The sequence below is a fragment of the Microtus oregoni genome, unplaced genomic scaffold (genome assembly GCF_018167655.1).
Source record: "Microtus oregoni isolate MIOR12 unplaced genomic scaffold, Mior012 000162F_ref0000463, whole genome shotgun sequence".
Classification (NCBI taxonomy): domain Eukaryota; kingdom Metazoa; phylum Chordata; class Mammalia; order Rodentia; family Cricetidae; genus Microtus; species Microtus oregoni.
This window is the reverse complement of record NW_024544817.1, coordinates 973,394-1,033,118: the sequence shown is the minus strand read 5'-3', so window position 1 is coordinate 1,033,118 and position 59,725 is coordinate 973,394. Positions and strand designations below refer to the sequence as shown.

Sequence of the window (59,725 nt, the reverse complement as noted above, 5' to 3'; positions counted from 1 at the left end):
TGTCTGGTCATGGGTTCTGCCAGTTCCTTCACTGACCAACTACCTCAGGTGTGAGAAAGGTTGGTCCACACATGATGTGGTGTGTCTGTAAATCTCTTCTGGACAAGCCGTGTGCTGTTGTCTAGGTTCAAGCAGAGGCTCTTCCAAAGAGTTGTACTACTCTCCTGGAAATCAGATGTCTGGTTGTCCCTGGGATTCAGGACCCCAGAGAAGAGTTTCTCTGGGTTTCTCTTCAGGGGAACCTGTGGCTGACTGCTTGTGGTTCTCTTGGTTTGTAGGTGGTGTCTGAGAATCATTTGCAAGCCCTGATCTGGAACACAACCGGAAGTGTGCTGATTCAGGACCTGGTGGCCCTACCCACCCTCCTTTGAGCTCCTGTGACACTGGAAGTATCATCACTTTCTCCTTCTCCAGGAAGGAATTCAGTGCAAGATTGATACCTTCAGGAATGTGGCATCTGCTGTGAGGAGAGCATCTGTGACGTTTGGGAAGTACTCTCTGCCCCCAAACATTCCTTACTACCCACTGTGTTGCCCTATCCTGCTTCCTGAATTCCCCATATTATTATAAAAGAATCCAGGATATCCACTAAGCTTAAGGAGACCAAAGTAGGTACTTTAACAATTGGGGAGGGAGCAACACCCTTATCTCTGGTATCTGCCCCTGGGCACTTGTTCCCAAGACCATGGGACTCCCTCATTACTGCTGCGGGGTTCTAGAGGAGGATTGCAAGACATCTTGGAGAGAGGCTGGACTAGGTTTGCCCCAAATTCTAATCTGGGCTCTGCTGTGAGTTTCTTGTGACATGTGTTTAAAAATCCTTCTTGGTCTCAGTTTCCCCATCTATAAAATAAAGGAATTAGAGTCTGGAGTGCTGTGTGGATCTCAGCAAGGACAGAGGACCCTGGAAGTGAGCCTAAGACCTTGCCAGCCATGATTGGCTCACCCTGGAATTCCAGCAAGGAAAGAATACAGTGTTGGGGCCTGAGAGTTGGAAATGGGCAAGGATCCTAGAGAGCCCTGCTGTTGGTGTGAAGCATCTCCAAGATCGCCAGTTTCCCACCTATGTGTAGACTTGCCTAAGGTGGGTCTTAGGTTCTGCTGTGACTGAACCACCCCGCTATCAGGTGCCTGGTGGTCCTTGACGGCATGCGTACTTTGGTAAATTTCCTCAGACAGAAATTGAGCCGCTTCTGAATTAATGGACACCATTTTCTGTGTATGCAGAGGCTAAAACCTGGACTCAGGAGTCTCAAATTCCGCTCTAGTTTACCAAGCGATTTTAGGCAACGATTTGAACACTAGAATGCTCAAATTAGAAGCAGGATACCAATTTGTTTCAGAGCCAATTTCCAAATGAATCACCTCTCCCTAGAAGGCTGAGGAAGTTACGGAAAATAATCATGGCAACCGAAGGTCAGGCAGAAGTGAGAAATTGAATCAACTTCCCATCTCACCCCACACAGGGGCTCAAAACTTGAATCTTCCGTCTGGGTGTGACCTTGAGATTTTTCAGACCCTACTAGCCTGGAGTGGACTGACGTCTCCCCCTCCCCCAGAGTCTTTTTCTGGGCACCTACTAGATGCAAACCTCTATGTGCTACAGAGCGAATCAGAGACGCCTAAGACACATGGTCGACCTTGAAGAAGTCTGTCCGGCAGGAAGGATACAGATGATTAAATCACCCACCATGATGCAATGGGAAGGACTCCTAGCTCTTGCCTGAGACCTGCTCTTCCAGGGCGGGGTCTGGCTAGACTAGATCTCAAGGATAGAAGAGCAGATTAAGCTGTTCTCAGGGCCGCCTGCCACCCACCCACCGGCAGTCTTCTTCTCAGGAAGGCAGGCCCCTGACGCCCCTCCCCTCCAGCCCTGTGCATTTTGTTCCTCTTCGCTCACATATAGTGGTGGTGTGCTAACCAACATCATAAGCCTCTACCCTCGAGTGTCTTCTTAATCAGGCTCGAAGGGTGGGAAAGCTTCCAGTTCCTGGCATCCAGAGGCTGGTGAAAGCAACTTTGACTTAGGACTTGAACCCTGGGACCTTCCTGTGTGGCTTTGACCAGAACAAACCCTTTATGTTCCAGTTTCTTCATCTCTTAAACTCAGGAGCAGGGTTACAGAGGGGGGCCCTAAAATTTCATGAGCTGCGATGATTGACAGCAACTTGCTTTCCCTTTAACATTTGGGAGTTTTATTTTGCTTTTGGGTAACTAAATTTCTGAGCATATCTGGGGAAAGATGGGAAGTGAGGCCAGGACTGGGTGCAGATTGTAGTGATAGAAGCTGAGTTTGCGGTGGGAATAATGTATTAACAGAAGGAAAGGGGATGGGAGAGAGATGGAGAGGGAGGCAGAAGTGCAGTCTGCTGGAAGGGCCACTGCCCTTGGGAGTTGGAAATAAAAACTTTCATTGGTGCCACTGAATACCACAAGACAGAGGAATGTTGGAACAGCTGCCACCTAGCAATTCAAACCACCAAAATAGTGACTAGCCGTGGCTGTTCATGTTGGGTCGCCTCAGAGCTTGTAGAAAGATATGGTGGCAGGGACCTTTGGGCTATGAATAGAAGGGAGCCGGCAGGAACAGGAAAATCCCTGACTCACAGTAAAACCAGAACCAGATGTGACCATGTACACAAGAGCCAGGAGCAGCCAGCACAGCATGCCCTGGCCCCCACCTGCCTTCAGCTGGGAGGAGTTTCCCAGGCATCTGATGTGGCTGACCTGGCTCCTACGGTCCAGCTCTGTCATGCCTTCCCCTGTCAGCAGTTGCTGGGACTACTGATGCAGGCCACACAGAGGAGAAGGGCCTGCTGATTAAATTACCAAACCCTATTAGAAAACAGGGCAACTCACTCCTAATAGAATTTTTATGTCTCGTGATCTTCAATGATTCCTGTGAGATTTTGAAATCTCCAGTGTGGTGCCAAGGGTAGCATCTTCCCAAGGGTTCATTTTCCTGCAACAGCAGAACCCTCAAACACAGCTGTGTTCCCCGGGAAGGAAATGTGCTCTCTCAGAATAACAGAGCCTTCCTAATTTGTTTGAGAGCCACTGCGTTCCTGGGGTGGGAATGCAGAGAGAGAGGTTTCTTTAAGGAGGCATATGTGTGGGGATAGATGCGTGGGGTGGGTGGGGTGGGGTGGGTGTTCTCTGACACTACCATAGCTGAGTGTGTCTGTCACACTACTGTTTATTTTATACAGTCCCACTCCTCCCTCGTTCTCTCTCAACACATTACAGATCCCGACACGGGATGTTTGCACTGGGAGAAGCTGACAAATGCCTGCTCCGGGGACTCAGCTGCCACCTCCCCGGCAACCTCTCCTGCCTCCAGAAATCACTTGGGGTTCACACAGTCAATGCTGCACTGCTGGACTCAGAACATGACTTAGGCTGCAAAAGAATGTGCAGGGTCTTGCTGCATTTAAAACACCACCGGGTTACATGCATGAGGCATCTTGCCTTGCAAGAAGGAAGACGTCAAATGTGAAGACTAAACCAGACTTCAGGCCGTTCTGGGATGTGTTTGTCACCCAGTGGTCTGAGTTGGCTTGTGTCACACCATTCCAGCACCTCCAGGCACCAGAAAACAAATGAAGTTTTGTTTTGTTTTCAATTCGAGCCATTTCTTCTCTCTCTCATGATATCATCCCTGGAAGACGGAGACGCAACAAGAGGTGAATCATGTATCACTTTGCATCTCTTCTAGAATTACGTCAGCCTGAGAGCCCTGAGGAGCAGTGACAAAAGCCAAGAAGCCAAGAAGAGAAAGAGTAAAATGAGGGCCAGGCTTTGGAGGAAGGGAGCAGGTTCTTTTCCCATCTGCGGTGTTTTTCAGCTCCTCAGGCCACGCCCTACCTGCTACTCACAAATCAAATAAGAAAAAGAAAACTTTAAGGAGAAAATTGCTTTGTCCTTTTTGGTGGCGTTGGCTTTAATGTCTTCATCTTATCTACCTCCATCACTGTGAGAGCCAGACTAGCACATTGTCTGCCTAACAGTCAAGGCCCCCACTCCCAAGCAGTAGCCCCATCATCTCCACTGTCTTATGCCTTCATCCGCTTTGTTCGGCAGAGGAAGTTGGCAATGGGCAAATAATGAGAAATGCTAACTCTGTTGACCAGAAGAACAGCGGTCCAGGCAGCTACCTGCTGGGACAGGGAAGGCCACAGCTGGGTGGGATGTGCATTTCCTGACCTCCACCTGGACATTTAAAAATGTCATTCGATGATATACACCTGAGGTGTGCTGTGAGAAGGACGAGGACTCAGCCAAGCCAGAAGAGAAGATGAAACGGTGTGGCCTGTGGCCTTAAGAAGACACTGAGTATTTTTTAAAAAATATTACCCACCCCCACCTCTTTGCTTGTCTTTTTAAAAGATAGACTTATTGCTGAACCACTCCCATTACTGGGAAGAAAATTTCACCCTCCCTTCCTCTCTGAGTCCAGTGCATTCCAGTCTCCTTGGGCTCCTCGGGCCTAGCTGTTCAGAACATATTTATGAAGAAAACAAAGCAAAGTGGCCTCTGGACACTGGGGAAGGCCGGGAGTGAGATCCATTTCTGCAGCACAGGAAAAGAGGCCCAAAAGGGCAAATGGAAGAATGACCGGCAGCAGGCAGTTTTGGCAGCATCGTAATCCCACTTACAGCTGATTGGGTGTAGCCCAACTAGAGACATCTGGCTGGAGTTCACAACAGAAACAAACACAGAAAGCATGAACACCCTGCAGCACACACCCCCACACCAAGCCAACAGCTCCTCTGCTTTGTTCCCTGATGGGTTCCTACTGGGCCAGGTTGGGCTGTAAGGGAAGGAAACAGGCTATTTGAGCTGACTCCCCAAACCCCTCCTGGGTCATGACTCACTTCTGGGTATCTGGAACCTCTAACTTTTCTATTTGCTTCCCTCCCCCCCCCCACAGCAAAAAACAAAGCAGATCCCACTCCACAGAGCCCCCTTTAGGGTGTTAGTCAGTCCCCAAAGCACCATGGCAGGCTGCAGAGGAAAAAGATTATGTATTATGCTTGCACTTGATCATTAGGCCAACCACAGGAGGTGGGAAAAAAAAAAACAGAACATGGCAGTCACTCAGTAGACAGCCAGACCCCTCTAAAGAGCATGGACAATTGGGTTTACTCTGATCTCTCCAAAAACTAACTTGGAGAAAAATAGTCCATATGTCAGCATAGTGGCTCATATCTTTGATCCCAACACTTGAGAAGCAGAGGCAAGTAGATCTCTGAGTTCGAAGTCAACCTGGTCTTATGAGGAGTTCCAGGCCAGGTAGGGGGTTACAGAGTGAACCCCTGTGTTCAAAAGCAACAAGCAAGCAAAACCCCACACATACAATGAGAATATGAAATATTCAGAAGGGCCCAGACATAACATCTTGATTATCTGATTCAAAAAGAAAACTCTAGAAGACGGGTAGTGTGGTTTCACCTTCTCCCTCTCCAAGCCCCATCAGAACCACGCTAAGGATGGAGGCACACCCCCCTACCACCTTACCGCCAATCATCTTCGGCAGCATTTCCAGAGGCTGTTCTAACGACTTTTCCTCTTTATTCTCACCCCACTGACATGCAAACAGAACCAAAACAATGCTGCTCAAAAAAATAACAAAATGTTTTATACACATTTCCGTATGTACAACTGAACAACATTTTACAGCTATCTTTTGCACAGCAAAAGATATATAAACATTCAGCTCTGAGATCACAGTTATGTACAAAAAAAAGTCAAAAATACTTCACAAAGGTGCAAAAATATCTTACACAGCATCATGGAGTATGCTCTTTGGAACAGGAGGAAGGTGTGTATTTCTAGAGGAAAATTCCTTTTTTTTTTTTAAAGGTATTAGATGTCTTTAACTGTAAACAAAACACAACTTTCATACCCTGCCCCTCACCCCAGTACAGTTATTTGAGAAATTTGGCAATCTTTAAAGAGTTTTGAGTCTGAGGTAAACAGCCCAATATCCGAAAGAACTGGGGGCAGGTAATGTGGAGCCATGAAAGCCTCCAATACTATGAGAATGACTTTGTTAATGAGATATTGATGACAGAGGGAGGCCTCCCAGTCAGGGGGTCTGGAGAGGAAGTTACCCCTCCTTCCCAAGCCCCAGCTGCCTCACAAACAGGAAACTGACCGCTGGGCACCTCTAGCCCGCCCTTGGCCTTTTCCAACTTCAGCCAGCTTTCCCTGTCCCACACCCTCCCCGCCCCCTCACCCCCGAAGCAGGCCTGTCTGTCTCTCCTTTATAGTGCTTCTCTCTCCCTCCACATCTCCACACTCACAACCTGAACCACCTCAGAGCCAAAAGTGCTGGGGCAAGATGGGAGAGAAGCCCCCGGGAACTCCAAACCCAGGTCTGGCCCTCAGGTGCATAATTTCCCTTTCCCGGAGGTTAGGGGGGACAGAACTACAGCTGGGGAGCCACTGTGGGGTGCTGGGCACACGGAGTTTTCTGGGATCTTAGCTGGAATAGGGCTCCTCTAGGCTGGTGCTGTCAGCAGGGCCGGATGGGCTGCCAGAGGTGGCAGAGGTGGCGTCCAGGCCTCCGCCCTCGATGGAGCTCTCACTGCCCGTGCTCTCGCCCGACAGCAGGCGTGTCACCCTTAAATCGGACTCCAGGGTGCGCACATCATTGCCAAAGCTAAGGTCGCCCAGGTCACTAATAAGTTGCGACAGTTGGGCCTTCATGTCGGAGGCACAGCCTGGCGGACGAGGTGATGTCCCAGAGCTGAGGCCCAGCGAGACCCCGCTGCCCCCCAACGCCTCCTCGTGGCCATTCTCTAGTGGGTCCAGCAAGTCCCCACATTCCAAGTGCATAGCCACCACCAGCGCCCTCTGTGCCTCAGCTTCTTCCGCTGCTGGATCCCCATCCCCCACACGGTCCTCTTCTTCCTCGTCCTCCTCCAGGCAGCCCTCGAGATGCTCCTCTTCTTCTTCCTCCTGCAGCTCCTCCTCCTGCTGTTCCCCAAGCAGGTCCTCGGTGATAGAGCCTAGCTTAGGAGCGCTACGACTGCGCTCCACCGGCGGCTTGTAACAGCAAGGTCCGTGCAAGAGCAGTTTACGCAGCGGCACTAGCGGGATGGTGTGTGCACCCACCAGCTCCTGCTGCTGGTGACGCGCATCGTCCCTCCGCTTGAGACGTTTAAACTCTGCCAGAGCGTTGGCTGATGTCTGGTAGAGCAGCAGGGCCATGGCCTGAGCCTTCTCCGGCTTGGACACCAGCACCGCGTGGCAGCGTAGCATTACCGCCTTGTGCTTCAGCTCATGCCGGTACACCCAGGCAAAGACTTTGGGCAGCCGCGAGTCTGCCACACAGTAGGTGACGCGGTGCAGCAGGTAGAGGTGGCCGGGGCGCCGCAGCGCTCGTTCCTCGGCGTGCACCATGCGGATGCCTTGCGCGCTCACTGTCAGCTTCATCTTCGTGCCTTGACGGCCTGCCTCACTCTTGCTCCATATCTTGCCCACCGCTAGGTCAGTGCAACCGTCGCCGCGCGCCTGGATAGTAGTAGCATTACCCAGGTAGAGCACAGTGTAAGTGGGGTCTTCACTAGTGATGTGCAGCTTCTTGCGCTTGGAGCGGAACATGCTGCCCACCCGGCTGAGCGCGCCTTCCGGGCAGGCCCTCGCCAAGGAGCTGAGCGCAGAGTAGTGCAGGCTCACAGCGTAGCCCTTAGGCTTGGACGCCTGCCGCGGCGGCGCCTCGGCCAGCAGCTCGAACTTGTGCTTCTTCCACGGCAGCATCTCCGGAGGACGCCCGGGAGCGTCTGGGCGGCGGCGGCCGAGCGCGGGGTATGAGCCCCGCAGGGCCACCAGCCCCGGCTGCGTTTGGCCCGGGCAAGCCCGGAAAATAAACTCGAGCTGGGAGCACAGCCGGGACAGGGAGATGGAAGCAGGAGAGGCCAGATAGTGTTTGAGAACCCCGCAGCGGGTGGGGTAGAATCTTAGAAAGAAAAAAATATACAACTTTGAGTGTGCAAGAGAGGTATACACACGAGAGAGAGAAAGAGAGAGAGAGAGAGAGAGAGAGAGAGAGAGAGAATATGAATATATTACAGAAGCCTAGATGAGAAGGACCAGGACAAAAGTCTCAGACAAGCAACAAAATAAGAGAGCGGAGCGGAAAATGATTTTAGAAAAAAAACCATATGAGTGCGTGCAAATAAATAGAAGGGGGCCTCGGCCAAAGCACCCGGGCTGGTGAGAGAATAAGCAGGAACTCTTCTTCAGCGAACGTGACACACACACAAGTCTTGGGCCAGGGCCAGGAGCCGCGGAAACTACAGCAGTGCGCCCAGGAGCCGGTGCACCCCACCCTCAGTGGGTGCCGGAGAGGGCGAGCCCCTCAGCTGGACTGATCCCGGAATGAGCAGCTTGCCTCAAGTACCGTCCGAGTGGTCCGGCTGGCCGCGGTGGGCTAGGCACAGCAGTCCCGCGGCTCACTGCATCCTCGCTTCGAGGGGACGCCGGGGACTCGCGCTCGGCCGGCTTGGCCAGGGTAGCGCGGGGCTCCGAGGGCAGGACGCGCGCAGCGTCTGCTCCGGGGACTGCTGCTACCTCATTGCTTCCCTCCGGGGGTGTCCGACTCCGCTTCGGGGCTCTCGGCGGTCTGCAGCGCGCCCTCTGTGGTCTTACGCGCGGTGGCCGGCTAGCCCGCCTCACATCATTGCCGTCCGGGAGGGAGAGCTCGGGTTAATATAGGCCGGCGCGAACCATTCGCAGCGCGGACAGGGGAGGAGAATCCATAGGGCTGCGACGCCGGACGCATTTCTGGCCTCTTAAAGGGACCCGGTTACAAGCACTGGACTAGGCAAAGGAAGACTGGTCCAATTAGGCAATCCCGTCCCAAATATACCAGCATCTCTTTTATTTATAGAAACCACAAAGACCTGGAGTTACCCGGTAGCAAAAGGAACTTTGACACACCACCCTAGGCTAAATTGCAACTCCCTGAATAAATGTACATCTAGATCGAAACTTCTGGAGGAGGTGGTGGAAGATGAGATTGTAGACGCTATTTTCCTGTACGAAAAGATTGGGAAATTTTTTTTCCTTGTGTGACAACTTCAGGAGAATTTGCAGGGTCTGTTCTCTTTTATTCTTTAAAAGTCGTCTATTAAAAAAAAAAAAAAAACCCTAGAGCCAAGGCTTTAGTTGTTATTGTCTTGGTGCATTTATCCACAGGTGAAGTGCAGGCCGTGAAGAGTGGGTGGTAGGGTAACTGGGGTGAACAATAGTGAACACAATAGTGAACGGTCGCTACGTTAAGGGCTTCCAGTTCCCACCAGCCCCTCGGAGTGTGAGGCACTTTTTTGAGATGTATGGAATTGCTAGGTAAGGCTGCATTGCTGTTTGTTTATTAAATCACTAGTGCACTTTGGATGAGAAGTCTTAGGAAAATTCAAATGACATTTTTCATGCTTTTTTTCCCCATGTGCTAGCTGAACAATGTGGGGTCTGTTTGTTTACCCTTCTTTCTACTTTTTTCCCCTGTCCCTTGAGACAGGATCTTGCTATCTAGATCAGGTTTGCCTCAGACTCGTATCCTCTTGCCTGCAGCTCCAGAAATGTAGGCATGCCTCAGCATCCCTGGCTCTGGAACAGGTACCTTTTAGTCACCGGCCAGCTTGCCCCTCTGCCAGTAAGTTATTTCTGGGCTCTTGAAACAACCGACTTGACACTAAAGGCCATTCAGACAGACCAAGCAAAGTGAGTTCTGTTTGATGAATGAGACATTCGAGTGAACAGAAATAATTTTTGCTGGGCTAAATTCAGCCAGGAAAAAAAAAAACCAAAGTCCTCTGAGAATCTGGGAGAAGAAAGAGTTCACTGTGACTAAGAAAATCAAAAAGACTCACGGAGGAGTGATGTTTGAAAGATGATTTCACCAAACAGGAGGAGAATCGGAGGGCTTTCTGAGCGTAGAGGAGGCAAAACTACAGCCTGAACATGCAGGCATTTGTACAAGATACGATAGAGTCAATCATGGTAGCAATAAAAAATGTTTCCCCATCAAAGAGCTTTCCTGATAATGAATTAAAAACCCTCCTATTCTCTGGAGCAGTGGTTCTCAATCTTCCCAAGGCTGCAACCCTTTAATATAGTTTCTCAGGCTGTGGTGACCCCCCAACACACACACACACACACACAACCATAAAATTATTTTTGCTGCTACTTCAGAGCTATAATTTTGCCACTGTTATAAATTGTAATGTAAATATCTGATATGCAGGAAGGCCTTAGGTGACCCTTGTGAAAGGGTCATTCAACACCCCCCCCCCCAACATGACCCACAGGTTGAGAACTGCTGCTCAGGAAGAAGGAATGGCCCTTTCACGGCTGACTGGGCCTGTGAAGCTTCTTAACTAGGCTCCTAATGCCTTACTTGCTAGCTGTCTGAATGGGTTTTGGGAGGGGGGGGGAAGGGGACTCCAGACAGCTCTATGGAATGAACTAGAATGATAATAAGCCATCAAGCCATCACTGCTTTTTCTTTTCTACTGAAATGGCAGTGTCAATTATGATAATTTACAATCCAAAGAGCAAAACCATTCTAAAGGAAGCATCCCAACCTAGCCTCAGCTGAGTGGCCTTTTCCTCATCTACAATCCCAAAGTCTGCATTCTATATTCAAGCAGTTAATATTTCCACGTGGCTGGGATGTCTGGGGGCCAGAAGGACTTGTGGGAGGAAGAAGGGGACCAAGACCGGTCTCACGGCCCTGGAGGTACGGCCGTGAGCTACACACGGTGACCCAGAAACCAGAGAGGAACGATTATAAGGAAGCATCCCTTTGGCTACCACAACTCTTGGTAGCAGCCAGCGTGCCAGTGTCAGATGTACAGGCTGTGTCATGCCTAACTACCTATTTAATGAGCTTCTTTCGACCTTGGAAGAACAGAAGGGTTCTAGGTAAATGAGAACATCCCATATGTGAATCATGTCCAGAGCTTGTGCTCTTAACCCAGGAGGGAAACCTGGCTATCTCCTCCAGGCCTGGACCTGGGCCAGCCTCTGGGGACTGCCTACCTTGCCTTCTGGAGAACCTGGCCACCTTTGCTGAAAGCACGGATCACAAACAGGCTACACCTCCCCTCCGTAGTGGAAGACAGGAGGAGGAGACAGGCAAGAGTACATCGGAGATCCAGGGCCGCTCTGGGAGAGAACCTCCCAGAGTCCATTGAAAAACAGGCTAGACACTACGGCTGTACTTTTAATGACACTACTCCACCTAGTGGTGGCAGACCAAAGTGCCACGGGGTGAGGTGGTTTCTCATAAAACTGGACAGGTCTGTGATTGAATCGATAGAGCACATCTGAAAGGAAGTGGTGCCAGCAGGACTGCCGGGCTCTCATTTGGCACCTGAGAATCAGCCTTTTATCTCCTAGAGGGCTTTTGGACTGGCTCTCTGTCCACCTTGTGTTTTACATAACGTTCCTCCATCTCTACCCCCCTCCCCTGATGAAGGACCCACTAAGTGGACATTGACTTCAGGGGAGACAATGGTAAATCTGGAATATTCAAGTCCTTCGAAAATATTTGTTGAGAGTCCACTGTGGTGACGATGTTGCTGGGGATAAAGCGATAAAGATGTTTGGGGTGTTTGCTTTCCTGGGAGTGATAGCCCATGGATAACCAACACCAGAGAATAAAATACCAGCTAGTGATGTCGCTGGTGAACAGGTGGCGGGACTAGGAGTCAAAGTGGCTTCTTTCAAAGCAGGAACAGTGATAGCCTGAGGGAGTCAGGCACTCAAAGGGATGAGATGAACACTGGCCTGCACCAGCCAGGGAAGTCAGCATGTGCAGCTGTTGAGCACCCAGAGGTAGTGGCTCAAGTTGAAGTAAGCCTCAAGCATGCGTTTGATGATTTAGTAAGAAAACAAGTTGTGATGATTTTATGTGAATTTTATGCTGAATAACAATATGTAGGCTACAGTGAGCTCAACTGAGTGCATTGCACTGAGATTAGTTCTGCCTGTTCCCTTCCTTCTTTACTATGGCTATAGGATTACACACAGGCAAGTGTTGTCCTAAGCAAAAGGCATGACTAAGGTTTTGTAATGAGCTAAACCGGCTCAAGGACTTCCAAGCTTCTTCGTCCCACTCCGTAATCCTAACCTCCTACTCTTCCAGCCCTTTGTCCCTGATTCCTGTCACATCGGTTTTCCACCTTCTTGGGGTCACCAGCACCTACACTAGCATTAACGAGAGGACATTTGAGTCGTCGGAGGTGCTGCCCTTAGCAGAGGTCATTGGAGTTTGTGTGGGACCCCAGCTAATCTCCACCAGAGAGAATCGCTATGCAAGAGAAAGCCTGGCCCTCGGGCCCTTTCGCAGCTTCGTGTCTCACCGCATGCTTGCTCGGCCATGTGTAGGCTCTCTCACATGTGCCTTCTGCCGTGATATGATGCCGCCAAGGGACTTCTTGGCAGAGCTAGTGCCATGTTGTTTAGGTTTGGGCTTCCTAAACTGTGGGCTCGATAAACCATTTTCTTTTAGAGTAGCTAGCTTTGTGCACTTTGTTTTAGCAATGGAACACACGTTCGTCTTCTTGGAAGATGTCCCTCCACGTACAGTTGTGTTTCTAGTGCAACCAACCAGAGCTGAACTGATGCTTCCCCAAGAAAAGGGAAGCAGTTAGAGAGGCTTGGACTCGTGTCCCAACCCAACTAAGTACAAACAGCACATCTATGCGCGTGCCCACCTCTTTCCTAACGGCTCAACAGTCTCTCTTCTTTTGAGCCTGTCTCCTTCACCACGGCTCTGGGCTTGTATCTCTTCCTAGATTTAACCCTCGAAGTGGCTTCCCAGCAACTCCAGGCACAGCACCCCAACACAACACAGTAAGCGTTCTGATCTCGGGCCCCTACCTAGCTCCCGAGCCTCCTTCACCTTTCCTGGCATCATAACCTGTACTAAGGGATGACGGATGGCCTGGCCTTCCCCTTGGGCACCTAAGGCCGCCTCTTCTGTTTCTTACATTGTTTATATGGTACCATCTAATTGAAATAACTTGTGTCACTTCTCCTGGCTGGTCCCTAGTTTGTCTGTCCTCCTCTACAGCCTTCCCCTTCCCCTTCCTCCTCTATCTTTCTCCCTCCTCCTTTTCTTCTATGTTGGGAACTAACCTAAGGGCCATACTATGCAGAAGCCCGACCACTGTATTTCAGCTCCAGCCCTGGTACCCATTTCCAAGACCTAGTTCAGAAAATGAGCTGGTTTCCTGGTTCCTTCTCCAGGAAACATTCCATGTCTACCCGCCTCCTCAACCTCACTCGTGTTCTTGGTTCTAGCTCTTCTCTGGCTAACAGCAATGTCCTGGTGACTTCCCACTTTTCCCACTCGGCTGTGAGCTCCTTTAGTGGGTAACTGCATTTTAGCCACTGCAATCTCTGTGACTCCTAGCTCGGGCCTGCCGCCAGTGTACGGTCAATGTGTGGCATGTGAAATGGACACGAGCCACGTGACTATTGTCACAATAACAGCTGACAACACATGCTGCCGGAAGTAGAGAGCCCTTCACCACAATCTGTTCACGTCTCTCTGGTTTTATGACGTAACTGAGGCCCAGAGAGTGTATGTGCATGGCCAGAGCTGGGGCTCCCGTATGATTTAAATCTTACTTTCAGCCCCTTACTTCTGCTACCTATACAGCCACGGCTTTGAAACAAATATGTGTATAGATTCCATGTACTACACTCAGTGAAAGGCTATGCTTTGGGGCTCTCTGGTTCATTTTATCAGCCAGGCCCAGGCAGCCCGTGCGAGCCAAACAGTGCTCTGCATTCACTGGTCCCATAGTGTGCACCTTTAATCCTAGCACTCAGGAAGCAGAAGTTTCAGGATCTCTGTGAATTCAAGGCTAGCCTGGTCTATAGCGAGAGTTCCTTCCAGGACAGACAGAGGTACATAGTGAGACCCTGTCTCAAAAACAAAAGATTACACTTAGGTTTATGAAAATGGGATAGCCATAAAATTCCTCTGTTCTATTTACTGATTTTGACCTCTTCAGTATTTTTAGCTTCAAAAACAATACCTGCCCAGTTCCATTTCTCAGGAAATATTAAAAATAACAGCGAGGCTCACTGAAAATAGAGATGGTTGCTAAGTAAACCTGTGTTTTACTTGCCTTTTGGCTTTTTACATGTGGACCTGGCACACCTTTAGCTAGGTCATGTCAAGAACTAACGACATAATAGCAATTCAATGTAAAGATTAATTCAGATGGCTTCTACATGCTTCATACTGGGAGATAGATGTGATCATATCCCTTTGGGGATTCATAGCTCCATATTCAGTGAGCTGGAGAGAGATGGAAGAGGTGGCTAAAAGCTTAGGAGATGAATCACAAATGCCAATGCCCGATCTAAGGGGATAACACTAAGTACTCTGGGAACTCCCTGGTGAACTTCTAGTGAACACTGAAGAGATCAGGATCTCCTTCATGAAGTCTCATCTTGGAGGGCAAGGCACTTCACGTAAAGCACTGGAGGACGGGCAGATTGCTACAGAGGGAGAAGTCCAAAGGGGACAAATGACTCATGTCAAAGGTAGTTTGCACAGAGCATGAGAAGACAGGCATGAAAGCGGAGATCTTGAGTGTATTGAGCATGTTTCTGTGTTTGACCCTTCCAAACATTTCCTCTTCCTAGGAGTGTTATGAGGTCTGCTCCAGCCCCTTGATTTCACAGAGGGGAAGACCTGGTTTTGAAGGACTTGAGAACGGCTTGCTCTGGGCCCTTCATTGTATCAGATATGCTCTCTGGGGAGCTGACCATGGCATTTCCCTGGGTCAGTGCCTCTGGTGACTCCTTGATGGGAGAGGCCGCCATCTGTAACAAGTTTTTCTCTGTCCCACCAGCCAGCTCCCAAACAATGACACAGAGATTTATTATTAATTATGAAAGCTTGGTCTTAGGTTGATTTTAATCTAGCTCTGTAGCTTAAATGAACCCATTTCTATCCATCTACGTTCTGTTATGTACCCCCCCATCCTGCTTCTTCCATGTGTCCTAGTGTCTCTCTCACACCTAGATTCCTAGATTCATCTCCTTCTCTCCCCCTCCCCCCGGAGGTCCTGCCTACATATTCTGCCTAGCCATTGGGCATTCAGCTCTTTATTAAACCAATCACAGAAATATATCTTCATACAGTGTACAAATATCCCTCAGCACTCATCTGTCACTTAAGGTCCTCAGGAGATAAATTCTGGGTCAATTTAAACACACACACACACACACACACACACACACACACACACAAAACCCACTGACTTTGGCCATCTTGGAAAGGTCCTAATACCCAGTACCTTCACAAGTGATCTTACTTGAAAGTGTGTCTTTGCAAACATACTGATAGGAAAGTGAACTTACAATGATTAGAGGGGGCTCCTCGCAGCAATGACTAACCTCCAAATCCCCACTGCCTGTGAATGTGGTCTTTAGCACCTTTTTGAGGAATGCCTCTGAATTCAAAACCCCCTGGTCTTAGAGTTTCTGTTGCTGTGATGAAACGCCACGAGACCCATGACTAAAGCAAATGTGGGAGGGAAGGGTCTGTTTTGTTTACACTTCCACACTGCATTCATTTCTGAAAGAAGACAGGGCAAGAACTCAGACAGGACAGGAACCTGGGGACAGGAACTGATACAGAGGCCATGGAGGGGTTCTGGCTGTTGACTTGTGCCTCAGTTCATATGGAACCCAGGACCACTTGCTCAGGATTGGCACCCCCAGAATGGGCTGGGCCTTCCTACATCAATCACTAATTAAGAAAATGTCCTACAGACTTGCTTACAGCGTGAACTTTTTGGAGCCCATTCCCTATGCTGGGACACCACGCTCTGCCTTGATGCAGCAGGGAAGGGGCTTGGTCCTGCCTCTACTTAATGAGCCAGGATTTATTGGCTCCCCATGGGAGCCCTTACCCTTTGGGAGGAGTGGATGGGGGAGTGGTCTGGGGGAGGAGGTGGGGGTGGGGTGGTACAGGAGTAGGGGTGGGAGGGACAATGTGGTTGGAATGTAAAAGGAATAAAGAATAATAATAGAATGCACACTCGTTCAGGCAGGACCTTGTCCAGTGCTGACTCCCCAGAGCTAGTGGTCCACAAATGGATGGGGGAAATAAGTGACTGTGTGGGAACAACCTCACACTTTCTATTCGTGAACTTTTGATTTGCTTATCACTAAACCTCTATCGAGAGCGTTTAACTTCGATTAAACTTTCTGACAATTTCTACCCCTCTTAGGTGCAGAACAACACTGATGCCCTTTCTTGCCTGGCTGTTGTAAAGGGAAGAGTTAGTTTTAAAGTCATTTGTGAGAAGACCATAGATACTTCACATGTAAGAGTTGAGTTTTTAGGAACCGATAGGTGTGAGGGCTGGCAAGACAGCTCAGGAGGTAACAGCGTTTGCTGCACATGTGGTGACCTGAATTCAATCCTCAGAACTTCTGTGAAGGGGGAAGGAAAAACCTACTCCACAAAGTGGTCCTCTACCCACTACAGGAGTGCCATGCCACACACATGCATGAACACACCACCCACCCACACTAGCAATAAATGTTTTAGGTTATTTTTTAGATCCATAGGCATACATACAATTCACAGAGGATCCTATAGCTGTTATATACTATATATGCTATCTATACTATATATAGTATTTCCTATAGCCTAGGAGATATAATCAAAACGAATCTCTTGATACTTTTCCATGCTTGTACCACTTACACAAGCAGGCAATCAATGTTTAATTGCAATGACTCAGTCATCAATAAGAACCACCAATAAATGTTTGCAAAATTATTTAAACTCACTGGCATGTGAGAATCCACCCATTTCCAACCAAGATAAACTGAGAACAACAGATAATAGGAGGGAGTTTCCCTCCTGATTGATTGACACTTTGTAAAGATGAGCAGACGTAAGTTTCAAAACTCTCGGGCTTACACAAACTGCTTTGCTGTTCCTGAATGAGAAGTGTAGAAAGTGAGCAGTGGAAGGACGGCACTCTAGGCTGGCCTTGGGAAAATGTCAGCCACTGACACATTTTGGACAAACAGGTGATAAAATAGAAGCCAATTGGCTTTCCTGCTCCCTCCCCTGACAGATGTGAGAGGCAGGAGCTCAGCAGTGTGGAGCCAGATTGCTGAAAGCTCTTCCAAGATTTGTTTCTGGGTGTGAGTACCGGGACTTGTAACTACATTTGTTCAGACGAGGTAAATCACCTCTTATGCAACACCATGACGGAGGAGCACTCCCTGCGCTGCTGTTTCAAAGGTAGATACAGGCGTCCAATCCCAAATCAATGCAGCCTTCTCCAGGAATCAGCCTCTCAGAAAATCCTGGTTTCCATGGAAGAGCTTAGCTCTGGGAATTGGGACGATCCAGCAAGTCTTCAGATGGAAGTCTGGTAGTGGAGCATTTCCGGTGGCATGACAAAGCAATGGTGGGCGTTTGGCTGGGCTGTGTTGTTCCCTAAAGTGTGTGGGTGGAATAGCTCCTGCAGTCAGAGGGCAGGGACCTGGGCTGATTCATCCCGCAACCCCCTCCTTCTGGCACAGCCAGCACCTTGTTCAATCCTTCATCACCTTGATCTCCTCTCCTTTCATCCTTGCTCTTTGTTCCTTTGAATCTGGGTCCTGTTCTCTTGCCTCATCAACACCCTCAATTACTTACCTCTTTGCCCTTGTTCCTGAGCAGTTATCTAGCTGGGTTCTCATTTATATTGATCATTTGGTCTGTATGGGCGCGGGGGGGGGGGGGGGAGTAATTCAGCTGTGCCAAACTGGTATCTCCACAAACTACTGAATAACAATCTTGCAGATTTATTTCATTTGTTACATTTGAAGGACAAAAATTATAGCCACCATTCTGATTGTTTTGTTTTAATACAGGTCTCATGATTAATAGTCCTGGCTGGCCTGATATTCTCCATGTGGACTAGGCTGTTCTCAAACTCATTGAGATTGGTCTCCTTCTCTCTCTCTCTCTCTCTGCCTACCAAGTGCTGGGACTAAAGGCATACACCACATTAAAGGCATGACGACCATTCTTCTTCCTATTAACCAGACGAGAAAACTGAGACTTGCATTTCCGAGTATTGTGTTGTAGGGTGCGGGGTTCTTAGAAAAGGCTGCGCTTTATTGTTCGTTAGGATAGTTGCTGTTAATTAATCTTACAATTAATCTTCTTTGACATTCCCTAACAAATCTTGATTAAATTTTCACTTTGGCTTATTCTCTCAAGATATTTTAGAGCCCTTAAAAGAGTGGCATTAGGATGGAGAGATAGTTCAGCCATTAAAAAGGTCAGCTCACAACCAAAAATCTAAGAGTGACGTTAGAAACCCAAAGCAGTTGGGCACAGTGGTGAGTGCCTATAATTCCAATCACCTGGGAGGCAGAAGCAGGAAACTCTGAGTTTGAGGTTAACCTAGATTATGAAGTATGAATCTGTCTTAAAACAAACAAAAAAACCAAGCGTGTTTGCTTTTTCGAAAGCTCTGGAAAAGGAAACTAAGGTGAAGCATTGAGTTACTGCTGAATTCTAGGAATGAGATGACCATTTTCTCTACACTGTCTATTATTGTTGCCTTTGCTAATGTGTATAATCCTTTTCATTTCCCTGAGTTGGGGTGATCTCTAACAATGCCAGGGGCTCTCGCTAACTCTATCCAGGTGTCTTCTCCCTGCCTTCTTGATGGAGATTGTGTTCAGAGATTTTTACAGTCATGCTTCTAAGATGGGGATGCAGAAATCACGTTCTTCTCGGAGAAAAGCATTCCTTTTCTTGTGTGTTAGCGCTGCCTTTCCCAGGCCTTCCAAACCACTACTGGGTTTGTCAGCTCCCCGAGGTTCACTCCTGTTAAGGAATGTCCAGTGGAGATACTGCACTCAAAAAGGAGGTGACAAAGAGTCAGAAGTGGGCGAGTGGTGTGGCCCCCATTCTGCCTGCTGCTAACTTGCTGTGAATGACCTCTTGTTAGTTGGCTGAAGTGACTTCATCGGCACCAGAAAGGAATGGGCTGCTCTTGCTACTTAAAGTGTAGTCTGTGAACCTTTCACATCCTTGTTATCTGGAAACTAGTTAGAATCAGAGACCCTGACCCAGCGCTTATCAATCAGTCAACTGTTAAGGAGATTTCTGTGTTCATTAAAGTTGAAAAAGTACTAGGCTTCTTGATTCTTATGAATTTTCTTAATTATTTTAACTGACAAATACAGTCATATTTTAACGTTAGACATAGCTCAGTCAAGCAAGTTAACACAATGAGTTATCTTGATGCTATACATGTTAACCCCAAGTCCCCTCGATAATGCATGGAAAAGTAACAAGAATTGGTTTGATGTGTGACACTGCATACCTTTGATCTATAGCCTGTGCAAACACCTGTCAGAGCAGCACATTGTAGTGATCTCCCTAGCAATGAGGGAGTCCTGTGCGCACCTAGCGATTAATTGATGGGCTGGGGGGGGGGGGGGGGAGGTAGTTGGAGACAGGGTTTCTTCTCAGCCTCCCAAGTGCTGGGATTAAAGGTGTGTGTCACCATGCCTGGCTTCAACCGACTTTTTATATTCCCATTATAAGGAAAGCTGACGACTGGTGGAGGCCACTAAATATCTATTAGTAGAGCCAGCTCACTATTAATTTTAATGATAGGAAAATACTGATACAACTCTCACTGAAACGGGTAAATATATTTGCTCTTCAGAAAGCAGAAGGATGCTGTCGGCTTTCGTTCTCGTCTTTCAAGTTCTGGAAATGCTTTTCCACTGCTCATTTCAAAATCTCACCGAGGCAGGAACTTTTCTCCCTGCTTCACAGCTATAGAATGCTAGGAAAACAAAAACTAATTTAATTGCTGGGCGAAAAAGCAGCAACAGGAGCCTCCTGCCACCTAGAGTCACAGAGGCACCCTACACCCGAGTCCCTTCCTCCTCCAGACGACAGCAGCAGCAGGGAAGGTGGAGTTAGTCCTGTGAACCGGAGCGGGTATAGTTTCCAGTTGTCCCAATTTCCCACCGAACTTTAAACACTGACGTACAAGTCTGGAATGTACCATTCTCTTAAGTAGGTCGGCCCATCCAAAATTGAATAAGAAATTCCCCAGAGCAATTTCAACATTTCTTCTCTATAATATTTCCAAAGTCGATATCTACCAAAATCATTCTGAAACAAATCTAAAAGTCTTTCCACTCCCCCAGCTCAACTTTGGACCAGAGCTACTTGGACTCGTTTATACGTCACTTCCTGACATAGAGCCGGGAAACCGGAAGCCACACGCGCCGTGTGGAGGGTGTTCGTACCACTGTGGAGTTGTTATGGGCCGGAGGAGAGCGCAGGGTAGCGGGTCTCTGGGCCGGGTACTTATCCGGCATCAGACTCAGCGAAACCGCAGCCACCGTCATACTGACTCCTGGGTAAGAAAATCCTTACTATCCGTATCCTTTCCGTCTTGTTCTGGAAGCCTCCACGTTACAAAAGTTAGAGCAGAGTCACGCCTGAAGCGGGTCCCAGCAAGGCGCAGGGCATAGAGGGACTAGCGTGTGATGAGATGGGAATGAAAACGTGTACAGCCTTTCATGTCGGAATACTTGCCTGTGTTTGATCTTTGCTCTAGAAGCCGTGGGCGCTCATGGAAAACTCTAAAGAGAAAATAATTTGTTATCTCCGTACGCAGCCTAAGGTTGGCCCGGGACTCCCTTCCTCCTGCCTCTGCCTGCAGAGTACTGGAATTACAAGCCGTGGCCATCACGCCTGGATGGATCTTTAAACTTTCCGATTTTAATTATCTAGAGAATCGATTTTCTAGAAGTGTTTGGTTCCATCAGAAAAACAAATAAGTTCTATCCCAGCTTTCCCTTCTGTTTCCTCCCTGGGGTTGAGCTCACGGAGTTAACATTGTCTCTGGGAGTTTGGGGAGCCTTAAAATGAAATGAAAGCCTGGCGATGGTGGCGCACGTCTTTAATCCCAGCACTCGGGAGGCAGAGGCAAGTGGATCTCTGTGAGTTTGAGGCCAGCCTGGTCTACAAGAGCTTGTTCCAGGATAGGCTACAAAGAAACACTGTCTCGAAAAACCACACACACACACACACACACACACAGAGATTACTTTAATCGCAGCACTCAGGAGGCAGAGATAAGCAGATCTCGATGAGTTTTAAGGCCAGTCTGGTCTACATAATGAGTTGAAGGCCCACCATGGCTACTGTCTTTTTTAAAAAAAATGAATGAAGTGGTTGATTTTTGTTTATTGTTCTAGTTGTGACTTTTATTCTCCAGAATATTTGAAAAAAATTGGAGTTTTCGTTAAGATCTTGTGCTGGATTTGTCCCCAGTGCTAATTTGACCACATGTCTTTCACACTCTCCCACTTTTCAAACAATCAGTCTTAGGAATACACACGGGCTTCTCTTTATTCAAGTGTGGACATTGATTAGTGGTCATTTAACTGACCTCGTGGTGACTTCTTATTGTAGTACTCTTTGGGGAGTTGTGGGGTGGTTGAATCTAAATGTTAAAAAGAAAGATTCTAATTTGTATCCTGATGTTTATTAATTCTAAGCTTTTGATTTTAATTTCTTTTTTTTAACTGTTTGCACCTGTATTTAAGCATTTACCAGGATGGTATTTTATCTGGGTTGTATGAGAAAATCAACTTTATCGTGTGCACCTAGATCTTTTTAATGGTTATCCCAGCCAGTCTAGTCTTCCAGCCCTTGGGGGTTTGGGGGTCAGGAGACTAAGGGGAAGTGGGGAGTAGATCTCTACACAATTCAGGATGGCACTTAGACCTGTGGCCTCTGTCTCCCACTCGTGTGATAACAGCGTGCACCACGATGCTCAGTTTAAAATATCCCTTCTCATAGTCCCTATGGAAACTTTTTGCGACTGACTGGCAGGATTCAAGTTCTACCTCTCTACTGTAGGCAAATATTTTACCTACTTAAACCTCAGCTTTCTAAATAGTAAAATTCACTTCCAAAGAGTCAGAGATAAAATTGAATGATGTCAGGGAAATGCCCTTGCTGAGGTAAGGAAGTGTTCGTTTAAATATTTGATCTGGGGTTTTGCATTGCTGGATGGCAACGTCACTGACAGCAAAGGACAAGTGTCCTTCTGAGGTGTGGCCCAGCCTACCTAGTGTTCGTTATTCGTAGTGTACATTCTAGAAGAGGCAAAGCACCCCAGGACACAAACCAGTACTGGGAAAGTTTAGAGCTCTTCGATGCCAAGAGAGAGGAGAGCTGCTTCAGTCTGTGCCGTGTTTAATTTGTAGCTGCACACGAGTGAACTCAACGATGGCTATGACTGGGGGCGGCTCAATCTCCAGTCGGTGACGGAACAGAGCTCCCTCGACGACTTCCTCGCCACTGCAGAGCTCGCAGGGACTGAGTTTGTGGCTGGTAAGTGGCTCATCAGCTGGTGCCTGCGACACTGGTCACTGCCGTCCGTCTGCTCCCGTCATGTGAACAGGCTTTCCTGGTCACTGCTGTCTTCTCCCGTCATATGAACAGGCTTTCCTGGTCACTGCCGTCTTGCTCCCGTCATGTGAACAGGCTTTCCTGGTCACTGCTGTCTTCTCCCGTCATGTGAACAGGCTTTCCTGGTCACTGCCGTCTGCTCTGTCATGTGAACAGGCTTTCCTTAATCCAAAGGCGGGGTGGGAAAGTTCCACGCGTGAAAGGCAGAGTCCGCACTGGTTTTTAAATTCATCTCTAAAGAACACTTCAGATGTCAGGTGTGGTGGCGCATGCCTTAAACCCCAGAACTCTGGAGGCAGAGGCAGGTAGATCTCTATGAATTCCAGGCCAACCAAGGTTATGTCATAAGACTGTCTCAGAAACAGAGCAGAAGCCCTTCAGATTGTACATCGTCATATCAAGTGCAAAACATATCCTTGCTGCTGTCAGGCACCTTGTACATACTCCCTGCTGTGTGTGTGTGTGTGTGTGTGTGTGTGTATGTGTGTTCGTGTTCTAAGTACTTAGAAGAGTAACTGATAAATAGTATTCTAAGTTATTTCTCTTACTGTTATGAATGGCAGGCTGCTTAGCAAGTCATTCATTTGTTCAAAATGCCTTTATTTAGCACCAGCTACTCTCAAACATTGACCTGGCTACTCAGAATAGTGTTAAAAGATAAATTTATTTCTTTAAAATGTTCTTTTATATGTTTTGAAAGAAGTCTATAGAAAACAATGGGCCATAAAAGATGGAGCTCATGATAGCTTCTATCTGACAGAAGATTGATAAGTAGGTACTAGGACAGGAGATAGCCATTCACAGTAGTACACACTTGTAATCCCAGCACTTGGGTGAGCTAATGCAGGATTTCCCTAAGTTTGAGGCCAGCCTGGGTTACAAATAGTAAACTCCCAGCTTGGGCTACATAGCAAAACCCTATCTTCAAACAAAAATCAAAGCAGGTAGTGAGAGCATCCAGACAAGTTGTGAAACAGCAGTCAGTCTGCTTTGTTCAGAAATTGTTAGGGGTTTGGTGTTGCTGGTCAGGGACACGCGGTAATGAGCACAGACACCAGGGGGTGTGCAAGGGCCAGATTCCAGGGAGGATAGAAGTTTCACCACGTGCCTTTCACCCCAGAATGCAGAAGAATGTCACTGAGTTTGAAGCTAGCCTGGTCTACATACTGAGTTCCAGATTATCCAGGGCTGTGTTGTGAGACCTTGTCTTTAAAGGGGAGGGGTGGTGAAGGGTTCCTTTATAGGTGTTTTAAGTAGTAACATGGTTGCAGAGGTAATTTTCTATTGTGTTTTGTTGGTGGGGGTGGGCAGGGTTTGTTTTGATTTGGGGTTTTTTGTATTGGGGGGGCGGTAGTCATGTTCCTACCTCCTAACTTCATACAGTTGTGGTCTACAATGTGTCCTAATCTTCACACGCAGTGTGTAGGTGGTGGCTTTCAGGCTGACCGACAGATACATCACTACACGTGGTTCTTTTGTGTGTGGTAAGGTAGTCTACTCTCTTGGTAGGTTTCATGTGGACAATACACTGTTCCTAGGTGAGGTCGCCATGCTGGCCATGAGCTGTCTGGAGCTCCCCCTGCCTCATTCATTCACACTCTGATGATCTTCTTCCTGTTTCTTCCCCATAACACCATCCACTCCTGCTTCTACATCTCCACCTTTTCAGTTGTACATCTTGTGAGCTCTTTGTTGCTCTTTGCCTGGCTTATTTCCATTGGTGTAATGCTCATCCACAGTAGTACACATGGTGAGATCTTCTGTCTTGTTAGGGCTGAGAAGTCCTCTTTTGTACATGTGTACAGTTTGTTCCTCAGTACAATCAATTGTCCCTCAAAACCTGTAGAGACAGTTACAGCATACTTACCCCACCCCAACCCCATTACACAAGTTCTTAATTCCCTTATATAAAATGTCATAGCATTTTATAGAACCTCTACATAGTCTCCTGTGTGGAGTGTGCATGTGTGTGTGGAGGGGAGAGGTGTCTGGATGTTTTACTGCATGTCTATCTGCACCAGATCTGTGCGTGGCCGTCTCAGCCCTTATTTATTTCTTTTACTTATTTTTTTTAAATAAAGATACGGTTCTCACTATAGTACAAACCAGCCTTGAGCTTGCTGTGTAACCCAGTCTTATCCCAAGCTTGTGATCCTCCTGTCTCACCATCCTAAGTGCTGGGATTATAAGCATGTGCCACCACCTTGGCCCTATATTCAATTTTTTGAGGAACCTTTTTTTCTGTTTTCCATAATTGTTGTACAAGACTTGAGTGTTCTAAAAGTTGACTGGTGGTTTTAAGGAAGAAAGATGAATTCGGAGACATATCTTAGTCAAATAAAGAAGCGAGTCAGAACTGGAGGAAGGAGTGCGGACAGGAATGTTGGGTGCAAGAATGAGCCAGGCCTGCTGGACAAAGCTGGCAAAGAGCAAGGAGCTGAGTAAACTCCTGGGCTTTCCCTGTCACAGTTCCCTCACCCTTGGCCGTGGATGACATCACAAAGACTGTTAACAGATGTTGGTGAGGCTGTGGAGAAACTGGAACTCATCCATCGTTTGCAGATAGTGCAGCTCCTTAAAGTTATGTTGGCAGTTTCTCAAAAGGTGAAATGAAATTGCCATGTGATCCAGCAGTTCCCCTATTGGATATATACCCAAGATAACCAAAATCATGTCTACATGAATACTTGGACATGGATATTCTAGGTTATATCATTTGCCATTAAAAAGCAAAATGAAAGCACCCTGATCTCCATTAGCTAATGATTGGATGAACAAGATGTGATACATATATACAGTGGAGTATTATTTGACCATGAATAGGAGGGAAGTTCTGATGTGGACTGTACCACTCAGGACCTTTTAAAACATTCTGAACTGGGGATATGATTCAGTGGTAGAAAAATTGCCAAGCATGTGCAAAGTCCTGAGTTCAGTGATCAGCACCAGAAAGACTAAAAACATAGGATCCTACTGATATGAAAAGTCCAGAATAGGCATATTTACAAAGACAGAATAGAGAATGGGAAGTACCTGCTAATAGACAAACATTTCTTTTTGAGATTTCTGTTTAAATGTGGATTACCTCCATAAAGCTGAATTTTTTTTTTAGTTTTTTTTTTTGTTGTTGTTGTTTTTGTTTTGTTTTGGTTTTTTTTTTTTTTTTTCGAGACAGGATTTCTCTGTGGCTTTGGAGCCTGTCCTGGAACTAGCTCTGTAGACCAGGCTGGTCTCGAACTCCCAGAGATCCGCCTGCCTCTGCCTCCCGAGTGCTGGGATTAAAGGCGTGCGCCACCATCGCCTGGCTTATAAAGCTGAATTTTTAAAAGGCTCTTAGTACCTTTTGCCAGACCATTTTATTGTAGTTTTTTAGGTGAGTGGGCGAGAAAGAATGAGAATGAAAGAATCATGGATTATGTTATATGGGTTGAAAAACAGCACACACTTTTAATCCCAGTAAGGAAAGTGGATCTCTGAGATGGACCAGATTGTCTTCATAGTGAGTCCAGGACAGCCAGTGCTACACAGTGAGACCCTGTCCTTCTGAAAAGAAGATTGTTGGGTTTGCAGGATGAGTGAGGAGCTGGAAGTGTACGTCGTGAACCAGCATGCCGCTTCTCCACGAGTGCTCTGAGGGGTTCTTCTCTGTGAACTAGCATGCTGCTTCTCCCCAAATGCTCTGAGGTGTTCTTCTCCTGTTACTAGGCAGCAATTACCCAAAGGCCTTGTTCATAAACACACTCCTGGCTCTTCCTCTGGAACCTCTGATTCAGCAAGTCAGGTCTAGACCAAAGAATTTCCATTTGTAACAAAGGCATAGAAAGTGTTGCAGCTGACTGGGAAAGTGTGGGAGCTGAAGTGCTCTATCAGCAGGGAGACCGCTGCTCTGGTGTGGACAGGCTGAACTGTTGAGCAGCAGCTGAACAGATTAACTCCAGGTGTTACCATGAAGGATCTCCAAAGCCTATTGTCAGACGAAAAGACTAGGTTGTAGGGCAGTATGTTTAGTGTGGGCCCATTCACAATACCTGAGCAGGCTGCAGATGTGGATGAAGCACTCCTGTCACCCTCACACTGTGTGTTAGGTCCCCAGGACCCACATGTAGAAGGAGAAACCCTCCTCCATCAAGCTGTCTTCTGACCTCTACGCGTACCATACTCCCCACCCCCATAAATAAAAGTGTAAGGCGTATGTGAATTTTAGAAAAAGTGACTCAGAAGACTACATGTTTAATTCAAGGGATTGAATTCTAGGACTTGGAGTGGCAGAGAGAAGGTTGGAGGTGGGTCAGAGGGAAGGTTTACAGGGAGAGCTTCCTTTGCAATTGTGTGGTTAAAAGTAAAACAGGTGACTAAGGGGCAGGACGGGTTTTTAGACTGGAGGAAGGTGAGACTAAAATGAGGTTGGAAACATCTGGAAAGGTCAGTTCCTGCCAGGGAAGGAGCACAGTTTCCTCTGGGGTGGGACAAAGGGATTAAAGGTGGGACATCTAGGGACGTGTGGAGCCACGGTACGCATCTCTCAGCTTCCATTGTCTCTTTGTGAGGCTGATGACAAGGCTGTCCTCAGGAAAGGGAAGTTCAGAACAGTTGCCACTTAGGGACTGGGGCAGGTTAACCAAGAGCTAGAACGAGTTCCTCCTTCCATAAGAAGGCTGGGGTCTCAGCCTAACCATTGCCGTGCCAGGTCACCATTTTATGGTGCCATTTCCTGTAGCAGTACACATCTCGTAACACATAGAAACAAAAGCAGGTAGGTAGAGTTTAGGGTACAGTGGAGTAAGGAACCAGCAGTGGTTAAGGATGGACAGTACGTAATTACAGTTAATCACTGAAAAAATTACCTTTCAATGATACGCAGTAGGCTGGGAGAAAGGCAGGAATCAAGGGGCTAAATAGGGGTGCAGTGGGCAGTCACCATTAGACGGAGAAGCTAACACCATAGAAGCAGCAGGTATGAGGAGTGGTTGATACTGAGAGTCTAGTGGGTTAGCGGTAGTATAGGCTACAGGACTGCAGGATCTTATGAATTGTGATGGTTTGAGAGGGGTAGCAGGCTGCAGTCCTTGCTCAAGTGAAGAGCATTGTTGTTGAAGATGTTAGCTTTGAAATAGAGACTTCGCTTGCCACTTCAGGAGGAAGCGTGGCTGCCTTCTCGGGTTCTCTTCTCATGTAGTCCAGGTGTTGGCTGAGCGGTGAGCAGCCTACATGTTAGAGCCCTAGAGCATACATCTCTCTATTACTAGTTCACACGAGATCGCCTGCTTTGTTGTTTTTTGTTTTTAATGTGATATAGTCATTAATGGTGACCATTAATATGTATCTTGTATAAATTACAGCCATAGTAGTTTGCTTGTTCTAATGCAATATCTTTTGCTAAATCTTTGCCTCTACTCCTCTTAGCTTAAAACTATTCTGCATAGGTAAAAGGAGGAAACTTACACTGAATCTTTATAACCCTTTCTCATTGTTGCTGTTGCTATTTCCATGAAGTCCGTTCACCATATAGACTCATAACATAGCACCCAAAGAAGTCAGCTTTTGGGGAGTTTTAGTGAGGTAGTAAAGATCTCTTTTTCTTGTAAAGTTATCTGTGTATTAATTTAGAGATTAACCTAAGAAAGCTTAAGTTCTGTTTTAGGGAGTGGTTAGTATTCAAGTATCAAAATGATCAGCATTCAGTATTTTAAATTACCTTTTTTGGATTTTGAGTCAGAATCTCATGTATCCCAGACTAGCCTCAAACTCAGTTTGAATTCCTGAACTGGTCCTCCTGCCCCCACTCACAAGTGCTGGGATCGCAGGTGTGTACCACTCCTCCCCGTCATCCACTAGGCAGGCACTGCAGCAACTGAGGGGCATCCTCAGCCTCTGAACTGCATCTTGACTAATAGCGCTTTTCTTTTCTGTGAACAGAGAAGCTTAATATCAAGTTTGTGCTCCCTGAGGCTAGAACTGGACTGCTGTCTTTTGAGGAGAGCCAGAGAATTAAGAAACTCCATGAAGAAAACAGACAGTTCTTGTGTATACCGAGGAGGTAAGTTGAACAAGAATTTAGATTATTAGAAGACATAGGACGGGCTAGGTGGTGGTGGCGCATGCCTTTCATCCTAGCACTTGGGAGGCAGAGACCAGCAGCTCTCCTAGTTCGAGGCCAGCCTGATCTACAGAGTGAGTTCCAGGACAGCGAGAGCTACAGAGAGAAACCCTGTCTCAACACCCCCGTCCCCTGAAAAAAGTTGACATAGAATGGGGCTGCAGAGATGGCTCAGTGGTCAAGAGCTGACTGTTCTTCTAAAGGACCAGACTCAATTCCCAGCACCCACATGGCAGCCCATAGCTTTCTGTAATTCCAGTTCTGGGGCATGTGATACCCTCTTCTAGCCTCCTCACGCACGGCACCAGGCACACACACGGCGCACAGACATACATGCAGGCAAAAACAGTCATACACATAAAATGATAACTTATTTTTTAAAAAAAAAAAAGACATAACCACTGAATATATTCTTAGTTCATAATTTTCCTGCTTCCTTCTTAACTGCCATTTATATCCAAATTCTCTTTTTATTTTGGTATTATATATAAAATCCTTTCTGTGATTGTTCCAGACCAAATTGGGACAGAAAAACTAGCCCAGAAGAACTGAAGCAGGCAGAGAGAGATAACTTCCTAAAATGGAGACGCCAGCTTGTCCGGTGAGTATTGGACTCTGAAGATTTGTCTGGAAGCCCTGGGTTTGGGCGTTTTCGCTTGCATTGCCATTTGCCTCCTGAAATTGATTCTTTTAAAAGGGAAATCCTGGGGCTGGTGAGATAGCTCCGCAGGTAGAAGCTCTGCCAGGCTTGATGGTCTGTGTTCAGGTCTCAGGACCCACAGGGTGGAACGACAGAACCAGCTCCCGCATGTCTGTTGACCTCTAAGCATGCACACAAAGTAAATAAATAAAATGCATTTGGGGGGGGGGGGGGCGGTAGTGTCTATTCCAAGTGGATTTTGGTGTGTGAATAGACAGCATTGCAGGGTGTAGGGCTGTGCACAAAGGTTCTTAGTGGTTATTCTGCTCCATTCCTAGTCTTTTCTTATTATGTGTTTGTGTTTGCCTGAGCGTGTGTACGCACCATGTGCATATATTGCCAGCAGAGGTCTGAAGAGGGCATCCGATCCCCTGGAACTGGCAGCTGTGAGCTGCCATGCGCATGTTCTGCAGGGGCAGCTGGTGCTCTTAACTCGGGTCCTCTGAGCATTCTTCTGTGAGAGTTGTGGGAGAGAACCTTCTGCGGTATAAGGATATAATTTGAATTTGGTGGAATTCTTGTATTGACTCAATAATAAATACATTAAAATAATTGGACAGAGCCTGGTGTAGGCCTGCAATTCCAAGGCCTTCCTAGGTTACAAAAAAAGTAAAAGGAGGGCTGGGATGTGGCTGAATGATAAGAGCACTTGGTTGTCATGTGCAAACCTTAAGTCTAATCCCCAGTATCCTAAACAACATAATAATTTGCAGTATTTGTATATGTGTCTTTTTAATGTAATGAATTTGAGTGTTTATAATTCATTAAAACTATTATGATCAGATAGAGATGTGACCTTCTCATTCTAAAGCCAGGCTAGAAGAGGAACAAAAGTTGATATTGACTCCCTTTGAACGAAATTTGGACTTCTGGCGCCAGCTCTGGAGGGTCATTGAGAGAAGGTGAGTAATGTTTTCCGTGTTTAATGGAGACATTGCAGTGATGTGACTGACTGCAGTGTTGACATGTGCTCCCGGCTCTGGATCCAGCAGGAGCGAGATTAAGTTACACAATGAGCTGTTGAAAACTATGAAAACCAGACAGTGGCCCTGGCTAAACTATAAACAATCACAAAACTAAACCAAAAGCCTAAATCTGGGAAAGAGAAGTGTTTATAGGCTGGGGTGGAGCTAAGAGAAGGAAAGAGAACATAATCAGAATGCATTATATGCATGGATGGAATTTTCAGAGAAATTCATTTTAAAACATTAAAACCTGGAGCCTGGAGAGATGGCTCAGTGGTTAAGAGTGCTGACTGCTCTTCCAGAGGATCTAGGTTCAATTCCCAGCATCTATATTGTAGCTCCAGTTCCAGGGGACCCCGATACCCATGGCAAAACAGCAATACATATAGAAAATAAAAATATAAATTTAAAAAATGTAAAAACTGAATATATAGGACTGGAACAATAACTGAGCAGTTAGAAGCTCTTGCTGCTTAAGGTTTGGTTCCTAACACTCATATTAGATCACTCACAACTACTTGTAACTCTAGTTCCAGGAGTCTGTCCTTGATGGGCACCTGCATACACTCACAAAGACACATACACACAGTTTAACACACATACCTTTTTTAAAAAAAACCTGAAAGCTGGGCATGCCTTTAATCTCAGCACTCAAGAGGCAGAGGCAGGCCTAGTCTACAAGAGCTAGTTCCAGAACAGGCTCCAAAGCTACAGAAAAACCCTATCTCGAAAAACCAAACAACAATAACAAAAAACTGAAAATATTATATTTCATTTAAATTGTAGTTGCTTTTTTAGGTCTGAGGAAGTAATTTTAGAATACTTACCTAGGTGTGTAAGATCCTAAGATCATTCTTCAGTGCCAGGGGAGGTGGGTGTGTACAGTTATTAGATGAGTACATTTGACAAGTGTGTAAGAATAGTGATAGTGCTGGCAAGATGGCTCAACACTTAGGAGCACTTAATGGACTTACAGAAGACCTGGGTTCAGTTCCCAGCACCACATGGCAGCTCACAACTGTCTCTCTCTTTTTTTTTTTTTTTTTTTTTTTTTTTTTTTGGATTTTTCGAGACAGGGTTTCTCCGTAGCTTTTTGATTCCTGTCCTGGAACTAGCTCTTGTAGACCAGGCTGGCCTCGAACTCACAGAGATCCGTCTGCCTCTGCCTCCCGAGTGCTGGGATTAAAGGCGTGCGCCACCACCACCCGGCTCCCAACTGTCTCTTAACTCCAATTCCTGTGGAGCCAGCACCCTCTCCTGGCCTTCAAGGCAGCACACATAAAATAAAAATAAGTCTTAAAATGAGTAAATAATAAATGTTTGTATGAGGTGAATTCTGGAGCACCTGTGATTACTTCAGCAAATATGCGTTGAGTTCCTCCTGGTAATATGGAAAACAGGCACCGAAAAGCACAGCTTCAGAGGTGTGTGCTGTGAGGGAGACTGCTCGGCCACGCTCCAGGGACACATGGAGGAGAGAAATGCTCCCTCAAGCTCAACACGTGGCACCTAGTGAGAGACCAGGGCAGGATGAGTCTAGAGAGAAGGGAAAAGGCGTGATTTCTCAGGACTGAGGACAACCGAGTGTGGTTTTATTTTTGTTTGGGGACAGGTGTAATCCTCGCTCTCCTGGAACTCATTTTGTAGACCAGGCTAGCCTCAACTTCAGAGATCCGCCTGCCTCTCCCTCCTGAGTGCTGGGATTAAAGTAGTGCACCACCACACCCGACCCAAGTGACTTTTTTAAATTGTTTTGTTGTTGTTGTTGTTCGTTTGTTTTTTGATGAGTTGGGGTGGAAGGAAGACTCATTCCTTTCCACATCCACCAAGGAGAATTCCTGAATTATCATTCTCTATTTCTCCTCTTCTGTTTGGTTAGAAGGATATGTTTTTCTCAAAGAGTTTCTGAATTACTTTCAAGGATTTAGTAAGAGACATTCGAGTTGTGTTTATAAAATATACCTAGGAAGAACAGTCAGAAACAGGTTTATTTAATTAAGACTTAAATTTAACTTGTAAAAAATGTATTTTCTTTTATGATATTGAAAACCTTCAAGAGTTAGGTAGTGATGGTGGCAGAGCTTTGTGAATATTCTTAAAACCATGAGAAGGGGCGAGTGGCGCCTCAGCTTTTTAAAGCCGCTGTACCTCCCAGTGGCAGAGGTTTGCTGCTGGTGGCTGGGTGTGCATAAACTCCTCTTAAGTCTTAGGCTCTGCTGAGCTTGGAGATTCTGTCCCCTTCCCATGGGGAGCTTTGCTGTGCGGAATGGACCTGCGTCCTTCAGAGCTTCCGCAGCAGTTGAGGGTGTGTGTGTTTATTTCCAAAGAGAAGGGGGCACAGCTCTGCAGCGCTGCACTGTTGGCCTTGATAGAAAACACCGTCCACAGGCTTTCCTGTAGTTCAGACTGTCTTTCCTCCTAGTTCATTTTGCTGTTTATCCTGGCTTCTGCTGTTTACGTATGAGGCTTCCTGAAATGACAGGCATTTTTTATCCATTCATATTTAAGAATGAAGTATTACAAAGCTGTTTAGATATAGTTTGCTTAGTGGTGAACCTCTCTGTAGAGAGACTGGGCAGGGATTAGTTATATTTGTTTGGAATACTCTTAAGATCTTTCCTTAGTGCCTGTCAGGGTTTTTTGTTGTATTTTTTTTTACATTTATTACATTGTGCATGTGTGCCACATGCATGTATGGTCAGAGATCAACTTCAAGAAGTTGGTTCTCTACTTCCACCATGTGGGACCTAGAGGACTGAAATTGTGTACTCAGGTTTGATGGCAAACACCTTTACTCATTAAAACCTGTGTGTTTCTTAGAAAAGTTAAAAAATGAAAAATAAAAGGGATGAAAATGAAAACACAGCATACCCAAATCTATGGCAAAAGCCAGTTCTAAGTGCCTACATTAAGGAATTGGGGAAGGAGAACACGTGGTGGCAAATATCTTTAATCCCAGCTCTCCAGAGGTAGAGGCAGCTGGATCTCTTGAGTTCCTGAGTTCAAGACCAGCCTGGTTTGCAAAGTGAGCTCCAGGTCAACCACAGCTACAACACGAGACCCTGTCTCAAAAACAAACAAAACTGAGTAGGGGTCTAAGACTGTAGCTCTGTTGAAGAGTGCTTGCCTATCGTGTACAGACTCCTGGCTTTGATCCTCAACACTACACAACTGGACTTGGTGTCTTAGCCAGTGTTCTTTTGCTGTGAGGAGACACCATAACCATGGCAACTCTTGTAAAAGAAAGCATTTAATTGGGGCTTGCTTATAGTTTCATTGGTTTGGTTTATTCTCATCATGGTGGGGAACATAGTGGCACAGAGGCAGCTAGAGAAATAGCTGATAGTTCTACATCTAGACTCACATGCAGCAGGGAGAGACACCAAGATTGGCTTGGGCTTTTGAAAAGCCAAAGCCAACCCCCAGTGACACTTCCTCCAACAAGACCACACCCCAACCCATCTAAAGTGGTGCCACTCCCTGATAACCAAGCATTCAGATCCAGGAGCCTCTGGGGGCCATTTTTACTCAAGCCACCCTAGCATGGTACTGCCTATAATCTTTGTTATTGTTTTTATTTTTTGGTTTTTGTTTTTTCGAGACAGGGTTTTTCCATGTAATGTAGCCTTGGGTGTCTGGAATTCACTTTGTAGGCCATGCTATCCTCAGACTCAACAGAGATCTGGCTGCCTCTGCCTCCCAAGTGCTGAGATTAAAGGTGTGCACCACCACTGCCCTACCTGCCCATAATCTTGGCGCTCAAAAGATAGAAGCAGGAAGGAGAGAAGTAGTTCCCAAAAGGGTCCTTCTCACCTTCATATGTGTTCTGTGGAACACACACGCTTACATAAACCCACATAAAATACATACTTTAAAAATCTTGAATTTTGCTTACTTGTTTTGAGAGAGGGTCTTTCTATGTAGCAACAGCTGGCCTGGAGCTCAGTGCTGTGGACCAGACTGGACTTGAAGTCACAGAGCTCTTCCTGTCTCCGTCTCCCAAGCACTGGGATTAAAGACTTGTGCAACGTGGCTGTGGCACCTTTGAGTCCTACCTCAAAATACAAAAAAAGAAAAAAACAATCAAATAGCTTAAAGATACACTTCATAGAGTTGGGAAAACAAGAACAAACCAAACCCCAAATCAGTAGATGAAAAGAAATAATTAAAGTCAGGGCCAAAATTAATGAAATGGAAATGGGGGAAAATCAATGAAATAGAGTTGATTTTTTTCAAAAAAAATGATAAAGATGAACAAGTTCTTTGCCAATGAAAGAAAAGACTCACCAGTAATTAGAGGAAAGGGGGGAGCCATGATGACATAACAATGAAATTTAGAGAATTCTTAGACATGCCTTAAAGCATATGCTGCACCAAACTGGGAAAATCTTTCAAAAAAAAAAAAAATTTCCAGGAAGGTGTGGCAGAGGGGAGCAGGCATCTTCACGGCACTTTATGTCTGATCTCTCCCCTCACATGCATCCCCTCCCTTCCCCATCTGGTCCACAGTAAAGAGTGCTGTTGGGTGGCTGAGCTGGAACCGCAAACCAACCTGGAAACCTGCTGTTCAGGCTCCTTACAGTCTGTGCTCAGCCCTTGCTTGGGCCGCTATGACATAAACAGCCTTACTTCCCCCTGATGAGACATTTTCTGGTGGCTGTCATTCTTGTTCTTTAATGAGGGTCATTACTTTTGTTCTAGTAGGTTGTAAGACGGGGGGGGGGGGGGGGGGGGGGGCGGACACACAAAAGCAACCATGTGTATTCAGTCCTCCATGACAAACAAGTTGTACTCTAGTTACTTTTTATGCCCCTAAGTTAGCATCTGGGTTTCCCCAAGAGAGCCTGTACATGTTAAAAATTGGAGGTTCAGTTGGAGTATAGTGTTACTTGCTGAACTATTACTGTATTTCCTTTTTAAATTTTTTTTCATTACGTTTAACTATTTATGAATATGCACATGGTAGGGACAGACATTGACTACCGTGGCACACCTGTGGAAATCAGAGAATTGTGAGAATTGGTTTTATCCTGCACCATATGGGTCAACGTTATCAGTTTATCAGACGACAACAAGCACTTTTACCAGCTGAGACATCTTACCAACCCATTCCTTAATATAGCAGTATGTTTTAATTACACAGTATGGCTGGTATCACATAGAAATAGTCCTGAATTATCCAGAAATATTAGTGAAGTGACTGCTGCCACATCATTAATAGGAAATATTTTATTGATGTCTTTCCTATGGCATATGTCTCCTGTTTGCTAACAGTCTGACTAAGCCATCTGTCTCTTTAATTTCAACAGCAGTTATCAAAAAAGATTTGATACATAACACGGAGGAAATGCAGGAAAGTGGCTGAGGCTCGGGCGAAGAACATTCTGTTCCAGTGAGGCGTTTCTCCTGTACTGCTGCCAAATGCCTCCCGCAGGCTAGCCTGGAGTGTCCTCCTCCTGAGATTGGAAGCTGTTTATCCCTCTCTGTGTTGGTAGATAGAGCTAGTGTTTTGTTTGTCTTGTTGTGGTTTAGGCTTAGTTTTTGCAGTCATTTAGCTTAATGTGGTTTTGAAAGTGAGGTTCACCCTGAGGGAGATACTGAAATGGCTTAATTAGAGAAGTTTAAAACAGTTTGTTAAAAATTAGCCAATCTAAGCCAGCACTTGCCTTTAATCCCATAGTTGTGAGGTAAACACAGCAGATATAGTTCGAGACCAACATAGTGAATTCTTTTTCTCAAAGAACAAAGTTTGCTGACCAAATTAGAATTTGGTGGGAGCTCTATAGGGGCATTGCATCTGCAATTAATCTCTTTCCAGTGGTAGCCACATGCCCTGACCATGTTTCTAGGCACAAAGGCTGAAGGAAGGGAGGGGCCTCTGAGAGACAGGAAGTCAATGTTCTAAGGAGGAAAACGCTGCAGTGTGCAGCATGCTGGCCTGTGTGTCCCTTTTGCATCTGGCTGAACTGGAGAGGCTTGCTGTCAGCTGGAGAAAGCTGTCTTACTGTCACATCTTACATGTGGACAGACATCTTACATGTAGACTTAACATCCGTGCTTCACTGTGGTACCTTAAGCTGACACTTAGTTGTATTTTACTGTTTAAACACATCCGCCAAACCTGTGGGTGATCATTGACTAGGTGTGTGCTCTCCTCTCTGGAACCTTGGGTTTAAATACAATACTGGCTTGTAATGGGAGCTGGCAACAAGTGATGAGTGTGAATTCAGATCAGACTGAAAACTTAGAAAACTTCACCTTGAGGTAGTTAGGATGCTCTTATCTGACCCAATGTTACTAAAAGAAGTAGTAGAAGGTTATCAACAAAATGTCATTGAGTCCTCTAAGCGAAACTAGAACAGTAGACTGTTGAAGAGAGTGGCCTCTGGTCCAGACTGCCTGGGTAACCATTCTGGCTTCATTGCTTATTAGCTGATTTGGGGCAGATTATATAATTATAATATACGTTATAGAAACTGGAAATAATAAGCCTTAAGGAATTAGTATGTCAGCTACTTAATGTATGGAAAGTATTTCCTATTATTATATTAATATATGGCAGTGGTTCCTTTTTTAATGTTTTTCTAATTTGAGAATGTCATACATACAATTTTTTCGATAACCCACTGAGTCCAGTTTGTGCTTCCCATATACTCATGGTTATGAGGACCTCCACTGGAGCAAGGAGGATGGACCAGGGGCTACACATAAAGAAAACTGAGCCTCCTGAAACCTTCAGATGTCATTAGTCCCTTGGCTACAGGAAGAGTTCATGAGCCCCCGTCCTATTCTAAGCAGAAATGGTGACCGGCTTGATCTTGCTCAGGTCTTGTGCAGACAGCTATGCTGCCAAGTTCATGAGTGTACTGGTCCTGCTGTATCTAGAAGACATGGCTTCACCCTGGTTCTCAGCTTCTAGCCCTTACAATCTTTCTGTCCCCTCTTCCTCAAGGGTTCCTGAACATTGAGGCAAGGAAATGGGATATATGGGAAATGTGGCTGAGCATTCCACAGAAACCTGATCTCTGTGCTTTAACCTGTTGTGAGTTTCTGTGCTAAGCACTGTGTCAGTCAGTGGTCGCTTTTACTTTACAGTAACTAGATTGTCTCACTTTTTCCCCCAGTGATATTGTGGTCCAGATAGTAGATGCTCGAAACCCACTCCTGTTTAGATGTGAGGATTTGGTAAGTAAAGTTTGATTTAGATCCTTGGGACAGTAAAGAGAGGAAAGATTTCCTCACAACAGTAACTGAGCAAGCATTCTGTCTTCTCTGGCTTCCCTCTCTGTGCAAGGTCAGAGGTTTGCTCCAGCACTTGTTTCATCTGTAGGAAGCACAGAAATTTGCCTGCTGTGTTCTAGCTGCTGGGCTGGAAGGTACTTTATTGCTAGTCATTTGCTGGTTGCTTGTTTTCAGGAGACAGCAGTCAGGATGGCATATTGCTGTTTTTAAAGATATTCCAGTCACTTTTTAATGCATCACACTAAATACTTTGCTTTCACATATCGTTACACCTATGCTATCTTACAAATGAGCTAAGCTTATACAGAGTAGTACTAAGGCATAAGGATCACTTAAAATGATGTAATGCGTGAACCCATGAAACTCCTTACATATGTGATGTGCATATTTTCATTAGAACAACTGTAATGATTCCTCTAAACTTATGAGTAACAGAAATTGTAATGATTCTTTTAAAGTTCTTTTCAGAGCTCACAGAAAGGATCAATTAGTAGAATGTATCAAAATTTCCAATATTTAAATTAGAAAGTGATTTAAGGACCTCCTTTGATGTGGCTCAGCAGGTGTGAAGGCACTTGCTACATAAGCCTGGTGACCTAAGTTTGACCCCTTTTGAAACCATGTAAAGTGGGACCAATAGAACTGACTCCTAGTTCTCCTCTGACCTCCACATATATGCTGTGTCATATGTTTGCATGTACACACATTGTGCACACACGATAATAAAAATGTTAAGGAAAGTGGTTTAAGCCAGGTGTTGGTAGCAGTGGTGCACACCTTCAATCCCAGCACTAGGGTGCAAGAGGCAGGTGGATCTCTGTGAGTTCAAGGCCAGCCTGCCTCCAGAGCAAGTTCTAGGGCAGCTGGGGCTACACAGAGAAACCCTGTCTTGAAAACCCAAAATAGAGAGAGAGTAATTTAAAGTAGGGGAGGTCATAAAAACTTGAATTGGGAATCTCCAGTGTAATTAACCCAGTGTTTGTCTCACTTGTTTGAACAGACTGAAATTGCCTTTGTCTTTACAGGAATGTTACGTGAAGGAGATAGATACCGCTAAGGAGAATGTTATCCTGATAAACAAGGCAGACTTGTTGACCGCTGAACAGCGCCTTGCCTGGGCCTCACACTTTGAAAAAGAAGGTGTGAAGGTTATTTTCTGGTCAGCTTTGGGAGAAACCCTTCACTCTAAGGTAACAAGGACTGGGGGCCTTTCTTAAGGTGGATTTAAGGAATTACTTTGATTTGATTGATGTGCTTTGTTTATATTGGTAGTTTGTAAGAGTTACTTTTGTATGGGGAGTTCCCTCCCCTAGTGCTGTGTTCGTAGGATAGACTATGGAAAATACTTAGAATCTTTAATCAAATCATACCGATATTTTGTGATTTTGGATAATTGGAGATGCCCAGTGTCACTTGTGGAACCGTAAAGAAGTTTCATAGTGGTTTTGTATTTGCTTATTTTAAGAGAAACTTCTCAGTGTACACTGTACAGCTAAAGGATGTGGTAGCTTGTCGTGGTTTATCAGGGTCTGGTTTGTTTTTAAGACAAACTCAACTTGAATTAAGATAAATTATGCTATTTCTTTTACCTTTAATCCAGATTTTACTAAAACAACAAAGATCATGGGATCTTTGATATTTTGAAGACATTTAGAAGTAATATTCCCCTTCTTTTTTCTCTATTTAGAAGTAATATTCCCCTTCTTTTTTCTCTATTTAGAAGTAATATTCCCCTTCTTTTTTCTCTATCAGTCATCTTTTGACTTTGATGGTTATGTAGGTGCTATGCAGGCTGGGTGTTGTGGAGGACACCTTCAATCCCAGCATAGTCGGAAGTATCTCTCTGAGTTTGGAACTATCCTGATGTACGTAGAGTCCCGTGACAGCCAGGGACTACACAAGAAGACCCTGTCTCCCCCCCCCCCCCGCCCAGCCAAAAAGTAGATTCTATGAATATAACACTTTTTCCTAAATGAGCTCATAATTTACTGAGCTCTTAGCTCCAATTGAAAGAAGAAATTCCTTCCTCCACTTCCTGTCAGATAGTCATGTTATCTCCCACTGACTGTTTTGGGCTAAGGCTGTAACTCAGTAGAAGTGTCTGCCAAGCATGCAGAAAGAAGGCTCTAGTCCCTAACACTAGCAATGACAACTGCCTTAAGACCAGGCAACATATTCCTTTCTCATCTGTGACTTCGGAAAGTTCTTCCTTTCTGAAGCTAAGTTACTCCCTATTCTTTGATCTGAAAATTTATTCTCTGTCTGCTTGGTTCGTTCCTATACATTTTTTCCCTTCCGATAATCTCATACATAGTATTTTTTGGACTTTCATCTTGGGACTACCACTAAAATTGATGGTACCTAATTGAACATATTTATTCCATGTGTTTTCTGCTAGGACATATGTGGATAGATTCTAGAGCTGGGAAGAAAGCTCAGTGAGTAAAGTGCTTGCCTTTAAGGGTGCATGTCTTTAATCCCAGCCCTTGGGGGCAGAGGCAGGCAAACCCCAGTGGGTTCAAGGCCAGCCTAGTCTACATAGTAAGACCCTGTATCTATTAGTCTATTAGTAGTAGCAGTAGTAGTAGCAATAACAATAATAGCCAGTCTGAAATGAAATTTTGCTATTCCAGAGTTTCATACACAAGCTTCTGCTCCGTAGTACTTTTTGACTTGCAAAGCAATTATAAAAGCAAAGCAAGGTTGGAGTATAGCTTGGTGGTATAGTCTTGCTTCATATGCAAAAACTCAGTCATAGCACAGCAGAAACAGCGCAACCAGAGCCAAGGTCTGCCTCTCTTGCCCTCCCAAGGGCACTCTGCTGATAGCCCATCCGCCTGTGCGCTCGTGTGGACAGATTGCTGTGCTGCGCCCCTGTGATCCACATGCCTGTCTCCAGCACATTTCCTGTTCTCCTTCTGTAACTAGTCCCCTGAGTGACAAGTACACTTACACAGGTCTGAAGGTTTGTGATTCTTATTTTATCAGGACCAAGAAAATAGTGTTGCTGAAGAAGCCAGCAGAATTGAGTCTGAAAATTCCAGTTCGGATGAGAATGAACTTCCACGCAGAAATTGGCTCTCACTTGGTGAGGAGTCCGCAAGTGACGAGGATAGCAGTGAGTATGAGGACTGTCAGGAGGAGGAGGAGGACTGGCAGACGTGCTCAGAAGACAGCAGCCCTGAGGAGGAGGAGGACGAGGAGGGCTGTGCTCAGGACTGGAAAGAACACTGTCCTGTCGATTCTGAGACTCAGAACAGGGAAAAACCAGAAAACCAGCAAATGAACAATTGTAGCCAGCTGGTGTCAAAGCAGGACCTACTGGAGCTCTTTAAGAAGCTGCATACGGGGAAGAAGGTGAAGGATGGACAGCTAACTGTTGGGCTGGTAAGATGGAGTAGATCATGAAGCTAGCACCACATGAGCGTCTTCTTTCCCTGCCCTTCATAGCTACACATACCCCAGAGAGTCAGGCTTCTGGCGTCATAGGGAGCGTGCTGCCTACTTGTTGCCCCTGGCATCATGGGATGAGGACCAGGATCCAACTCAAAGGAAACATTTCTGGGTTTATAGTGTTTACATACATGTTTATATTAAATGTATTCTATGATCTTCTTCCAGCTCAGTTCTTTGTCACTGAGAGACAAGAGTAAGTTTTTGATGTTGTTGCCAGACTTTAGTGCTGTGCTCTGTTGACATCCTGTGATCCTTGCCAGATTATACTGTTCCATATGCCATTAGGAAGAATTCAGTCCTGGGAAGGCAAACCATGACAGATATTTTCATTGCATAAACATAACAGAAATGGTAAAAAGTAGATCAGATCCCAACTATATTACCTAATTCTGAAGGTGACTGTGGAACTGCCCACACCCCAAGGATACTGCATGGCTCTAGGGTACACAGCACGGCTCTAGATGACCCATCCTTGGCTAAGGACACATAAACTGTTAGAGAAGACATTTATACTAAAGATCTTTCCAGGGAAACAAAACCGTGGAAGGTCGCAGCAGGTATGTAGTCTCTCAGCTCTTCAGCTAAAATTAGGTGTAACTAATCCTCATTGTATTTAGACTCTTTCCTGAGTCCCATCACCTAAAATAAAACAGGAGGCCTACTTACAATGTAGGGTCTACAGAGATGACTCAGCAACCGAGAGCACTGGCTCCTTTTACACAGGACCTGGATTTGGTTCCCAGCACCCACATGACAGATCACAGCTGTCTCTAATCCCAGTTCCAAGGAATCTCAACCCTCTTCTGGCCTCTGGGTATTGCCTGCATGTGGTACACACATATAAATGAAGGTAAAACGCTCTTACACATAAATAAAAGTTAAAATCTTAATTAAAAAGAAAGATGAAGTAAATGGTGTTTTTGTGTATTGTTCTTGCTACAGACCTGCCTTTGGAGTTAGGCAGGCATGGTGTAATTCCCAATTTCACAGTAGAACTAACCTGAACACAGAAAATTTCTTAATTTCTCTGAGTTTTAAGGCTATATTCTCTGTGCCAAAAATTTGTTCCCATGTGTATCAGAAAACCAGGTTTCTCTACATGTGTCTTCGATTTCTAGCTTTCTGAATTCTTAATTCAGGGCATCATCCGGACGAAACTTAGCTCCCTAGTCTACAACACCTCTGCATAGCCTGCCACCTTCTGTTGGCCCGGACTAAAAAGCCTGGGAGTTTTCAGATGTTCACAGCTTGTAATTATTGTTTCCTGACGCTCAGCTCACCCCTTGTTAAAGATGCAGTGGGAACAGTGAAGTTTGCCTACAAATGGAACGTTAGGGGCAGGCAGAGGGCATGAGGATATTGTGGGCAACAGCAAAGTCTGCAGAAAAATAATCCATACGCCTGTGCCATGTGTCAGAGCTGAGTCTGAGTTTGTAAAGCCAAGAGAATGAAAGGTGAACATTACTACCCCTCAGATAACTTCTGGTTGTCTTCCAGGTGGGCTATCCTAATGTTGGGAAGAGCTCAACCATCAACACTATCATGGGCAACAAGAAAGTGTCTGTGTCTGCCACGCCTGGCCACACCAAGCATTTCCAGGTACAGGAAGTTCTTCGCCACAGTGCTGTTTCTCTTCCCTTCCACTCGCCATATGTCCATCATAGCTGTTTGTGTCTTTCAGACTCTGTATGTGGAGCCTGGCCTCTGCCTGTGTGACTGCCCGGGCCTGGTGATGCCGTCCTTTGTGTCTACCAAAGCAGAGATGATTTGCAATGGGATTCTCCCAATTGACCAGATGAGAGATCACGTTCCACCCGTATCACTAATATCCTTTCTGTTTCAGGACCACTCTGGTTTTTAATGTGTAAGGCTTTGAGAATTTTTAGGGCATTACCTTCTAACAGTATAATTGTAGGCATTGGAAGCAAAGACATGGTCCTTTGTATCTCCATTAGAATAGTCTCTCAAAGTTAGGGTTTGTTTATAATATTGTTCCTTAAATTAATATTGTTAAGGTCTGTTTCTTAGATAATTTTTTTAGATTTATTTATTTTTATATGTGTATTTGTGTGTCTATATGTCTGTGTACCTCTTGCATGCCTCGTACCCTTGAAAATCAGAAGAGAACATTGGATCCCCTGGAACTAAAGTTACAGACAATCGTGAGCTGCTTTGTAGGTGCCAAGAAGCGAGCCCTGGTCCTCTGCAAGAGTAGCGAGTGTTTTTGACCACTTAACCATCTTTGTAGAGATGTTTTGTTTGTTTGTTTTTAATTGTTTTTACAGACAGGGTTTCTCTGTGTAGTCCTGACTGCTCTGGAAGTCACTTTGTAGGCCAGAAATCTCATAGAAATCTGCCTGTCTCTGCCTCTCGAATGCTGGGATTAAAGGTGTGCGCCCCCCACTATCCAGCCTTGTTATTTTAAAGAATGCATTTAAAGTGATCATTGACGTGTAAAGCTGTTTAAATGAATAAATAACTATACTCTGCTTAGAGGGAGAACATGTGTCAGAAGCAGCAAAATAGTGTGTTTGGATGATGTGGGAGCACAGTCAATTCAAGAGTGGATTCCTTGACAAGTTTACGTTTGCCAGAATATCCCACGACGTGTTTTGGAAGCTACCTATGGTATTAACATTATAAAACCTAGAGAAGATGAAGATCCCTGCCGACCTCCAACCTCAGAAGAGCTGCTAACAGCTTATGGATGTGAGTTGGCTGTCATTTTAAATAATGGGCAAATGGTTCATAGAAGTCTGGAAAGGGTCACTAGGCATCCAACCCAGGGCTAGCATGAACCACACCTCCACAACCACCCCCGTTTCATTCTAATGACATAAGTACTGAATTTCATCTGATGCTTACCTATCGTCGGTATTTCCTGTTTGCAGGAACAAACGACCACACGTGTACAGTTGCTCTACTGCTGTCCAAAGCTCTGTAGACTAAAGCCTCTGGCCATGAATTTTAAAGGCACTTCCAAGGTCCTCCAATTTTATTTTGTGTTTCTTTTTAAGCTGTATTGTTTTAACTTATGTATATGCATGAGGTTATATGTACATGAGTGCTGGTGCCCCTGATAGTCAGAGGCATTGGAGCCTCCTTGGAGCTGAAGCTACTGTGATTGTGAACCGCTCAGAATGGGTGCTGGGAATTGAACTTGGATCCCTTGAGTCCTCTGTAGGAGCTGCACACGCTCTTTGCTACCCAACCCTTTCTCCAGTGCCTACTTTGTATTTCTTTGATTTTTGTCTTTGTCTGAGGCAGCTTCGCTGTAACCCTGGCCAGCCTAGATCTCACAGATTGCCTGCCTTTGCCCACTGAGTGCTGGAATTTTTGGTGTGTGCCACAAACTCAGCTACTTTATCTCTCTCTTTCTTAAGTTTTTTTTTAAGATTTTATTTTCTGTTTTGCCTACAAACATGTCTGTGAATCATGTGTGTGCCTAGTGCCTGAGGAGGCAGTGAATGCCCTGGAACTAGAGTTACAGGCAGGTGTGAGGCACCGTGTGGGTGCTGGGAATGGGAGCAGGTCCTCTGAAGAGCGGCCTGTGCTCTTAACTGCCAAGCCATCTCTCCAACCCTGCTTTGTATTTCTTTAAATGTTGGTGAAGTTGAAATATTTTCTCTTAACTTTTTATCGATTCTTTATAGATTTCACATCATGCATTCTGATTCTATCCAAAAAGCAAAAACTAAAGTCTTAGTGTAGAAGATACAGTGAGTCACACAGTATACCTGTATAGTCCATACATCTTCACTCACAAGTGTTCGTTGCAGTGAGTCATTGGTCTGGTTTGAGACCTGCTTCTGCTACACCCTCGATACTGGGCCCTCACTGGGACTCCTCTTAGATATCCTGTTGTAGCCTTGTGTTGTGGAGATCCTGCAGCTTTGGTCTGGAGGTCCGGCCCTTTACATGCTCCAGCAGTTCATAGATGGGGTGGATGTTGGGGTATAATTTTTTTCCCCAAGTTTGTTGACCTTTTATATTGCTTCTAGAAATCATGGGGGTTTGGTTTGTTTGTTTCTATGCATTGTTTCTGTCTTAATTTATAAAGCTTTTTGTTGTTCTGTATGTAACTAGATCTTTTCTTCTAAATTTAAAAGCTAGTTTGCACATGGGCTGAGTTTTGAACCCAGCCCTTTCTACAAAAACAGCTGTGCTCTCTCCTTGCTACTCACAGTGAGAGAGAATAAGAGCGATCCTCTTGGTATGTTTGGGAAGCTGACAATCAGATGTAGCTATTAAATTAGGGAGTTTGCTATGTTGTCTTTTGTTCTGCAGATAATATTCTCCTGCAGGTCACCTCCATGAGTAAATGCCTGAAATCGGGGTTAGAAGGAATAACTAATGATGAGAAACCAAACGTGCCTGTCACAGTGCTAAGTGGTTAGATATTATAAGCTGCAGAGTCTGCTCTGCCTTAGCAAATGTTGATGATGATGATGATGAAGTGTGTTTCACGGTGAGAGGAAATTAGTTTCTCATAGGGCTGTGGGAAGAGACCCAGTGCACATCAGCAAGGTCACGCCTGTTGTGTCAACTCCTAACTGAGCTCTCACACAGTTGGTTTCTCTCACAGGCATGCGAGGATTCATGACAGCACATGGACAACCAGACCAGCCTCGATCTGCACGTTACATCCTAAAGGACTACGTCAGAGTAAGTGAACTTGTTCTATTGCCCTGAGTAAGCAAGCTTTCTTTTCCCTACCCTGAGTTCTTAGCTCATGACAGCCTGGTAAGGAGATGGACTGATGCCCAGTGGGCTGTTTCTAGTGGTGCTAGCGCTTGACCTGTGGGCCTCACACATGCTGGACAGGTGCTCCAGCACTCAGCCCTAGCCCTCCAAAGTGACCTTGATTTCAGACTCTCACCTGATGTTCCCAGGACTAGTGTGTCCTCACATAGAAGAACATTGAAGACTACTTAGTAGAAATGACGAGCAGGTGAATAAGGTCACAGAGAAGGAAGAGTAGCGACTCCAGGGCCCTGGGAGGAGCTGGGTGTCAGAGTCAGGGCCCTGCAGTTGCAGCAACAGAAAGCTGCTCCACCCTCTGCCCGGTTGACACTTGCCGTGAAGACCTAACCCTCTCGGGGTAAGGCGGTTACAGCATGCTGTTTCGCTGCAGGGAAAGCTGCTGTACTGCCACCCTCCTCCTGGGAGAGACCCTGTGACCTTTCAGCATCAGCACCAGCAGCTCCTGGAGAACAAAACAAAGGGTGAAGAAGTACGGCAGCAGCTGGGCAGAAACCAGAAAGCCAAACAGATTGAAAATGTAGTCGACAAAACCTTTTTCCATCAGGTAAGAAAAAGAGGCTGTATTTAACTCTTATCCAATGCATTTAAAAATTCAAAATATTAGCCGGGCGGTGGTGGTGCATGCCTTTAATCCCAGCACTCGGGAGGCAGAGGCAGGCGAATCTCTGTGAGTTCGAGTCCAGCCTGGTCTAGAAGAGCTAGTTCCAGGACAGGAACCAAAAGCTACGGAGAAACACTGTCTCGAAAATCAAAAAAAAAAAAATATATTCAAAATATTTATTATTTTTAGCATCTAGTGAACTGGAAAGGCAGCTCAGTGATTAAAAGCACTCGCTCTTCCAGAGAACCTGAGTTTGATTCCCAGCACCCACATCATGAGGCTCACCTGTAACTCCAGGTCTGGGGATTTAATACCCTCTCCTAGCCTTCATAACACACGTTTCTTTATATGTGTATGAATGTTTTCCCTGCATTGTGTGTGTCTGTGGAAATCAGATGAGGGTATCAGATCCCCTGTAGTGGAGTTACTGATGGTTGTGAGCCACCGTGTGGGTGCTGATATTGAACCTGGGTCCTCTGCAATAGGTACCCCACTGAGATCTCTCTCTGACCCCACTTTTTTACTTTTGGGTCTTGCTTTGTGAGTCTAGCTGACCTTAGCTTCTCTAGTGCTGAGATTACAGATGTGCATCGTCACATCTGGCTCCACACACAGTTTATATTATGCTCACGTTTGCGCAGCCGTTACCACCAGTTTAGAATTTTATCACTCCAGAAAGAAACCCCATGCCGTTGACATCCACTCACTTTCTGTTTCCCGTGTCAGCCACTAATCCGCTCTTTCTCTGTATGTGGGGTTGTCTGCTCTGGACATATCACATGAGTGAAGTCATGCTGTGATCTTCTGTTCCTTAGCTTAGCTGTTTCTTGGTCTGTCTGTGATAGAGCATGTGTCCATACGTCATTCCTTTTACTACAAATAAGTTGCTGTAAAGACATGCCATTCACCAGTTGGTAGACATTTGGGTTGTTTTCACATTTTGGCTAATATAACTAGGCTAGGTATGCATGTGTATATTTGTGTGTGTGTGTTTTCACATCTCGGGAGTGAGCACTGCAGAACTGGAGTGCTTCGATCATTTGTAAAGCTGTGCTTTTGGCTCGTGGGGTGCAACCATACCGTCTAGACATGGCTGTGGGTTTCATGCTCCACATCTGTGCTGTGCTTGCCGTCTGTTGGTGCTGTTTCAGCTATCTCAAGTCGTCTCTGGCTCAGCTTTTATTTCCCTGGCGCTTTGTGATGAACAGCAGCATTTCACAGACTCGGGTGCCTGTGCATTTCCTGTACAGAAACAAGTTGTAAGAGGTTTTTGTTGGTGGTGGTGGTGGTGTGTATGTGTGTGTGTTTAGGGGGATGAAACAAGATCTTATGTGACCGTCCTGGTCTTGAACTCTGGATCCTTCCACCTCCACATCCCATGTGTGCCTCCACATGCCGAAGACTTCTGTATACACCCCAAACAAGGTGTGGTGCACAGCGGTGATCCCAGGACGCGCGGTCTGCTGCCACATCTACACATAAGCGTCTTCTCTTCCACAGATAGGCATGCACATGCACACATAAAAAATAAGCGAGTGAATATTAGTAACTTGAATCACTTCATCATAACTGATAGATTTTTCTTTTTCTTTGCTTGGTTGGTTGGTTGGTTTTGTTTTTTTGTTTTTTTTTATTTTTTTTCAAGACGGGGTTTTTCTGTATAACAACCTGGTTGTCTTGGAACTCACTCTGTAGACCAGGCTGGCCTCGAACTCACAGAGATCCACCTACCTCTTCCAAGTGTTGGGTTTAAAAGTGTGCCCCACCACACCCAGCAGCTGGTAGCATTTTTTTCAATGTCAGGTTTATGTACAAGAGTTAAGTCGTTTGGTTGTGTTTAATACACATTTTCAATCTTCTTAAATGGGGCCTGGAGAGATGGCTCAGTGGCTAAGAACCTATGTTGCTCTCGCAGGGAACCTGGGTTTGGTTCCCAGTGTCCACAAGTGTCCTACAGGACATTCAGTTTGCAGAGATTTCTGAAGGCATTGCATGAGAAAGCAAATCTATTTTCACCTTAAATTATTGTCTATATCTAAACCTTCACCCCTAAGAGTAATATTTTACTGTGTGTGTCAGTCCTGGGATATTACTTTATAATTTTTATTCATATTATAAATAAACTGAATATTTCTTGAGCGTCAGTGTCTAGTGTGAGCTGAAGGACTTGACATCCATGGAGCTTCAAGCTCTATGTTGGGGTACACCTAAAATCCCAGCGCTCCAAAGGCAGAGAACTGGGAATTCAAGATTTGCTTGGACTACACAGTAAGACCCTGACTCAAAAAAGAAAAAAAAAAAGTAGAAATTCCCAGGAAATAGTTTGAATTATGAGGGGTTTGGATGGTTTTAGATGATTGGAAGCTACTGGACTAAACACTCAGCAAGGAAGGCTGGGAAAGAGGTGAGCTAAGAGGGAGTGCTGGGAGGCCTAGCGTGAGGGCAGGGAGTGAGGTGGAAGCCAGAGGAGAGCCGTGCGCTGAGTGACTTGCTCCTGGTCCTGAGAAGTCTGCTCATGTCTCCCGTGTTTCCTCACAGGAGAATGTCAGAGCACTGACCAGAGGGGTCCAGGCTGTGATGGGCTACAAACCTGGGAGTGGCCCTCTGACCGCAGCTGCTGTGAGTGCTGAGAACGTGACTGGGAAGCCCTGGAAAAAACATGGCAACAGAAATAAAAAAGAGAAAAGTCGTAGGCTCTACAAGCACCTGGATATGTGAACTGGCTCTACAGAAATGGCGTCTGCACTGTGCAGGTGGACAAGGACCAGAGCCACTGCTGTGCATGGGGCTCTCCAGACACTGGCGCTGTGGATTGCACCGGAAGTCTTGACAACTGACAGCCTTTGGAAGCACCGACTGTGGCTGTAGTAGTTACCGAGGTGCCCCCAGAAGTGACCTGCAGAAGACTGATGGATGTGTGTGTAAACATACATACAAATGCATATTAACTTTGATTTTGAAGTTACTAAAATTAATTTTCCACCAATTGATATTTTTATTGGCTTAAATAAGTAAGCTGCCATTCATACATTTCATGTTATAATTTTAATTTGCCAAAATATGACTAGGGAAGGGTCTGGAGAGATGACTCAGCAGTTACGAGTCCTGGTTGCTCTTCCTGAGGACCCAGGTTTGGTTCCTAGCACCCACATGGCAGCTCACAGCCATCTATAACTCCTGTTTCAGGGGATCCAACAACCTCTTCTGGCCTTGATGGGTACCAGGCACACATCCATGGATATGGTTCACAGGCAGAAAGAGCTGACTGGGAATGGAGTGGGCTTTAGAAACCTCAGATCCCACCCCCAGTGACACACTACTCCTTTCCAAACCGTTCTACCAACGGGGGACCAAGCATTCAAATCTGTGAGCCTACGGAGCCCTTTTCATTCAAACCACCACTTAGGGTCACCTCTAGGAAGCAGAGAAAGCCCTGAGTGAGTGAATGTGTGCTGTGTAGTAGGCACAGCCATGTCAAGGACCTCAGAGCCTTTTGCCAGCCCCTGGGCCTCACCCTGAGGGGAAATGCAGAGGTTTCCCTTCTGGCCTGTGTGCAGATGTTGATGTAGAAAATATCCATAGTAGCTTTCTCCCTCTGAACAGTTTATGGTCCAAAGATTGCTCCTCCAGAGGCTAGCTACACCTGTGTCCTTGATCCTGCTATATACCCTAAACCCCGCCTCCTCGTTCAGCTCTGTAATAACCCTGTCTCAGGATGAGCTTCGAGGGTGCTGTGGTTTCTCCATCAGCAAGCTCCACCCACCTGACTCCAGTTCTTTTTTTTGTTAAAGATTTATTTATTTATTATGTATACAACATTCCTTCCATGTACACCTGCACACCAGAAGGGGGCACCAGATCTCATTACAGATGGTTGTGAGCCACCATGTGGTTGCTGGGAATTGAACTCAGGACCTCTGGAAGAGCAGTCAGTGCTCTTAACCACTGAGCCATCTCGCCAGCCCCTGACTCCTGTTCTTGTGTGTGTCTGTGTATCTGACTTCTCTTCATCCCCCTCACTGTCCCCGTCGAGTGCCTGGAGCATACTCACTCAAGCCATCCCCACCTCCGTCTCCTAAGAGCTGGACTACAGGTGTGAGCACCACACCCAATAAGAAACTACAGTTAGCAAATATTTATCAACCAGTTGCCTTGTAACAGGAAAACAATCCATAAAGAAACCAAAATTAGGGGAGGAAGGATTGTAGGAGCCAGTGGGGCCAAGGACACCACAAGAAAACCCACAGAATCAACTAACAGGCTCATAGGGGCTCACAGAGACTGAACCAACGAGGGAGCCTGCGTGGGACAGACCTCGACTCCCTGCATATTGTTACAGTTGTGTAGCTTGGTCTTGTGGGACTCCTAACAGTGGGAGCAGGGGCTGTCTGACTGTTACCTGCTTTTGGGACCCTTCCCTCCTACTGGATTGCCTCGTCCAGCCTTAATAGGCGGCGAGCTGCCTAGTCTCGCTTGATATACCATGGCTAGCTGATATACATGGAAGGTCTGCCCTTCTCTGAAGAGAAACAGAGGAGTGGAGGGGAAGCTGCAGTCAGGATATAAAAAACAAAAGATAAACAACAACAAAGAAAAGTTGGAAAGCCATGCAAACAGGAGCAAGCACTCATCTGGAGGTTAGCTATAGCCAGATCACATGGACCTGTAATCTCAGCTCTCGAAAGGCTGAGGCAGGAGAATGACGAATTCCAGGTAGCTTAACATGACCCCATCTCAAAGAAAGCAGTAATGGGTAAAAGTAATTCTTCTCAAAACTCAAGCCCAAACCAAATTATGGTATCCATCTCCTGGACAGAACATACCTCTTGAGACAGCCTTACTCTGTAGTTCAGAGTCCTTACAGCTCCTGTGTAGAGCCCTGGCTGGCCTCAAATTCATGGCAGTTCTCCTGCCTCCTGAGTCCTGGGATTACATGCCTAAGCCCCCACACCTGGTTGTTTAGAAGGGGAACAAGAGTCAGAACATGAAAACTCTGGGCCAACTGCTGAAGGACAGACAGAAATGGATACCGATGGGCAAAGCCTATAGGGACAGAGAAACTTCTACAGCATGCAGTTTACTGGTAAGAAGCACACAACCCAAGGGTTTAGCTTATTTAGGGTTGTGCAACTATAGTAAGTTTTAGAACACTTTTATCCTCCCATCCCCAATAAAGAGCCCAACCCAAGAAGCCATTAGTCCCCATCTACTGTACTGGCTAGTGTTTTGTCACCTTGACCAACCAGCTGGAGTCTGTTTGGAAGAGGGAACCTCGATTGAGAAAATGCTCCCTCCAGATTACACAAGCTTGTGGTGCATTTTCTTGATTGATGTGGAAGGGACCAGGCTACTGTGGGCAGTGCCACCCTTGGGCTGTGGTCCTGGGTGCTATAAACACACTCACATATACACACACGAAACCACAGGCTGAGCAAGACAATAAACAGCATCCCTCTATGGCCTCTGCTTCAGTTCCTGCCTCCAGGTTCCTGCCCTGACTTCTTTCGACGATGGGCTGTGATGTGGAAGTGTAAACAAAATAAACCCCTTCTTCTCAAGTTGCCTTTGGTCATGGTGTTTTATCACAGCAATAGAACCCCTAACCAAAACTTATTCCAGATCCCTCCTCCTTGTTTTAAGCAACCATCAGTCTTTCTCATCTGTTGTGTCCAGGCTGCCTGTTCTGGGCATCCCCATGAACTCCATGGAGTTTGGTAAGGATGAAGGCTGGCACCTTGGCTTCCCTGTCACACCGTGGGTTCATCCTATATGTTCTTCAAAAGATGCTAGTGAAGTAGCCCGGCCAGCTGCCCACGAGCTGGAGGCATCTCGCTGTTCACCCTGCAAAGCTTTCCTCCTTTCCCAGTACTTCTCCACTTCCTTCGCTTCCGGTACTTACCTCCACAGTGAGGAAATGGAGCGGAAGTCCTTGCCAGGAGTCTGAGGAGCCTGAGCTGGGGCATCCCGATAGGGGAATTCCCATTTTGACCTTTGCTTCTGAATGCATCTCATTAAGGCTTTGCAGGATGCTTGGGTGTCGGTCCGTGTGGAGGTTGTGGTCTGGCTTTATGAATTAGTCAGCCTCACCATCACTTTCCAGCATTTTATGAGTGGAAACCCGCTATACAGCTGTCCTCTGTTTACTTTCAGGAAATTAGAAGGAAGTTGTTCTTCCCAAGAAGCCAATATGTCTGGTTTTTTTGGAGGGAGGGGTGGATAAACTAGAAAAATTGCCAACAAGCCAGAAATCTACTTTAACCTGGGACTTTAACAGGGTTTTCTCTTGTTTAGTTTGAAAGTGAGGAAAAATTATTCAAAAATCTCACCAGTGTGCATTTGCCACATGGTGTTCAGCGTGTTGTTGCCAGTTAAGAGTGGAAGACACTAAGGGAAGAGTTTCCTTCCCTCGCTCCCTGTGCAAAGGGAGGGCAATGTTACAGATGACAATACCCACGGACAGTGTGGTTCATGGTGTTACAGATGACAATACCCACGGAAAGTGTGGTTCATGATGTTACAGATGACAATACCCACGGAAAGTGTGTTCATAATGTTACAGATGACAATACCCACGGACAGTGTGGTTCATGATGTTACAGATGACAATACCCACGGAAAGTGTGTTCATAATGTTACAGATGACAATACCCACGGACAGTGTGTTTCATGATGTTACAGATGACAATACCCACGGAAAGTGTGGTTCATGGCAGACTGGATTTTTTTTTATTTTTTTGAGAGCTATCCTTATTTTATATATTTTATATGTGTGAGTAATATGCCTTACAAATATGTCTTACACCATTTGTATGCCTGGTGCCCTGGAAGCCAGAAGAGGGCACTGAATCTCCTAGAACTGGATTCACAGAGGGGCAAGCTGCAGGTAGGAGCTGAGGATTGAACTCCAGTCCTCTAGAAGAGCAGACAGTGCTCTTAGCCTCAGCCACGCCTTCATGCCCTAAACTGGATTTTCACGGTTCTGCTGAAGTATATTATGTCTACGGGAAGTGCACAAGCCACAGTGTACAGATAAATGGCACCCTAGTCGTGGCGCCAAGCCCGACCCACATCCCAGAGTCCCCCCTTCCTTTTGCTTCCTTTGAGCTGCACCTTGTGAAGGCAACAGCCTTTCTGTTCTGACCGTTCCTCTGCCTTTGTATTGTGGAGAAAGAGTCTGCAGTATGTGCTTCTGGGAGTCTGAATCCTGTAACACAACATTGTGGAGTCGTCCATAGTACACGTGATAACTAGAGCATTCGTTCTCATGGTTCTACAGTATCGTACATGTTCAGACTCAGGTTTCCCAATTGAAATAGAATGCCATCCACTTGAACCTCCTGCCGTAAGGATACATCCTATGACCTCTGCTGAGCAAGGTTGCTGTAGTCATGGTGACTATTCAGTACTGAGGGATGACCAGTATGACTGAGGAACTGAATTTTTGTTTGTACGTAAGTATCTTTGTATAACTAGCCACCTATAGCACTGGCTGCCCTATTGGCTGGTGTCTTAGTTACTTGTCTATCGCTGTGACAAAACAACATGGCCAAGGCAGCTTATAAGAGAAAGCATTTAATTAGGCTTATAGTTTCAGAGGGTTAGAGTCTATGACGGTGGAGCCAAGGCATGTCTGCAGGAACAGCTGAGAGCGCACATCTTTATCCACACATAAGAGGTAGAGAGTAGCTGGGGGTGGTGGTAGAGCACACCTTTAATCCCAACACAGGTGGATCTCTGTGAGTTTGAGGCCAGCCTGGTCTACAATAGCTAGTTCTGGGACAGACTCCAAAGCTACAGAAAAGCCCTGTCTCGAAAAAACCGGGGAGGGGGGCGATCCCTTCCCAGCAGGTAAGATGGTCGCAGACTTCAGGCTTTACATTACACTTGACCACTATTTGTATTTTCTTGCTATTTCTCTGCCAAACTGTCCCTATCGGCCCAAACCCAGCACCATTTCTGAAGGTTTTTTTTTTTCTCTTTCTTTTATTAACTTGGGTTTTTTTTTTTTTTATAACTTCAAACTTGACTATGACACAATCTGATGACTTCTCTTTGCCTCTCTTCTCTCCCTCCTATCCATGTCAGCCCCGGTTCCCATTCCTTTCTCTGAGTCACAACTTTTAGCTGGTTATGTGACCCATTTGGTTTTACCAGGCTCTTTGTGTTAGACTAGAACTGTGCATTGGAGCCTGTTTGGGTCAGTGTTTATATGACTAGAGACAATGGCTCCCTCACTCCCTTAATCCATCAGTAGCAATAGTTTAGCAGGGAGGGCCGGGGCTCATCCATCCAAACCGGCTGTTGATGGGCCCATTCTTGTGTGAACCCCATGTAGGCATATGAAGCTGCTCTGAGTTCACATTTTGAGGACCTGACTTTGCAAACCCCATTTTAAAGAAGGGGCTTCATCTTAAGCCATATGAACTGGGGGGTAGGGGATCTCAGCTCCAGAAATGTGCTGCCATAGCAGGAATTGGAACAGATACCCTAAAAATGGCCAATTCAGAAGACAGGGAGCAGGGCCATAAAATTTAATGAGGTCCAGATGTTCTTGGGAGGCATCCTGTTCTTGAAGATACCTTGTCAGTTATTAATGGCTCTTTCTTAGGTTTTCGGGACCAAAAACTGACCATTGGGTTCAGAAACTACCTTACCCTATGCCCTCCTTACCCAATCCCAAGATGACAGGACATGAATTCCCCTGATTATGGTATTTCCCCTTTAAAAGTTCTCTCCTCCCAGGGATCCATGCCACACTTTCTGCACCCACCATGCTGGGGTGCTGGAAAGGTGTTAGTCCAAACTCGAGTTTGAATATTATTAAAAACCCTGATGCATCAGAAATTCAGCTCTGCAAATTCATTTGGGGACCAGAAACTTGGGCATAACAACGGTTGCAATGACTGCGTCTTTCCCAGAACTGACATTTTGAGTCCTTCTCCTTGTCTTCTGGCTCTTACAGAAGGAGGACAGCCCCCCTGTCTCCCACAGTGTTCCCCGAGTCTTACAGGAAATGGGATCAAATGCCTTGCGTAGAGCTGAGGACTTGCTCTGTCACTTATGAGAAGCACCTTGTGTGCCATGAAGCTCCTCATGCACTACCCTTTCACTGGAGACTTCTCTGGTTAAGGCCGGGATAAACATTTAAGAGGCAGTTTGATGCTGCTTCAATGACTTCCCCTTCCATGGGCATTTGACCAGGTTTACCGTACCAAGTATTGATTTCCTCCTGTAGAGGAAGTGTGTCACTGGGGGTGGGCTCTGAGGTTTCAGAAGCTCAAGCCAGGCCCAGTGTCTCTCTCTCTCTTCCTGCTACCTGCAGATCCAGATGTAGAACTCGCAGCTCCTCCCCTGCACCACATCTGCCACCATGCTCCCCGCCATAGTAACAGTAGACTAAACCTCTGAACTGTAAGTCAGCCCCAAGCAAATGCTTTCTTTTATAAGCATTGCATGGTCATGGCTTCTATTTACAGCAATAAAGCCCTAACTAAGACACTGAAATTTACCCAATCACCAGCGAAAGCACAGATCCAAGGCCAGTTTGTCAGTGGATGCTGAAACTAAAGATTCCTGGGGAACTGGAGGAGTGTGATTGTATTCTCTCTCTCTCTCTCTTACATTTATTCAGTGTGTGTATGAGAATGGGTGACACACATACCATGGTGAGCATGTGGAGGTCAGAGGACAACTTGGAGCAGTCAATTATGGCTTTGCACCGCGTGGGACCTGGGGATTGAACTCAGATTGTCGGGATTGGTGTCAGGTGCCTTTCTCCACTGAGCCATCTTACTGGCCCTCATGGGGTTTTAAACTATTCACTTGCTTAGTGAACAAATCACACTTGTGGTGGAGAGGTGGCTGATGTCACCTAAAACAAGAGATCAACGTTGACACCAGGGAAAGTGGCAGCACTCGATATGGGTAACAGCAGTGCACACCACTACAGTCTATCTTCACAAACCTGTCTGGCCTCACCAGGCCCACGAGGAAGCCATTTGACAGTCCAACCTTGGACACAATACAAAAGACCTGAACTAAAGGATGTACAGCTCAGCTACTGAGTCTTGTGCTAGGAAAACCACGCATTATTAAAACAAGTGACACACCTTTGATCCCAGCACTCGGGAGGCAGAGACAGGCGGATCTCTGGGAGTTCGAGGCCAACCTGGTCTACAAGAGCTAGTTCCGGGACAGGAACCAAAGCTACAGAGAAACCCTGTCTCAAAAAAAAAAAAAAAACAAAACCAAAAAAACCTAAAATAAGTGAGCAAGTTTTCGCATTCGGTGGCATTGCCGTATGTGTGGAATAGAAGTGGCTAGAACACTCCGTGTAGCCCAGGATGGCCTCAGACTTGTGGTGGTCGTCTTGCCTCAGTCTCCCACATGCTTGAACTACAGGTGTTGGTTCGCACTGAACTTCTCAAAGAGTCTTAGCCAGGTGGTGGTGGCGCACACCTTTGATCCCAGCACTCGGGAGGCAGAGGCAAGTGGATCTCTGTGAGTTCAGCCTGGTCTACAGAGCGAGGTCCAGGAGAAACCCTGTCGAGAGAGAGAGAGAGAGAGAGAGAGGTCTTAAATCCATAGGCTATTCAAAAAAGAGAGAAAGGGTGTATCCTTGGAGACACCAAAATCTGAGGTGAAGTGTCCTGATATCTGAAATTTCAAGTAGGTTAGAACGAGAGAGCTGAGCACATGTGGTGCGGTATTAATGGCTGGCAATGCTAGCTGGCGTTCTTTTACCTTCCCTAAGTATCAGAACTTTTCCAGAAAGAGCGAGAAAGAGAATGTAAAAGGATATATAAACCACTAGAAGACCTCAGGAAACATCTTCAAAAGCAGACGTGATTACACCAGAAGGCCTGGTGTGGTGGCCGCACATCTGAAATCCCAGCACTTGGGAGGCTGAGGCAGGAAGACGTCAAGCTCATGTCCCTGACTCTAGAAAATGAAAAGAAGGATCGGAGCTACTGCCTTTCTAGCAGGGACGAGATCTGCGGGTTGGCTGTGTGTGTGGAGGGGGTGTTTAGACCCTGCCTGGTCACAGAAGGCTGCTCGCAACCACAGCCCTTCCTCTTCAGGCTGCCCTTCTGTATGAGGTGGTCAGGAAACCCCGTGCCTCGGCCCTGGGCCCTCACAGAAAGGAAAGCTGCTGCAGGAGGCCCAGGCTCAGCCCTTCCTTCTTCGCAAGACAATGCCTGCGGCTACACTGCCACTGCCAGCAGGAAATGCCTGGGAGAAGCGAGGTGGCCCACTGCCCAGGAAGACAAGAGGTCCAGGCAGGCGCTTAGGTTTTCCTTTCAGCTGAGTCTGAACCGGGGCCCAAAAACAATGTCCTAAACTCGCGGGCAGCTGCGGACTCTGAGTGGCCTGGTAAAGGAAACAGGAAGCGTGGAGGAGCTTCCAGGGAGGGATGAGGTAGAATGGGTCTAAACAGCGGGAGATGTTCCCCTCAGGCACAGACCCTCTCCTAGCTGTGGGCTGTCACTGTCTTGTCCCCCTGGAACCCCACGACCTCCACTGTTTGTCTTTCTCAGGAAACCATTCTCTTCTTGTTTACAGGGCTGGTGCTGGGACCCTGGGCCAAAAGCGTGAGATGGTCGGCCTGTGTGCTACCACTGTGGTGTTTTTACCTCAGTGGACACCAAGTGCTGGAACTGTTCAATTAGACCCAACTGGAAGTAGCGAACAGAGAGCTGAGCCCGTGAATCTAAAGAATGAGAGAGAGGCTAATAACCCAGAGGAAAGAAACACACTACACAATTGCAACCTGCTAAGGCTGAGTCAGGAAGAAACAGAAAGCCTGTGCAGCAAAGAGATGAGTAAATTACAAAGCCACTTGCAGAGAAAAGCACAGTGGAGTCCCAACCCACGGAAGAGCCCAGCGTGGTGCCCATGCCTACAATCCTAGTGGAGTTGCTGGCCAGCCTGGGCTGCATAGTAAGAGCTTGTCCCAAAAGCAAGCAAAAAGTCAGTTTGGGTGCATATCTTAAATTCTAGCATTGAGGAGGCAGAGACAGGTGCACATCTTAAATCCCAGCATTGAGGATTTAAGAACTCTGTGAGCTCAAGGCCAGCCTGATCTATATAGCGAGTTCCAGGTTAGCCCGACCTGCTTAGTGAGGCCCTGGCTCAAAAAACATAAATAAATAAAACTTGGGCTTGGTAGGGAGGTGGACAAGAGACGAGCATGTAAGGGATGCAGGAACAGGGGTAGCGGGGAAGAGAAAGGGACCAAGAGCTGAGCCATGGTCTCCCTGCCGTTAGCAGACAGTCTTCTTCACTGTCTTTGAGCCCAGCATCCTTAGGATGACAATAAGCGATTCTTTTCCCCGTGTCACTGCTTGAACCGCAGGACTCTAGTGTGACGGGAACACTAAGGCAGGTGCCACCGACTCACTTTTGGTTTTCTGATTTTTTTGTTTTTCATGACAGGGTTTCTCTATGTCACAGCCCTGTCCTGTCCTGGAACTAGCTCTTGTAGATCAGGCTGGCCTCGAACTCAGCGATCCACCTGCCTCTGTCTCCCGAATGCTGGGATTACACCTCACTTTTAAGTCGAAACCCATACAAGTGCACCTTCTGTTCCAAGTCAGGCTGTAGGGAGCAGAGGGTAAATTCCAGTCTAAGATGTCAGGTCCACAACCATGTGCTGATCGTGTGTGTGTGTGTGTGTGTGTGTGTGTGTGTGTGTATGCATTCACATGCACGTGCACATGAGCACATTCAAATATGGAACTTAGAGGACAGCTTGCAGGGTCAGCGTCTTAGTTAGGGTTTCTACTGCTGTGAAGAGACACCATGACCACAGCAGCTCTCGTAAAGGAAAACATTTAATTGGTGCTGGCTTACAGCTCAGAGGTTTAGTCCATCATCACCATGGCAGGAAGCATGACGACATGCAGGCAGACATGTTGGAGGAGGAGCTGAGAGTTCTACACTTTGATCTACAGGCAGCAGAAGGAGACTGAGTGCCATACTTGATGTAGCTTGAGCATATGAGACTTCAAAACCTGCCCCCACAGTGACACATTTCCTCCAACAAGGCCACACCTACTCCAGCAAGGTCACCCCCCACATAGTACCACTCTCTATGGACCATGAGTCTAAGCGGGCCATTCCTAGTAAACTCTCACAGTCCATTTGCCCCTTCCATTCGATGGATTGAACTCAGGTCTTCAGGCTTGGCAGCAAACTCTTTCAAATTGTGACCTATCTCACTGGCCTGATAGACTTTTTTTTTCTGACAGGCAGAATGATTCATAGTTCTCTCTCCTTTCCCCTACTACCCTCCTCTGACAGAGTTTTGCTATATAGCCCAAACTGACCTGGGTCTTTGCTGCTGATATGACGGTGACATGAGGACAGTTCCCACTTTAGAAAGACAGTG

The 59,725-nt window shown here is 46.1% G+C and overlaps 2 protein-coding genes across 2 annotated transcripts; one reads left to right on the top strand and one right to left on the bottom strand.

Annotated features, from left to right (window-relative positions):
• Positions 1-5,561: 5,561 nt before the first annotated feature.
• Positions 5,562-8,672, bottom strand: Fam43a (family with sequence similarity 43 member A). The gene has a single exon (XM_041647191.1). It carries the CDS (start codon positions 7,762-7,764, stop codon positions 6,484-6,486), a length of 1,281 nt encoding a protein of 426 aa, XP_041503125.1. The 5' UTR covers positions 7,765-8,672; the 3' UTR covers positions 5,562-6,483.
• An 11,618-nt stretch (positions 8,673-20,290) lies between these two features.
• Positions 20,291-50,210, top strand: Lsg1 (large 60S subunit nuclear export GTPase 1). The gene is made up of 14 exons (XM_041647189.1): positions 20,291-20,445; positions 22,306-22,432; positions 28,427-28,547; positions 29,122-29,208; positions 30,123-30,209; positions 37,397-37,457; positions 38,540-38,704; positions 40,503-40,901; positions 42,468-42,569; positions 42,652-42,795; positions 43,556-43,679; positions 45,556-45,635; positions 46,105-46,278; positions 48,874-50,210. The coding sequence occupies exons 1-14, from the start codon at positions 20,347-20,349 to the stop codon at positions 49,051-49,053; spliced, it is 1,950 nt and encodes a 649-aa protein (XP_041503123.1). The 5' UTR covers positions 20,291-20,346; the 3' UTR covers positions 49,054-50,210.
• Positions 50,211-59,725: the final 9,515 nt, after the last annotated feature.

Coding starts and splice junctions, on each gene's coding strand:
- Lsg1 (XM_041647189.1), top strand. CDS start 20,347: ATGGGCCGGAGGAGAGCGCAGGGTAGCGGGTCTCTGGGCCGGGTACTT. Junction 43,680..45,555: donor GCTGCTAACAGCTTATGGAT/GTGAGTTGGCTG, acceptor TTTCTCTCACAG/GCATGCGAGGATTCATGACA. Junction 45,636..46,104: donor TCCTAAAGGACTACGTCAGA/GTAAGTGAACTT, acceptor GTTTCGCTGCAG/GGAAAGCTGCTGTACTGCCA.
- Fam43a (XM_041647191.1), bottom strand. CDS start 7,764: ATGCTGCCGTGGAAGAAGCACAAGTTCGAGCTGCTGGCCGAGGCGCCG.